Genomic DNA, 70,594 nt, shown 5'->3' on the forward strand with positions numbered 1-70,594 from the left:
TCTGCTCGTCGTCCCCTTATGCCATAGTTTGTACGTCTCAATTGTCAGTAGAAACCTCATTTGTTTAAGCAAGTCAGCCATATCAGCTATGTTTTTTAAATACAGTAAATTAGGCTTTTTTATTTCACCAATATTTAACCAGGTAAGCTAGTTGAGAACAAGTTCTCATTTGCAACTGCGACCTGGCCAAGATAAAGCAAAGTAGTGCAACACAAACAACATGTAACGCTCGTCTATTTCGTCCTCCTCATCGGACGAGGAGAGGCGAGAAGGATCGGACCAATATGCAGCGAGGTATGAAGACATAACGATTTATTTAAAGAAAAAACGAACACGAGGCACACTTGATAAATACAAAACAACAAAACGACGTTAACAGACCTGAACTTGAGAACATAAAACAATGAACGCACGAACAGGAAAGAACGAAATGAAACAGTACCGTGTGGTGCAACAAACACAGACACAGCAACAATCACCCACAAACAAACAGTGTGAACAGCCTACATAAATATGGTTCTCAATCAGAGGAAACGTAAAACACCTGCCCCTGATTGAGAACCATATCAGGCTAATTGGAAAGAACCCAACATAGAAACACATAACATAGAATGCCCACCCCAACTCACGCCCTGACCATACTAAACAAATACAAAAACAAGGGAAAACAGGTCAGGAACGTGACACAACAACACAGAGTTAAACATGGAATAAACAAGCGTACAGTCAATGACACAATAGAAAAGTTTATATACAGTGCGTGAAAATGTAGGGAGTTAAGGCAATAAACAGGCCATAGTGGCGAAATAATGATAATTTAGCAATTAAACACTGGAGTGATAGATGTGCAGAAGATGAATGTGCAAGTAGAGATACTGGGGTGCAAAGGAGCAAAAAATAAACAACAATATGGAATGAGGTAGTTGGGTGGGCTATGTTAATTTTATCTTTATTTAACTTGGCAAGTCAGTTAAGAACAAAATCTTATTTTCAATGACAGCCTTGGAACAGTGGGTTAAAACCTGTTGAGGACAGAGGGCGCTGTTTTCACTTTGGGGGAAAATCGTGCCCAATTTAAACGGCCTCGTACTCAATTCTTGCTCGTACAATATGCATATTATTATTACTATTGGATAGAAAACACTCTCTAGTTTCTAAAACCGTTTGAATTTTGTCTGTGGGTAAAACAGAACTCATTTGGCAGCACACTTTCTGACCAGGAAGTGGAAAGTCTGAATTCGATGCTCTGTTCAAGGACCTGCCTATAAATGGGCATGATACGTATGACTATACGTGCACGTCATACACCTTCCCCTAGATGTCAAGAGGAAGTGAGAGAAGAAATGAGTTGATTATCTTGGTCTGAGATGGAATGAATCCTCTTGGAATGACGTGTCCTCCATTTTCGGTTTTCTGGAAGGCGCGTGGAGGGACCTGTAATTGCCTTCTGAAAAGCTGTCGTTATAGGCGAATACTATCTCCGGCTTTGATTTTATTTGATACATGTCACAATATCATCGTAAAGTATGTTTTTTCAATATAGTTTTATTAGATTATTGAAATTTTTTCGGGACGTTAGGCGTGTTGCTTTGTCTGCATATGTTCAGGAAGGATAGCTTCGCGCCACTTGGCCAGTGTGCTTGCTAATTCAAGAGGGAAAAACGACGTTCTAATACCAAACAAAGACGGTTCTGGACAAAGGACCCCTTGTACAACATTCTGATGGAAGATCACCAAAAGTAGGACCCGTTTTGTGATGCTATTACATATATCTGTCGAACTGTGTACTAGTAGTTTTGCGCCCAGATTTTGGGCACTCTCTGGCTATAACGTAAGCTGGATGTCGTAATGAAGATATTTTTAGAATTCTAACACTGCGATTGCATTAAGAACTAATGAATCTATCGTTTCCTATACAACATGTATTTTTTTGTAATGTTTATGAATAGCTATTTGGTCAGAATAGGTGAGAGTCTAATAGAAATATCCGCACATTCTGCGAAAAAGATGCTACGTTAGCACATTGTATAACCACTGATTTCAGCTCTAAATATGCACATTTTCGAACAAAACATAAGTGTATGTATAACCTGATGTTATAGGACTGTCATCTGAGGAAGGTTTATGAAGGTTAGTGAAATTTAATATCTTTTGCTGGTTTATTCGCTAACGTGCCTATTGCTATCGCTAACGTGCCTTGATGAATGAATGCGGTAGTGTGGTAGGCTATTGTAGTAAGCTAATATAATGCTATATTGTGTTTTCGCTGTAAAACACTTAAAAAATCGGAAATATTGGCTGGATTCACAAGATGTTTGTCTTTAATTTGCTGTACACCATGTATTTTTCAGAAATGTTTTATGATGAGTATTTAGGTATTTCACGTTGGTCTCTATAATTACTCTGGCTGCTTCGGTGCTATTTTTGACGGTAGCTGTGATGGTAGCTGCAATGTAAAACTGATTTATACCTCAAATATGCACATTTTTCGAACAAAACATCGATTTATTGTGTAACATGTTATAGGACTGTCATCTGATGAAGTTGTTTCTAGGTTAGTTTGGTTGGATCTTGGTTAGTTATGTTGGTTTTGTGCATGCTACCTGTGCTGTGAAAAATGTCTGTCCTTTTTTGTATTTGGTGGTGAGCTAACATAAATATACGTGGTGTTTTCGCTGTAAAACATTTTAAAAATCGGACATGTTGGCTGGATTCACAAGATGTGTATCTTTCATTTGCTGTATTGGACTTGTTAATGTGTGAAAGTTAAATATTTCTAAAAAATATTTTTTGAATTTCGCGCTCTGGCTTTTCAGTGGAATGTGGGAGGAGTTCCGCTAGCGGAACGCTGGGGCTGTAAAGGTTAAATGCCTTGTTCAGGGGCAGAACGACAGATTTGTACTTTGTCAGCTCAGGGATTCAATCTTGCAACCTCTCAGTTACTAGTCTAGGGCTCTAACCACTAGGCTACCTGCCGCCCCAAAGATGCAATGATCGGTAACCTGCTCTGACAGCTGATGCTAAAAGTTAGTGAGGGAGATATAAGACTCCAGCTTCAGTGATTTTTGCAATTCGTTCCCGTCATTGGCAGCAGAGAACTGGAAGGAAAGGCGGCCAAATGAGGAGTTGGCTTTGGGGATGACCAGTGAAATATACCTGCTGGAGCGCATGCTATGGATGGGTGCTGCTATGGTGACCAGTGAGCTGAGATAAGGCGGGGCTTTACCTAGCAAAGACTTATAGATGACCTGGAACCAGTGGGTTTGGCGACGAATATGAAGCGAGGGCCAGCCAACGAGAGCATACAGGTCGCAGTGGTGGGTAGTATATGGGGCTTTGGTGACAAAACGGATCAGTACTGCCACATGCGATCGTGTTCCTTGCACTCAGCCCCTCCCAAGCTTCATTATGCACCCCTCATGTCCCTAGTATAGTAATGTTCAGAATGTTCAGAATCCAACAATATACACAGGAAACTGTTGAGTGTGAAAACCCAAACCATTGCAGAAATATTGCACAGAAGAAGTATTTTGTTGACACAGCTTCCAAAATGGAGTATTACGTCAAGCATTTCATTAACTGCAAAACCACTCATGTCATCTATAGATTGAAATGTCCACAGTGCAAGGTGTTCTACATTGGACGGACAAAGAGACGCCTTCAAGATCGCTTGGCGGAACACAAGTAGGCCATACGGGTAGGCAATGAAGACTACCCCATGGCAAGGCACTACAAGTCCTTACACCATGGCAACCCTGCCTCCCTACAAGCTATGGGTATTGATCATATTCCAGCCTCTATTAGAAAAGGGGACCGTCTTAAACAGTTAAACCAAAGGGAAAGTTTTTGGATTTACAAACTACAGGCCACTAAATACCCTGGTATAAATGAAGATATGGATTTCTCACCCTTCCTGTAGGGTTGTGATAGGTCCATTTGCTGTCATCTAGTGGACATTTTGCTCAATTGCCCTCAGCTATGTTTAGACTGTTGTTCATATTTGCTGTGTTCTAGTGTACCATGGAATATATTGCTTTCTTATTCTAGACACTTCTCCCAGTCATATTTATGATCACATAGCTACAGTATTTCACCTTTTAATGTGTATATTATTGCTTACTAAGTGTGTCCAATTTGGTAACCACTCCCTCTTCTAATTAGGGCTAATTGGAAAAGCCTTTCAAAAGAGGACATTGTATTCTCTTTTTTTGTACTCCCTGACGAAGGCCATGCAGCCGAAACGCGTCATTAAAAAAAAAAAAATGTTTCTATTGAACATGCCATACTAATAAAGACATTTTAATTAATTATATGAAGAGTGCCTTGGTCCTTCTTTCTTTTTGATGACCAATTTACCCCTTTTACCAAAGAGCACCTTCTATCTACCAAAATGTACTATAGTGTACCTTAGTAGCGCTTCCCTTCCTCCTCTTTCTACTGCTTAAACATCCTTATTTAACCTGTCTCCTCCCCTTCATCAACACTGATTGAAGTGGATTTAACAAGTGACATAAATAAGGGGTAGCTTTCAGCTGGATTAACCAGGTCAGTCTATGTCATGGAAACAGCAGGTATTCATAATGTTTTGTACACTCAGTGTATGTATCACTGGACAGTTTATTAAGTACACCACCTCCTGGGCTTTTCACGCATTACAGTGTCTAGGGTTTACCGAGAATGGTGCTACAAACAAACATCCAGTCAGCGACAGTCCTGTAAGCGAAAACAGCTCTTTGATGAGAGAGGTTGTAGGAGAATGGCAAGAATCGTGTAAGCTAACAGGTGGGCCACAAAAGGCACACAACAGCTCAGTACAACAGTGGTGTGCAGAACGGCATCTCGAAATTCACAGCTCATCGATCCTTGTCACAGATGGGCTATTACAGCAGACGACCACACCAGGTTCCACTCCTATCAGCTAAAAACAAGAAGAAACATATTTGGGATGAGATGGTATGGGCTGTTCGCAGCCTGAATGTACCGCCGTCCAAACTGCAGCAAATGCATGATGCATCGCATCAGGATGGACCAACAACCCTGTGGAATGTTTCCAACAACTTTTAGATTACCCTGAATAATTCAGGCTGTTCTGGAGGCAAAGGGAAGTCTGATCCGGTACTCGATGGGTGTACCTAATAAACTGTCCGGTGAGTGTATATACTGTATATACAGTCCAGTATATAATATTAAAATCCTTGATAAAGATGAACAAAAAAGACCATATAAAATAAATAATACAAATACTGAATTATATTGAATGCTCCAAAAAAAAAGGGGAAATTATCTTCTTTTGCTCAAAGACAGTACAGAAGAGTATTAGGGCCAAGTGAAGAAAAATAGACGGTGATGGGTGGTGGTATTTAGATTTTTTGGGCACGGATAGTACTTTTAAAACTTGAAATAATTATAGAATAAAGTAGACATTTCTAGAATAAAGTTGCAATATTTCGAGAATAAACTCTAAATGTAATTTTGAGAATAAAGCCAACTTTTTGAGAACAAAGTCATTGTTGTGACTTAAAGTATGGGATTTGGTCTCCCTGGCTCCATGTTGCTGTGCGCGCCACCATTGAAATGTAGCGCCTCCAAGTAAAATAAGTACTTTGCTTTATGTTTTTTGTGTGTTTTCTGTTAAATGTCTGCTCAGCCCACATGTTCACACGCTCTATATGTTTTGTACACTCAGTATACAGTTCATTTGGAAAGTATTCAAACCCTTTGAATTTTTCCACATTTTGTTACGTTACAGCCTTATTCTAAAATGGATTAAGTAAGATTTTTCCCTCATCAATCTACACACAATACCCCATTATGACAAAGTGAAAACTGATTTTTTTAAATGTTTGCACATTTACTCAAAATAAAAATTGCAAATATCTTATTTACATAAGTATTCAGACCGTTTGCTATGAGACTCGAAATTGAGCTCAGGTGCATCGTATTTTCATTTATCTGACTTTCATTTATCTGCAAGTCCAGCCCTTATATTTAGCCTCACAGTGTAGTATTTTACCAAAACAATTTGAAATAAACATTCATGAGATATATTGAGAAAAAAATTGGTCAGCAAAAGCAAAAACCTGATAAATATAAAGTACAGACATTTTTGGCTCAGTGGGAAATAAATATCTAACTAGTCAGTGACAACTGTGTGAAGTTTGGAGTTTGTGGCGGCAACCGTGAGCTTATTACAGTATTATAGAAACTATGGCCTTGGATTTCCTATGATCTTCCATGTAGAAGAACCCCTTACCTTCTAATGACTCTTTTGTATCTTGTGAGCGTCATAAAGGAAATCATAGCAGGTAACAGATGGCTTTTAATAGTTTGTAGCTCTAACCATTCGGACTCTACAGACGTTTTTGTAAAGAGACCCGGCCCCGGACCCCTTCGGGATGCGCCATTGTCTCACAAACACCGCTCTAGCTCAGCCCCCGTTAATCACACATATTATCTCATGAAATATTTTAGAAAAAGGCTCAGTGGCGTTATCCTTGCAAGGGTAGGATGATGGAGTACTGAAAACAGGGTTGCCAATAAATTTGACCCCTATCTTTTCAAGAATGTATGTATTTTTGTAATCTCTTCCTCTGAGCTATTGTATTATTATAAAATAATATAATTTCCCCCTTTGTTTTCATGCATTATAGCTCAGTATTATTTATTTTATAGTGTTTTTTACTCATCTTTATCAAGGGTGCCAATAATTATGGACGTGACTGTATATATTGCATAGACGTTGATGCGCTGATGAAAAATAAGTGAAAACTTTCCTCTATAAATATAGGGCGGCAAGCCAAGGAATTGCGGCAAGCTCACCTGACCGGAAACAGAGTCCAAAGAGACAGAGGGTGCCAAACAAAACTGAGACTGGGGCAACACAGGCCAGGAGAGTCCAACACGACACCACCTCCATTTCCGCCAGCTCTGCATCTGAAACACAAACCACACAGCGGTTACCACACACCAGCCCAGGGCTTGGGTTGCTGTGGGAGGAGAGCTGAGCAGAAACAGAAACCTCAAACAGAAATGATGCCTATGTATGTACACTGATAGTCAACCACTGGTAAACAGGAAAACAAACAAACCAACTCATCTGGTGAATAGAGAAAGCAGACTAGGCTTTGTCTGATATGTTATACACAAGGTCAATTCTATTTTTTGGGCCCTCCGTGTTGTCTCATTTGGCCTTTGTTTCCTCAAAATCTTTTTAACAGCATCGACTTTTTATTTTTGACCATATGGCCAATTCCAATTCTAAACTGGTAACCTGCACAGGGCCCTTTCAGTATCATGAATAACATCCCCAAAATGTTCCTGAAAAGTTATTGTAATATTGAATCACATATTCAGACATCTGAATATATACTGAACACAAATATAAATGCAACATGCAACAATTTAAAATATTTTACTGAGTTACAGTTCATGTAAGGAAATCAGTCAAATTAAATAAATTCATTAAGCCCTGATCTATGGATTTCACATGACTGGGCAGTGGAGCAGCCATGGATGGTCCTGGGAGGGCATAAGCCCACCCACTTGGGAGCAAGGCTTACCCACCGGGGAGCCAGAACCAGCCAATCGGAATTAGTTTTTCTCCACAAAAGGGCTTTATTACAGACAGAAATACTCCTCCGTTTCATCAGATGTCTTAAGGGCTGGTCTCAGACGATCCCGCAGATGAAGATGCCGGATGGGGAGGTCCTGGGCTGGCGTGGTTACGCATGGTCTGCGGTTGTGAGGCCAGTTGGACGAACTGCCAAATTCTCTAAAACGACATTGGAGGCGGTTTATGGTAGAGAAATTAACATAAAATTCTCTGGCAACAGCTCTGGTGGACATTCCTGAAGTCAGCATGGTAATTGCACGCTCTGTCAAAACTTGAGCCATCTGTTGCATTGTGTTATGTGACAAAACTGCACATTTTATAGTGGCCTTTTATTGTCCCCAGCACAAGGTACTTGATATGCTACACCTGTCAGGTGGATGGATTCTCTTGGTAAAGGGATGTAAACAAATTTCTGCACACAAATGGAGAGAAATAAGCTTTTTGTGTGTATGGAACATTTCTGGGATCTTTTATTTCAGCTCATGAAACATCTGACAACACTTTACATGTTGCGTTTATATTTTTGGTCATTATACAGTACATACATACCATTTTTATATATCTGAATACTCTGTGTACCCAGTGACCTGACCTCTGTCTGAATTTGTAACTCAAGCTTCTGAGACCCCACTATAAAGGTATCTATTGAGTACACTAGACAAGCTAGTGCATTTCTTCGACTGGGCCAAATACATATTTGACTATATAATGTCACGACCCCTCCTCTGCAGTGCAGGGGGCGGTTCCTTCTGCAGGCAGAGGAGGGTCGTTAGTGATTGGAGTCACCTGGGCTCAGGGTATTTAAACTGCTGCTTCACTAATTTCTCTCTCTCTCTCTCTGCTCCTCCAGGTATGATCCTGGTTTGTTTGTTCCTTTGTAGTTTTGCATAGTTCAGTCATATTCACACACACAGATTCACGCATCCATGCACTTTACATACACCTTACATTATGATACTTCCACACCTCATTCCTTTTTCTTTGTTTAAAGTTAATAGTTTTGTTTAGAATAAAGAACATTTTTAATTGGCCTATACCTGTTGTTTGTGTCCCCTCATTTTTGTCACAGGCTATGAGCCGGCTTGTGACAATAATGATGACCAACCACATACCTGCTAAAGTCAGACGGATGCCTTTTTCAAAGTCCATTGTCCATCATAGCGGCCAATACGGTAGTACAGTCTACTGGAAAGTGAAATAGTTGATTAAACCCATTGATTGATTAAACCCGTTGATTAAACTGCTATCTATCTAGTATCAGTACCTGTCTGTCTGTCTTTCTATCAATCAGTCACACCGTCAGTATCACCATCCAAGTTAAATCTACAGTAGCTTTAATTGGACTGATCACGTCAACATCATACTTTAAAAATCTTAGCTAGCAGTCATCATCATGAATCAAGTCGACAATCTACTGGCAAATCCTTTTCAATTCTTGTCATATGAAGAGAAATTATAGATAAAATGTATAGGTGCTTATTGGACATAAACATTATACAACAAGTTGGAAATCGCAAATTCAACAATGATTGGTTTAGAAGGAATCAGTGGCTAACTGCAAGCGTTGCAAAGCAATCACTAGCCTGCTGTTTGGTGGACTGGGTGTGTGGTCCAAGTCTGGGTGTAAGGGTCTCTTTTCCACGCTTAAAAGGATAGACATCCAACATTGGTCATGCTGTCAATCCAGCATGACTTCTGAGGCACTCAAAACAACTGGAAATCTCAGACTTCAGTGAGTTCAAGACAACTGGGAACTCAGAAAAAAGCGCAGTCTGAGTTGGAACGGTCATCCAACTCTGAATTTCAAGTCGTGAACTCTGGCCTCGTTCTAGAGCTCCGACCCTGAAGATCACTGATGTCATCATGACTCAACCTTGTTTTTTCTGAGTTCCCAGTTGTCTTGAAGGCACCATAAATCCAGAGAATGCCAGACTTGAAGTTTGATGACAAAATTTGCCCACGAAAGACCGTCACGCCAAGTGAGCACAGCACAAGGTGAGTCCAAAAATGTATTGTATGCTGCTGCATAAATTATTTAATGTGCCAGGGAGATATGTATACTGTAGCCAAGAAAGTAATACTAAGTGTATGTTGTGTAGTAAACTGTTAGTAGCCCATGTGCCTCACCCAAATAATTTGGTCCATTTTCCCCTCATAATTCAGCCTACTGTTCTGACTTGGTGGTGCAAATGTAGCCTATAGCCTGTTTTAGAGAAATGTAATCATCAAATATTGTAAGAGCTTTCATTGTCTGCTTATATGCCCCCTTTATTTATCCTACTGTTCTGATTCGGTGTACAGGGAGAATACTGTAAGAACGGCCCATGTTCTGAATTCTGCCGCTGTACATTTCAAAAGTGCTGAACAACTAGTTATTGTCACACCCTGATCTGTTCCACCTGTCTTTGTGCTTGTCTCCACCCCCCTCCAGGTGTCGCCCATTATCCCATTATACCTGTGTTCTCTGTTTGTCTGTTGCCAGTTCTTCTTGTTTCGTCAAGCCTACCAGCGCTTTTCCCGTACTCCTGTTTTCTCTCTAGTCCCTGTTTTCCCTGTTTTTACCATTCTTCCTACCGTGACCCTGAGCCTGGCTGTCGTTCTGTACCTTGTGATACTGCCCTGGATTACTGATCTCTGCCTTCCCTGACCCTGAGCCTGGCTGTCGTTCTGTACCTTTTAGACTGCCCTGGATTACTGACCTCTGCCTGTCCCTGACCCTGAGCCTGGCTGTCGTTCTGTACCTTGTGATACTGCCCTGGATTACTGATCTCTGCCTTCCCTGACCCTGAGCCTGCCTGGCGTTCTGTACCTTTCAGACTCTGCTCTGATTTACTGACCTCTGCCGGCCCTTGACCTGTCGTTTTGCCTGCCCCCTGTTTTTGTAATTAACGTTTGTTACTTCAAACTGTCTGCATCTGGGTCTTATCCTGAGGTCTGATAGGACGGACATAGTCAATTAAACTATCACGCTCATTAATGTCTTCATCGAAATTATGGATGTCCTCTTATCTGCTCGTCGTCCCCTAATGCCGTAGTTTGTACATCTCAATTGTCAGTAGAAACCACGTTTGTTTAAGCAAGTCAGCCATATCAGCTATGTTTTTTTAAATGCAGTAAATGAGGCTGAATAACTGTTTCGCTGCCAGACAAGGCTCCGCTGATAGCCAGGTGTAGAAGTGGTAAGGTGTTTGGACTTTTGGGACAGCTTAATGTAGGCCCTACATTGTGGGCACCGTTTGTCACCGTTATAGTGCAATTCATGTATTGTTTAGTGTTGTGTTGTGTAGTGGCTTTCACGGCATGCATCATTTTTATAATTTTTTTTGATTTGCCCCACCAAGATTGACATGCTAAAGTCGCCACTGCTTTGGCCTAAAAATGAACGGTCGTAAGGCATATGAACTAACAGGTTATAGAGCTAACAACGCAGTCATCACAACATGTAGGTTGCAATATCGCTTTTTTTCTGGTTTGGCTTCCCAAGTGATTTTACCCACTCACCACAACTGTCCTTGAAATAATTTAAATGAAATTGATGAATGACTTAACAAGTATCAAATCTAATTTTATTTGTCACATGCTTTGTTAGCAACAGGTGTAGACGAACAGTGAAATGCTTTCTTACGGGCCCTTCCCAGCAATGTAGAGAGAAAATAGAGAAATAATAGAAAAGTAATAACACGTAACAATAAGAGTTCTGGTGAAAATGTTAGTCTTTTGTGTTTCCTAATGATTCTCCTCACCTCCAGTGTAAAAGCTACAGGTACAGTGAACAATTTAAGTGCATTGAGTACTACACGCGCAGCCCTCAAACTTTGTTCCTATCCAAGACAAAATTAACAAAACGTAAGAACAGGAAGTAGTAATACTAGCTACTGGGAAAACCATAGTGTATCAGAATAATTATGAGCAATTTCTATTTAACTTGATTTAAGATGCTACTTCATGAAGACATATATGTGAACAATCATAGTTGCCTATAATCAGTGACCAAAATAACTATTTCTTCATTGTTTGGGGGAGATTCAATACATTTTGTCAAGACCTTGACAGTAACATTTTCCCAACATACACTGCTCAAAAAAATAAAGGGAACACTTAAACAACACAGTGTAACTCCAAGTCAATCACACTTCTGTGAAATCAAACTGTCCACTTAGGAAGCAACACTGATTGACAATAAATTTCACATGCTGTTGTGCAAATGGAATAGACAACAGGTGGAAATTATAGGCAATTAGCAAGACACCCCCAATAAAGGAGTGGTTCTGCAGTGGTTCTACAGACCACTTCTCAGTTCCTATGCTTCCTGGCTGATGTTTTGGTCACTTTTGAATGCTGGCGGTGCTGTCACTCTAGTGGTAGCATGAGACGGAGTCTACAACCCACACAAGTGGCTCAGGTAGTGCAGCTCATCCAGGATGGCACATCAATGCGAGCTGTGACAAGAAGGTTTGCTGTGTCTGTCAGCGTAGTGTCCAGAGCATGGAGGCGCTACCAGGAGACAGGCCAGTACATCAGGAGACGTGGAGGAGGCCGTAGGGAGGGCAACAACCCAGCAGCAGGACTGCTACCTCCGCCTTTGTGCAAGGAGGAGCAGGAGGAGCACTGCCAGAGCCCTGCAAAATGACCTCCAGCAGGCCACAAATGTGCATGTGTCTGCTCAAACGGTCAGAAACAGACTCCATGAGGGTGGTATGAGGGCCCGACGTCCACAGGTGGGGGTTGTGCTTACAGCCCAACACCGAGCAGGACGTTTGGCATTTGCCAGAGAACACCAAGATTGGCAAATTCGCCACTGGCGCCCTGTGCTCTTCACAGATGAAAGCAGGTTCACACTGAGCACATGTGACAGACGTGACAGAGTCTGGAGACGCCGTGGAGAACGTTCTGCTGCCTGCAACATCCTCCAGCATGACCGGTTTGGCGGTGGGTCAGTCATGGTGTGGGGTGGCATTTCTTTGGGGGGCCGCACAGCCCTCCATGTGCTCGCCAGAGGTAGCCTGACTGCCATTAGGTACCGAGATGAGATCCTCAGACCCCTTGTGAGACCATATGCTGGTGCGGTTGGCCCTGGGTTCCTCTTAATGCAAGACAATGCTAGACCTCATGTGGCTGGAGTGTGTCAGCAGTTCCTGCAAGAGGAAGGCATTGATGCTATGGACTGGCCCGCCCGTTCCCCAGACCTGAATCCAATTGAGCACATCTGGGACATCATGTCTCGCTCCATCCACCAATGCCACGTTGCACCACAGACTGTCCAGGAGTTGGCGGATGCTTTAGTCCAGGTCTGGGAGGAGATCCCTCAGGAGACCATCCGCCACCTCATCAGGAGCATGCCCAGGCGTTGTAGGGAGGTCATACAGGCACGTGGAGGCCACACACACTACTGAGCCTCATTTTGACTTGTTTTAAGGACATTACATCAAAGTTGGATCAGCCTGTAGTGTGGTTTTCCACTTTAATTTTGAGTGTGACTCCAAATCCAGACCTCCATGGGTTGATAAATTTGATTTCCATTGATAATTTTTGTGTGATTTTGTTGTCAGCACATTCAACTATGTAAAGAAAAAAGTATTTAATAAGAATATTTCATTCATTCAGATCTAGGATGTGTTATTTTAGTGTTCCCTTTATTTTTTTTAGCAGTGTATTATCACCCTATTACCTGTGTTTGTTTGAATGGTTTTGTGTCTTGGGAAAAACACACACCTCAGCTTCCTTGAAGCAGGCGAATTGTATTCCCACTCTAAGGATATACCATGTTCGCTTTAGATAAAGAGGAATAGTGGATCACACAGGAAGCAGGACCTAAATTGACTCAGGAAGATATGAGGGACACACAGCCTTGCATGCAGTTGTAGACAAAAATTGATATTCTCATACATACAGCCACTGTGGAAGCAGACTGCACTCTCAGGTGATGGCACAGGCTTATGACAAGACAGGCTCTCAGAAAAAAAACCTGATCCAACACATTACCCCACATTTTGATTCTGAATAAATTAGCTCTGACACAAATCAGACATGCTCAGAAGGGTTGACAAACTTGCCAAAACGATTTCTATATGTCCCACTATCAGTTAGTCCAGTTTATTCTAGTTAGACTAAACTCAATTCACGCCTGCTATGTCTGCCCTCAGTGAGAAGAGTCTCGGTAACTGAGGATCATCGTCTGTACCTGGCCTGCAGTGGCGCCGTTGACTTACAGTGGAGACACGAGGTCAACGGGATCATAGTCGTCAAACGAAGCCAGTCGGTTGCTTACCGGAACCACCAGAAATATGACCCCCAGCCTGATGACTCTCTGGTTATAGAAGAGCTGGAGCCCTCCGACTCTGGGGCCTACCACTGCAACGACCAGCTAGTGGCAGACGTGGAGGTACTGAGAGGTATGAGGACAGGAGGCTACAGTGTGTGAAATTAAACGCTTATCTGACCACCCCTCTAGAATAATGAATATGTTTTTAATAAATATATTGGTTGCCGTCCTTGATGATGAGAGCTGAAAATGGACCACTGACTGGACGATCAATAATGGTTGAACCAATTATCAATTTCAAGCAGAACAAGTGGACAACCACCAATGAAATTGCTCTGCCATTGGAGTGATGGAAGAATATAAGTAAACATTTTTAAGGAAATTAGCTGAAACATATTTTTTTGGTCTAATGAGCATATTCCTGTCATTGTCTGTAACATTTCTGCATCTTGTTACAATCATTTCATAAATGTCTTCCCACAGGCCAAAAATGTGCTGTTTCTGCTGGCAGAACCCTATTGCTGCCCTGTACTGTATCTAGAAAAGCCAAGAAGAGGTGGTTCTTCAAGAAAGATAATCATGCGAAACAGGAAAGGGGAGAGGGAGGACCCACTGAACAGGTTTTCATTTGATGAAGATGGAGCCATGCAGAACCTCAATCTGCAGCCAGGGGACTCTGGAGTGTACCTGTGTAATGGGGAAACGGCAGCTAAAGTAACAGTGTTGACATGTAGAGCTTTCCAAATAGCATTTTATCTATTTAATTGTCCGTGTTTTATTTTAACAGTGACATTTTCATTTAATTAAAAGATCAGGCTCAACAATCAACTTCATCACTTCCTAGGAAAATCAGTGAGAGAACGCATTGGGGGAACCACACTTTAGAGACCCCTCTAATCCCATTCCCCTGTCATTTAAAATGCCATGCTTATGCCTGACTTGATTATTTATTTATTTTTGCAATCCCAGATCACCTCAAAATCCAGAGTTTCACTGCTGTTATGAAAACAGGTAACACACAGCAACACTATGCAATTCTTATTACAAGTATGAAAGTAACACTGTGATTGTAAATTCCATGACCTATATTCTTCACCATATATTTTCAGATGTTGTTGGGAGAGATAAGGACCTACAAATGGTAGGTTGTCCACGGACATTCAGACACAAATTAGACTGAATGAAAATGATTTCAAATCTTTGTTGTTGCTCTCTGTGGTGAAACTAAAATGGCAGTGTGTGTTGGTCAAAATTGAGGATCTTGAAAAACAAGAACATGAGTGCCACCCAGCTTTATGGTTGCCATTAGCAACCCTCCATGCTGTGCTTACTACAGAGAGCATCAACTTTCGTCCTGCTATCTTTAATACAGGTGACATTTTCACGTGTTGAACTGTGCTTTTGTCTTTCAGTTGTGGTGATGATAGCTGTCGTTGGACTATGCTTCATGGTCCTTTTGGCTGGAATGATGGGCCTTTTTGCTGATAGACAGACTGAACAGGAAGAAAGAATTGCAGTACAGGTAAAAATGTCTAAAAACTATATTGTTACATTATATGCCTCTGATCTTGTTTGTACAAGCCTTTAGGTCCATATAACGCTATTACATTGGCCTATGTGGTCATGCAACAACCTTTTTACAAACATGTGATATGATCACCTTATTTCCTATAGTGACAGGACACAAGCAGGAAGGAGCTCCAGACGAGGTGCTTGTCAAATCTAGGTAAAGAACACTGTCTAATTGTTTGCTCCCAAAAAGTCCCAAAAGTAGGGTTTGTATGAAACGTGTGCGTTCTCCCAACAAGTATTGCTCTCATTGTAAACAAGTGATTGTTTCATATTTTGTCTTATAAGGTCTGAGATCACACAGGGTGATGGGGAAGAAGTGAGTACAAATGAATACATCTCACTGCTAACTGAAAGCATTGCTGAAATGAATGTCTGTGTCTCAGGGCCCTTCTCATGTGGAAGACAGTGAGGTTCAGTTTGCATCTCTGGGTCGGCAGAACTGGAGGGAAAGATCGAGGGTACAGGGAGACCAGCATCACGTCATCTACTCCGCTGTAGTCACTGCTAGACCAGCATTCCAGGGTTTGAAGAGAATAACACATTGATTTGACGGATTGACTCCTTAACAGACCGTTAGTCTTTTTTTTGTTTGTATTACAATACGACTACATTTTACAAAGGTTGATCTTTAATAATATAGTACATTTATTTGCGTCTTTCAAGATATTATTATTTTATCCAACTAATTCTATATCCTGTTGCCTTAAATGTTTTTATTGAGATTCTTTGGAGAACATTAACAATAATTATTACATTAGCCTTTTCATTATTTACAGAAACACACATACATGCACGAATCAAAATACAATCTTATTTCCATCAAGAATGGATATTCAAAGAACCATGTCAGAAGTACATGTGATGTATCATGTGCCTGTATGAACACATTGGGCCACTGTTGCATAGGTGACATCCCCCTCGGCCAATCCTGGCACTCCCTGAGCAGTGGGGCGGGCATTACCAATGTGCTTCAGACTGGCATAGTGCAGATCCACTTCCTATGAAAAACATATTTATCATGATTAGAGATGAAATATTAACATCATGCCATCCAAACCTGTCAGGTGTACATTTACAGTTAGATAAGGTTTAGTCCTAACTATTATGACTTCAATCATTTACAGAAGTACTTTTACCTTGAGACTTGATTTCCTGTTCACACAGGTGTTGCACAAACATTTTGATTTACCTGAAAGAGGGAACAATTTAGTTTTAAAGGGGCAATCTGCAGTTCAAACAATTACAAAAAGCTTCGCCCACCACTGCTTTGGTAAACAGCTGAGCAGTCGGTCTGGAGAGATGGAACCACTCTCAAATTCATAGACAGAACTACGAATGCAAGGACTGACCATCCATGAGATCAAATTATAGTTTTAATCATGTTTTGAGGATATACAGTGTTTGTTTACAATTACAGTGTTTACAAACATTGGAGTAAAACAATCTTATATTTGGGGTTTTGATGGGGTATGACAGTTGAACTAAGCTCATGAGGCATTTATAAGTGATATTCTTCAATAATCAATGGCTACATATTATTACTTTTGAAAGTAAAAAAATGTATGAATCAACTGCAGATTTGCAAAAGACTAACTTTGGTTTTGGAGTATAATGTCTCTTTAAGTAAACTTGTCAAACTTGAGATACGTTCAAAGTATTAACTGTTTGATTGTGTTTACATTTACCATTCAACCAAAGCAAGAATGGGGATTACCAAGATTTGTACATTATCTCTCTATGTTTACAATACACTATCTTACTTGCTTTTCTTGTCACTGCAGCAGAAAGTGAATGTAAAGTTAAAATGACACTCCACAGCACAGTCTATGTATAGAAAGTACAAGAGCAGACACCATTGTGCTTATCACACACGGGGAAGGATTTTTTCATTCAGATTTATGAGTTTTTCTGCCTTCTTGCTCTCACTATGCCAAACGTAAATCTCATCTTGGAGGCTCTGTCTACTGTCTCGGGTTGCAAGGTGGAATCAGCCACCACGGGAACACTTTCACTAACACCACGGGAACACTTTCACTAACACCACGGGAACACTTTCACTAACACCACGGGAACACTTTCACTAACACCACGGGAACACTTTCACTAACACCACGGACTTTGTCAATGTTGTCGCACTAAAGGAGTTCAACTCACAAGAGGGCCTTCCAGAGCTGGAATACCCAAGTTTGGGGACATTTTCTTTACCACGCGCCTTAGCTTTACCAGATGCTTTTCCATTCCACAAATCACTGTTTCTGTGAACGTGAATGAGTTCCTTGATTCTCGGTATGACTACGACTTTACAAATGTTAAGGATGGGGAAACAGTGTTTACTCAGGGGAAAGGAGCTGTACGTCAGACCCTGTGGCTGGAACCGCATTGCCCTGAAGGTTTTTAACAAATACAGGGATAGAGATGTATGGTTGGGGACCGGAGACGAGGACTGGCCAGTGTCCTTCTACAGACCTGCTATGGACGGATCCCAGGGCATCATCAGGAATGATGAGCTGGTGCTACTTTAGGAAGAGGAGTCTACTCAACACCGGACATTAACATAGCTGAGTAGTTCTCCCAGACATTCACGTCCAAAGTAGATAACAAAACCTACAAGGTGGTGCTACAGAATAGGATCAACCCCCAGAAAAGGAGAGAGAGTTACTGGCTGGTCTATGTGCCTGAGGAATCATCTCCGGTTCAAGAGAGAGCTATTGTGGAAAACTCCACCCACCCTTATGGTCTGCTGCTTAAGGAAGTGTTGTAATCCATTAAGACAATGTTTGAAAGATAAGTAAATAGGTTGATCAGAAAATGAGATGTATCATCAGATCAATACTGTACATTTCTATATCAACTAAGTAACCAGGTTTATTTATTGTAGTCATAGGATTAGCATAAGATTTCGTTTTTTTCCAGTGTAAATATAGCCTTTACCTGATAGGCTATTATTATTGATGTGTGTTCAAGGGTAATAAAATTACCTAAAAGAAGAGTGCATTTTTTATTTACATTATACTTTATTTCCAGTGACCCCACCTTATCTAACCACATTTTTTAAACCAGTTATTTTGGTAAAAGTGTGCTTTTTAAGTACATATAACTTCACAATTGAAAAGCTGTAGTCACAGCATCTATACAGCACCAATATTGGACAATGCTGCCTAGTGGTATTCTTGTGGTATACCTTTTCCATTTGTTGACTTATATGAACAATTAACCTCATGATAGTTTGTTAGTGTCTTTATCATTAATCTACACTGAACAAAAATATAAACGCAACAATATCAAAGTAGACCCCCACTAGCCACAATTGCCTTCACATAGAGTTGATCAGGCTATTAATTGTGGCCTTTCGAATGTTGTCCCACTCCTCTTAAATGGCTGGGCGAAGGTTGGAAATTGGCGGGTACTGGAACACACTGTCATACACACCGATCCAGAGCATCCCAAACAAGCTCAATGGGTGACAGGTCTGGTGAGTATGCATGTCATGGAAGAACTGGGACATTTTCAGCTTCCAGGAATTGTGTAGAGATCTTTGCGACATGGGGCCGTGCACTATCATGCTGAAACATGAGGTGATGGCAGCGGATGAATGGCATGACAATGGGCCTCAGGATCTCATCACGGCATCCCTGTGGATTCAAATTGCCATCGATAAAATGCAATTGTGTTCGTTGTCCGTAGCTTATGCCTGCCCAAACCGGGGTTCATCCTTGAAGATTAAACTTCTCCAGCGTGCTAGTGGACATCGAAGGTGAGCATATGCACACTGACGTTGGTTACCTGCAGTCAGGTCAAGACTCTGGTGAGCACGGAGATGAACTTCCCTGAGACGGTTTCTGACAGTTGTGCAGATATTCTTCAGTTGTGCAAACCACAGTTTCATCAGTTGTCCGGTGGCTGGTCTCAGACGCTCTCGCAGGTGAAGAAGCCGGATGTGGAGACACTGGTCTGGCGTAGTTACAAGTGATCTGAGGTTGTGAGGCCAGTTGGACATACTGCCACATTCTCTAAAACGTTGTTATAGGCAGCTTATGGTAGAGAAATTAACATTCAATTATCTGGCAAGAGCTCTGGTGGACATTCCTTCAGTCAGCATGCCAATTGCACGCTTCTTCAAAACTTGAGACATCTCTGGCATTGTGTTGTGTGACAAAACATGCTGTTTAATCAGCTCCTGGATATGCCACACCTGTCAGGTGGATGGATTATATTGGCGAAGGAGAAATGGTCACAAACAGGGATCTTAACAAATTTGTGCACAAAATTTGAGAGAAATAAGCATTTTGTGCACATGGAAAATTTCTGGGATCTTTTATTTCTTTTAGTTGTGTCAAAATGACTGGATGTCCTTTGAGAGGTGTCCAATGCTTGATACACACGGCAAACTCTTGAATGTGGAAAAACCCAGCGGCGTTGCAGTTCTTGACACAAACTGGTGTGCCTGGCACGTACTACCATACCACGTTCAAAGGCACTTAAATCGTTTTGTCATGCCCATTCACTCTCTGAATGACACATATACACAATTCATGTCTCAAGGCTTAGAAATCCTTACTTAACCTGTCTCCTCCCCTTCATCAGCACTGATTGAAGTGTATTTAACAAGTGACATCAATAAGGGATTGTTTTCATCTGGATTCACCTGATCAGTATGTCATGGAAAGAGCAGGTGTTCATAATGTTTTGTACACTTGTGTATATCCAGTCTATAATCACCGGACAGTTTATTAGGTACACCACCCATTCACGAGAATGGATTGCTCCTACAGACAGTGAGTCACATGGCCGTGGCTTGCTATATAAAGCAGGCATACAGGAATCGAGGCATTCAGTTACTGTTCATTTGAATGTTAGAATGGGCAAAACAAGTGACCTAAGCGACTTTGAGCGTGGTATGATTGTTGGTGCCAGGCACGACAGATCCAGTATCTTAGAAACGGCCGCCCTCCTGGGCTTTTCACGCATGACCGTGTCTAAGGTTAAATGAGAATGGTGCAAGAAACAAAAACATCCAGTCAGCGGCAGTCCTGTGGGCAAAAACAGCTCTTTGATGAGAGAGGTCGAAGGAGAATGGCAGACCCTAGACCCACTCCAGTTTGCATACCGCCCCATCAGATCCACAGATGACGCAATCTCAGTTGCACTCCACGCTGCCCTTTCCCACCTGGACAAAAGGAACACCTACTTGAGAATGCTGTTCATTGACTACAGCTCATCACTAAGCTAAGGACCCTGGGACTAAACACCTCCCTCTGCAACTGGATCCTGGACCTCTTGACGGGCTGACCCGAGAAATGTCAATTTAAAAAAATTGGTCAGCCAAAGCAAAAACCTGATAAAAAATATATTTATATAAATGCTGTAAGTACAGAAATGGTTTGCTCAGTGGTAAATAAATATCCAACTACTCAGTCAGAACTGTGTGAAGGTTGGGGTTTGTGACAGCACCTATGTGAGCTTATTACAGTATTATAGACACTATGGCCTTGTATTTCCTATGATCTTCCATCTAGAAGAAACCCTTACCTTCTAACGACTCTTGTGAAGCTTGTGAACGTCATAGAGCAAAACATAGCAGATATCAGAGAGCTTTTAATAGTTTCTAGCCCAAACCATTCTGACTATATAGACGTTTTTGTAAAAAGACCCGGCCCCGAACCCCTTCGGGATCCGCCATTGTCTCACAAACACCGATCTAGCTCAGCCCCCGTAAATCACACAGACTAATGGTTGGTACCAACGGATGCAAAAGAAATAGACTTATCCAATGGTATCCAGACCTCTCTAGTTCAGATGATGTTTTAAAGGGGTTATAAGTCCAAATGGCGCTGGCTTCGCGTTAGGTTAAGGTCAACGGCATCATAACCTTTACCAAGTACCAGGACATTTTAGCCAAAAACTTGGTTGCCTCTGCCAGGAGGCTGACACTTGGCTGCAAGTGGATCTTCCAGCAGGACAATAACCCCAAGCACACATCAAAATCCTCAAAGAAATGGTTAATTGACCACAAATCAACATTTTTCCATGGCCATCTCAGTCTCCGGACTTGAACCCCATTGAAAACCTGTGATTTTAATTGAAGAGGGCAGTCCATAAGCGCAGACGAAGGATATCAAGGATCTGGAAAGATTCTGTATGGAGGAATGGTCCAAGATTCCTCCCGATGTGTTCTCCAATCGGATAAATATTTTAGAAAAAGGCTCAGTGTCGTTATCCTCACAAGGGGAGGGTGATGGAGTACTGAAAACAGGGGTGCCAATCATTTTGACTACTGTCTTTTTAAGAATTTTGGTATTACTTGCTAAACAAAATCTCTTTCTCTAAAATAATATACAGTGGTAAGAAAAAGTATGTGAACCCTTAAAGCATAAATTGGTCATAAAATTTGATCTGATCTTCATCTAGGTCACAACAATAGACAAACACAGTCTGCTTAAACTAATAACACAAACAATTATACATTTTCATGTCTTTATTGAACACACCGTGTAAACATTCACAGTGCAGGGTGGGGAAAGTATTTGAACCCTTGGATTTAATAACTGGTTGACCCTCCTTTGGCAGCAATAACATATGCTTCTGTTTGATGCACTGATGAGAAATAAGTGAAAACTTTCCTCTATAAATATAGGGCGGCAAGCCAAGGAATTGCGGCAAGCTCACCTGACTGGAAACAGAGTCCAAAGAGACAGAGGGTGCCAAACAAAACTGAGACTGGGGCAACACAGGCCAGGAGAGTCCAACACGACACCAATTCCCTCTCTGCCACCTCTGCGTCTGGAACACAAACCACACAGCGGTTACCACACACCAGCCCAGGGCTTGGGTTGCTGTGGGAGGATAGCTGAGCAGAAACAGAAACCTCAAACAAATCAAATCAAAATCAAATCAAATTTTATTGGTCACATACACATGGTTAGCAGATGTTATTGCGAGTGTAGCGAAATGCTTATGCTTCTAGATCTGAAAGTGCAACAGTAATATCAACAATTCCACAACAAAACCCAATACACACAATCTAGTAAAGGAATGGGATAAGAATATATAAATATAAAAATATATGGATGAGCAGTGACAGAGCGGCTAAGATGCGATAGATAGTGTAGGATACAGTATACAGTATATACATGTGAGATGAGTAATGCGAGATATGTAAACATTCTTACAGAGGCGTTATTAAAGTGACTAGTGTTCCATTTATTAAAGTGGCCAATGATATCAAGTCTGTAAGTAGGCATCCTGACCTCGCCTTCTGGATAGAAGCGGGTTGAACAGGCAGTGGCTCGGGTGGTTATTGTCCTCGATGATCTTTTTTGCCTTCCTCTAACATCGGGTGTTGTAGGTGTCCTGGAGGGCAGGTAGTTTGCCCTGGTGATATGTTGTGCAGACCTCACCACCCTCTGGAGAGCCCTGTGGTTGTGGGTGGTGCAGTTGCCATACTAGGCGGTGATACAGCCCGACAGGATGCTCTCAATTGTGCACCTGTAAACGTTAGTGAGCGTTTTCGATGACAAGCCACATTTATTCAGCCTCCTGAGGTTGAAGAGGCGGTGTTGCGCCTTCTTCACCACACTGTCTGTGTGGGTGGACCATTTCAGTTTGTCGGTGATATGTACACCGAGGAACTTAAAACTTTCCACCTTCTCCACTGCCACTGTCGATGTGGATAGGGGGGTGCTCCCTTTGCTGTTTCCTGAAGTCCATGATCATCTCTTTTGTCTTTTTTTATTTTTTTTATTTAACCTTTATTTAACCAGGTAGGCAAATTGAGAACACGTTCTCATTTACAATTGCGACCTGGCCAAGATAAAGCAAAGCAGTTCGACACATACAACAACACATAGTTACACATGGAGTAAAACAAACATACAGTCAATAATACAGTGAAAAATAAGTCTATATACAATGTGAGCAAGTGAGGTGAGATAAGGGAGGTGAAGGCAAACAAAATATATATATAAATAAATAAAAATATAAAAAGGCCATGGTGGCGAAGTAAATACAATATAGCAAGTAAAAAAACAAATAAAAAAAACAACAATAATAAATAAAAAATAAAATAAAAAATAAAAAAACACTGGAATGGTTGGTTTGCAGTGGAAGAAAGTGTAAAGTAGAGATAGAAATAATGGGGTGCAAAGGAGCAAAATAAATAAATAAATACAGTAGGTAAAGAGGTAGTTGTTTGGGCTAAATTATAGATGGGCTATGTACAGGTGCAGTAATCTATGAGCTGCTCTGACAGCTGGTGCTTAAAGCTAGTGAGGGAGATAAGTGTTTCCAGTTTCAGAGATTTTTGTAGTTCGTTCCAGTCATTGGCAGCAGAGAACTGGAAGGAGAGGCGGCCAAAGGAAGAATTGGTTTTGGGGGTGACCAGAGAGATATACCTGCTGGAGCACGTGCTACAGGTAGGTGCTGCTATGGTGACCAGCAAGCTGAGATAAGGGGGGACTTTACCTAGCAGGGTCTTGTAGATGACCTGGAGCCAGTGGGTTTGGCGACGAGTATGAAGCGAGGGCCAGCCAACGAGAGTGTACAGGTCGCAGTGGTGGGTAGTATATGGGGCTTTGGTGACAAAACGGATGGCACTGTGATAGACTGCATCCAAATTATTGAGTAGGGTTTTGGAGGCTATTTTGTAAATGACATCACCGAAGTCGAGGATTGGTAGGATGGTCAGTTTTACAAGGGTATGTTTGGCAGCATGAGTGAAGGATGCTTTGTTGCGGAATAGGAAGCCAATTCTAGATTTAACTTTGGATTGGAGATGTTTGATGTGAGTCTGGAAGGAGAGTTTACAGTCTAACCAGACACCTAGGTATTTGTAGTTGTCCACATATTCTAAGTCAGAGCCGTCCAGAGTAGTGATGTTGGACAGGCGGGCAGGTGCAGGTGCAGGCAGCGATCGGTTGAAGAGCATGCATTTAGTTTTACTTGTATTTAAGAGCAATTGGAGGCCACGGAAGGAGAGTTGTATGGCATTGAAGCTCGCCTGGAGGGTTGTTAACACAGTGTCAAAAGAAGGGCCAGAAGTATACAGAATAGTGTCGTCTGCGTAGAGGTGGATCAGAGAATCACCAGCAGCAAGAGCGACATCATTGATGTATACAGAGAAGAGAGTCGGTCCAAGAATTGAACCCTGTGGCACCCCCATAGAGACTGCCAGAGGCCCGGACAACAGACCCTCCGATTTGACACACTGAACTCGATCAGAGAAGTAGTTGGTGAACCAGGCGAGGCAATCATTAGAGAAACCAAGGCTGTCGAGTCTGCCGATGAGGATGTGGTGATTGACAGAGTCAAAAGCCTTGGCCAGGTCAATGAATACGGCTGCACAGTATTGTTTCCTATCGATGGCGGTTAAGATATCGTTTATGACCTTGAGCGTGGCTGAGGTGCACCCATGACCAGCTCTGAAACCAGATTGCATAGCGGAGAAGGTATGGTGGGATTCGAAATGGTCGGTAATCTGTTTGTTGACTTGGCTTTCGAAGACCTTAGAAAGGCAGGGTAGGATAGATATAGGTCTGTAGCTGTTAGGGTCAAGAATGTCCCCCCCTTTGAAGAGGGGGATAACCGCAGCTGCTTTCCAATCTTTGGGAATCTCAGACGACACGAAAGAGAGGTTGAAAAGGCTAGTAATAGGGGTGGCAACAATTTCAGCAGATAGTTTTAGAAAGAAAGGGTCCAGATTATCTAGCCCGGCTGATTTGTAAGGGTCCAGATTTTGCAGCTCTTTCAGAACATCAGCTGACTGTATTTGGGAGAAAGAGAAATGGGGAAGGCTTGGGCGAGTAGCAGAGGGGAGGGCAGTGCTGTTGACCGGGGTAGGGGTAGCCAGGTGGAAAGCATGGCCAGCCGTAGAAAAATGCTTATTGAAATTCTCAATTATAGTGGATTTGTCGGTGGTGACAGTGTTTCCTATCTTCAGTGCAGTTGGAAGCTGGGAGGAGGTGTTCTTATTCTCCATGGACTTTACAGTGTCCCAGAACTTTTTTGAATTTGTGTTGCAGGAAGCAAATTTCTGCTTGAAAAAGCTAGCCTTGGCTTTTCTAACTGCCTGTGTATATTGGTTTCTAGCTTCCCTGAAAAGTTGCATATCACGGGGGCTGTTCGATGCTAATGCAGAACGCCATAGGATGTTTTTCTGTTGGTTAAGGGCAGTCAGGTCAGGAGAGAACCAAGGGCTATATCTGTTCCTGGTTCTAAATTTCTTGAATGGGGCATGCTTATTCAAGATGGTGAGGAAGGCATTTAAAAAAAATATCCAGGCATCCTCTACTGACGGGATGAGATCAATATCCTTCCAGGATACCTCGGCCAGGTCGATTAGAAAGGCCTGCTCGCTGAAGTGTTTCAGGGAGCGTTTGACAGTGATGAGTGGAGGTCGTTTGACCGCTGACCCATTACGGATGCAGGCAATGTCTTGCTGACATTGAGTGGGAGGTTATTTTCCTGACACCACATTCCGAGAGCCTTCCCCTCCTCCCTGTAGGCTGTCTCGCAGTTGTTGGTAATCAAGTCTACCACTGTTGTGTCGTCTGCAAACTTGATGATTGAGTTGGAGGCGTGCATGGCCACGCAGTCGTGGTTGAACAGGGAGTACAGGAGGGAGCTGAGAACGCACCCTTGTGGGGCCCTAGTGTTGAGGATCAGCGGAGTGGAGATGTTGTTTCCTACCTTCACCACCTGGGGGCGGCCCGTCAGGAAGTCCAGTACCCAGTTGCACAGGGCGGGGTCGAGACCCAGGGTCTCAAGCTTAATGATGAGTTTGGAGGGTACTATGGTGTTGAATGCTGAGCTGTAGTCAATGAACAGCATTCTTACATAGGTATTCCTCTTGTCCAGATGGGATAGGCCAGTGTGCAGTGTGATGGCGATTGCATCGTCTGTGGACCTATTGGGGCGGTAAGCAAATTGAAGTGGGTCTAGGGTGACAGGTAGGGTGGAGGTGATATGATCCTTGACTAGTCTCTCAAAGCACTTCATGATGACAAAAGTGAGTGCTACGGGGCAATAGTCATTTAGTTCAGTTACCTTTGCTTTCTTGGGAACAGGAACAATGGTGGCCATCTTGAAGCATGTGGGGACAGCAGACTGGGATAGGGATTGATTGAATATGTCCGTAAACACACCAGCTGGTCTGCGCATGCTCTGAGGCATTGCGAGGGTTAACACGTTTAAATGTTTTACTCACGTTGGCCACGGAGGAGAGCACACAGTCTTTGGTAGTGGGCCGCGTCAGTGGCACTGTATTGTCCTCAAAGTGGGCAAAGAAGGTGTTTAGTTTGTCTGGAAGCAGGATGTCAATGTCCGCGATGGGGCTGGTGTTCTGTTTGTAATCCATGATTGTCTGGAATTCTAGGTGGGGTGAACAAAAGGACTTGAGTTCCTGTATGTTGTTTAAGATTACACCACGAGTCGTTAATCATGAAACATACACCCCTGCCCTTCTTCTTACCGGAGAGATGTTTATTCCTGTCGGCGTGATGCACTGAAAATCCTGTTGGCTGTACCGACTCCGACAGCATATCCCAGCTAGCCATGTCTCTGTGAAAGCAACTCTTGCCCTGATTTCGTCGACTTTGTTAACTAGGGACTGGACATTAGCGAGTAATATACTCGGAAGCGGTGGGTGGTGTGCGCGCCTCCAAAGGCTCACTAGAAGACCGCTTCGGCTCCCTCTTCTCCGGCGACGTTGTTTTGGGTCGGCCTCTGGAATCAGTTCAAATGCCCTGGGAGGTGCAGACAAAGGATCTGCTTTGGAAAAGTTGTATTCCTGGTCGTAGTGCTGGTTGTGCTGGTAAGTTGACGTCTCTCTGATATCCAATAGTTCTTCCCGGCTGTATGTAATAACACTTAAGGTTTTCTGGGCTAACAATTTCTGGGGTAACGACCTCTTTAATTTTTACACATTTTGTTACGTTACAGCCTTATTCTAAAATTGATTGAATTGTTTTTCCCCCTGATCAATCTGACTTGCCTAGTTAAAAAAATGTTACTTTTTTGTTAGTACATCTACACACAATACCCCATAATGACAAAGCAATTTACATTTACAAATGTGTAAAGAATAAAAAACTGAAATATCACATTTACAGAAGTATTCAGACCTTTACTCAGTACTTTGTTTGAAGCACCTTTGGCAGTGATTACAGCCTTGAGTCTTCTTGAGTATGACGCTACAAGCTTGGCACACCTGTATTTGGGGAGTTTCTCCCATCATTTTCTGCAGATCCTCTCAAGCTCTGTCAGGTTGGATGGGGAGCGTCGCTGCACAGCTATTTTCAGGTCTCCCCAGAGATCAGGTTCAAGTCCAGGCTATGGCTGGGCCACTCAAGGACATTCAGAGACTTGTCACAAAGTCACTCCTGCATTGTCTTGGCTATGTGCTTCGGTTTGTTGTCCTGTTGGAAGGTGAGCCTTAGCCCCAGTCTGAGGTCCTGAGAGCTCTGGAGCAGGTTCTCATCAAGGATCTCTCTGTACTTTGCTCCGTTCATCTTTCCCTCGATCCTGACTAGTCTTCCAGTCCCTGCTGCTGAAAAACATCCCCACAGCATGATGCTGCCACCACCATGCTTTACCGTAGGGATGGTGCCAAGTTTCCTCCAGGCGTGATGCTTGGCATTCAGGCCAAAGAGTTCAATCTTGGTTTCATCAGACCAGAGAATCGTGTTTCTCATGGTCTGAGTCTTTAGGTGCCTTTTGGCAAACTCCAAGCGAGCTATCATGTGCCTTTTACTGAGGAGTGGCTTCCATCTGGCCACTCTACCATAAAGGCCTGATTGGTAGAGTGCTGCAGAGATGGTTGTCCTTCTGGAAGGTTCCCCCATCTCCACATAGGAACTCTGGAGCTCTGTCAGAGTGACCATCGGGTTCTTGGTCACCTCCCTGACCAAGGCCTTTCTCCCCCGATTGCTTAGATTGGCTGGGCAGTCGGCTCTAGGAAGAGTCTTGGTGGTTCCAAACTTCTTCCCTTTAAGAATGATGGAGGCCACTGTGTACTTGGGGACCTTCAATGCTGCAGAATTGTTTTGGTACCCTTCCCCAGATCTGTGCCTCGACAAAATCCTGTCTCAGAACTCTTTGGACAATTCGTTCGAACTCAGGGCTTGGTTTTTGCTCTGACATGCACTGTCAACTGTGTGACCTTATATAGACAGGTGTGTGCCTTTACAAATCATTTCCAATCAATTGAATTTACCACAGGTGGTTTTCGACTTGTCATTATGGGGTATTGTATGTAGCTTGATGAGGGAAAAATGTATTTAATCCATTTTAGAATAAGGCTGTAACGTAACAAAATGTGGAAAAAGTCAAGCGGTCTGAATACTTTCAGAATGCACTGTATGTTACCCACAAGGTCAACTGTCTTTTTTTGGTCCTCCGTGTGGTCTCATGTGGCACCTGTTTAACATCAAAGTATTTTTCTCTTGAAAAGCTTACATGGAACACTGGACAGCATCGACTTTTTATTTTTGACCATATGGCCAATTCTAATTCTATAATGGTCACCTGCACAGGGCACTTTCAGTATGATGAATAACATCCCAAACATTTTCCTGAAAAGTTATTGTAATATGGAATCACATATTCAGGTATCTGAATATATACTGAACACAAATATAAACGCAACATGCAACAATTTAAAGGATTTTACTGAGTTACAGTTCATATTAGGAAATCAGTAAATTAAATAAATGTATTAGGCCCTAATCTATGGATTTCACATGACTGTGCAGGGTCGCAACCACTTGGGAGGGCATAGGCCCAACCACTTTGGAGCCAGGCCTACCCACCGGGGAGCCAGACCTAGTCAATCAGAATTAGTTTTTCTCCACAAAACGGCTTTATTACAGACAGAAATACTCCTCCGTTTCATCAGCTGTTCGGGTGGCTGGTCTCAGACGATCCAGCAGGTGAAGAAGCCGGATGTGGAGGTCCTGGGCTGGCGTGGTTACACGTGGTCTGAGGTTGTGAGGTGACGTTGGAGGCAGCTTATGGTAGAAAAATTAACATTACATTCTCTGGCAACAGCTCTGGTGGACCTTCCTTCAGTCACCATGCCAATTTCACACTCCCTCAAAACTTGAGACATCCGTGGCATTGTGTTGTGTGGCAAAACTGCACATTTTAGAGTGGCCTTTTATTGTCCTCAGCACAAAGTGCACCTGTGTAATGATCATGATCTTTAATCAGCTTCTTGATATGCCACACCTGTCAGGTGGATGGATTGTCTTGCCAAAGGAGAAATGCTCACTAAGAGGGATGTAAACAAATTTCTGCACAAAATGGGAGAGAAATAAGCTTTTTGTGCGTATGGAAAATTTCTGGGATCTTTTATTTCAGCTCATGAAACCAACACTTTACATGTTGTGTTTATATTTGTGTTCAGTATATAGTACATACATACCATATTTATATATCTGAATACCCTATGCACCTGGTTACCTGACCTCTGTCTAAGTAACGCAAGGTTTTGAGACTTCATTATAAAGGTATCTATTCAGTACACTAAAGACAAGCTAATGCATTTCTTAGACTGGGCCAAATACATATTTGACTAATATAATGATGACCAACAACATACCTGCAAAAGTCAGACGGATGCCTTTTCCAAATCGCACTGTCCCATCGTAGCGACCAGCACAGTAGTACAATCCCAAATCTGCTTCTGTCACCACAATGATCTCCAAACTGTTGTTTTCCTTTGTGTCAAAGTGACCCGTGTATTCCTCATTAACTGCTGCAGTATTTAGAAAACGTGATAGCCTGGTAACAGTTATAAGGGTAACAAGTTCCTCTGAGAGCAGTTGGAACCAGATTATTTCTTTACTGTTTGTGAGGTTGCATGACAGGGAAGCATTTTGTCCAGCCTGAACAAAATGGACCACAGTTGATGCGGACAGAAAGTGTAGTCCAGAAACATCTAGAAAAGAACATTTAATAGTTTATTAAACCCATTTGCAAACTATCAGTGTCGGCTGGTGGGAGACTATAGGAGGACGTGCTCATTGTAATGGCTGGAATGGAGTAAATTAAATGGTATCAAACATATGGAAACCACATTGACACTGTTCTGTCAATTACATTCCAGCCATTACAATGAGCCCGTCCTCGTGTAGCCCCGTCCACTAGTGTCCTCTGCTATCTATCTATCTATCTATCTAGTATCACTACCTACATGTCTGTCTTTCTATCAATCAATCAGTCAGTCAGTCTCACCATCCATCAATATACTTACAAAAGAAAATGATCAGGTAGACACATTTCCCCATAATCGCACGATATTTCACCTGTGAAGATGACAGTCTATTCACCACTAGACAACCCTAATGAATGTACTAAAGAGAAAGCCTATGGTACAGTATATGGTAATGCATTGAATGGGAAATGCTTATGTACCCGAGAAAGACCACCACATTTGACATTGTTTGCGTCTGAGGCTGAGCTGCGGTTTTGGACAATGTAGCTTGCAAGGCTTAGGTTGTGTTTCCTGCGAAGTTCCCCATACTTAAAATGGAAATACTCTGTAATTAGTAAATACATTCTTTCCATAGGTTTCGTTTCTGGTAGCTCAGATGACGCGGCTGGGGCTTGCACTGCCTTGCTTGCTGCGGCTGCTCAGGCTCACAACTTGGAAGCTGAAGGAGTCAACCAACTAGCAGCCTGTTGCAATGAAAATGCATGGCATAAACCGAGACCGGTAAGAGACACATATGTATTTAATTTTAATTTGCATATTATTTAGCACATAATCGAAAGAATTCTTAGAGTGAAATAGAAAAAAATGCATTTGTATCTGCAGTCTGATTGATACTGTTTAACTGCTTCTTGACTGTTCTAATTCACTGAGCTGCGCTAGGCTATGTGCTCACATCGTGCAACTCATTTAAACGAGGAGATGTATGCATTTCTTGGTGGATGTCATCATGTGTGGACAAGTTTGTTTACTAGATGAGATGCATGGTTCCTTAGCACCGCAATATTCATCAAGTTTCGTTTTCAGAGCAGGGCTCACAGCCAGTCTCAATAGAGACTCAATTGAAACTATATCGTTCTATTTTAGAAACGCCTACAGGAGGCAAAACGAAACTGATTTCACATCAAGTGCCAAATATGCTAGTGAGGTTTAAACTTTACAAATATTTGAGATCATTTTGCAGTATATGAAAGTAAAACATATTTCGTTTTTTTCTAATTGTGGCTTTTGTTTTACAGTTTTTGCATAATGCTGTTATATAATAATATAACGATATAATGATATGGCTGTGCATCAAGGGGTGCATTTCGTCCCGAGTTATGCACGCATAAATGGAACATAATTCCCTTTTCATGCACTTTTCTCTCTATGCTATTCTGACCTTGAATTTAAGCATGAGAATAGCATGTTTTTCACCCCCCATTTCATAAATGAAGGTGTGGCAGAAGTGTCTACAGATATGCTGCTGACAGTGTTGGTCCCATGTTTCATGAGCTGAAATAAAAGATCCCAGAAATGTTTAATATGCACAAAAAAGCTTATTTCTCTCAAATGTTTGTTTACATCCCTGTTAGTGAGCGTTTCTCCTTTGCCAAGATAATCTATCCACCTGACAGGTGTGGCATATCAATAAGATGATTAAAGAGCGTGATCATTACACAATTGCGCCTTTTGCTGAGGACAATAAAAGACCGCAGTTTTGTCACGCAACACAATGCCACGGATGTCTCAAGTGTTTTGGGAGCGTGCAATGTCCACCAGAGCTGCTGCCTGAGAATTTAATTTTAATGTATCTACCAAAAACGTTGTTTTCGAGAATTTGGCAGTACGTCTAACCGACATCACAACCGCAGCCCAGGTGTATGGTGTGGGGCGAGCGGTTTTCTGATGTCAACATTGTGAACAGAGTGCCCCATGGTGGCGGTGGGGTTATGGTATGGGTAGAAATAAGCTAGGGACAGTGAACACAATTGCATGGTACTGGTACTGTATATATATCATGAAATCCCCTTATCCGTCTTTTTTTTTTTTTTTTTAGACATGTTATACATCTTCATTGTCTGTGGATTGTGGGCTGTGTTGGTGAGTATAAATTAACTCTATCCACAAGTTCTAATTGAGTACATAATAATAATAATAATAATAATAATAATAACATAACAAAAATGTATATGATTTTCTAGACATTTGTTCCATCTCTGTCCTACAGCCTCCTCCTTCCTGCCCTCTGGCCCTGTCTCCATCTCTTCCCCTGTTGGAAGCCAAGCCATCCTTCCTTGCAAATGGAAGTCCCAGCTAGACAACGTCCCAGTTTGCCACGTCCTATGGCAGACACCCGATGCGCCCGTGTTTGAGCAATACGGGGAGCAACAGTGGCAGGCCAGCGAGTTTGAGGGGCGGCTGGAGGTACCTGGGGAAAAGCTTTGGGAGGGCGACTGCTCTCTGATCTTGCGCGACGTGCAGTTTGGGGATGTGGGGCTTTACGAGAGCTTCATGGTGGTTGACAGGACAAGGAGGAAAAGGCGGGTGTTCATCCAGAGTGTCCAACTCTCAGTCTATGGTAAGGATAGATCTACAGGTCAGACCTGAGCTGAAATAGTTGTTTTATTTCGTTAGCCTCATCTCTCCTTATTGTCTCCAGACCATAAGTCCAAGCTGTCAATGGGCATGGGTGAAGACCTGGTCCTGAAGCTCCACACTCCACAGGCCATGAGAGTGGTCTTCCAAGGGAGGAACAGCACAGAGTGGAAGGTCCTGTGGATGAGGGGTGACGAGAAGGTCAACAGGGGTCGTCTTGAGGAGGCTGAAGGGGTGGTGATCCTCAGAGGGTTAAGGATGGACAACTCTGGGACTTATAAAGTGCTGGATTCCCATGGGCTTTCGGTGAGCACTGTGCAACTCACAGTGGAAGGTAATAAAATGGCCTCAAATACTAATGCGTAAACTTTGCTTATTTTTTTGTGATGTATCTGTAAACACATTCAACCGCTGCTAACATTTTACATTTTGTATCCCACAGAAGTTGCTAAAACTCAAAAGATTATCCACATCCAGGACAAACCTGTAGGTAAGAGACTGAAGTAAATTAAATAATTGAGATGACTTATTCAAGGCAAGTATACCAAGTTCATGACACTGTAGAAGACTGATGGACAATAATAGTACATTTTGAACAAGTTCTCTCTCTCTTCTCCGTCTCTCTAGGTAAATCGACTGTTTACAGGTCCTCCTCTCTGCTCATTGTTTTTGTCCTGCTGATCAGTCCTCTGATTCAACATCTCTAACAAGGTTTAAACCTTTTGGGCTAGTTTCCCAGAACCAAATAAACAAACCCCTATACTAAAAAGCACTTTCATCCATTGAAAGTGATTTTTGGTCTATAGGCATAGAGGGAAGACATACTGGGCCGATGGTTGTCTGAAAGCAGTATGTGGCCATTCTATCGCATGTGGTCACCTTGGTATGTTGTTAGGGACCACCTGATGTGTGGTTGTGTGTGGTGGTCTTCTTCCCCAATTCAACATGTAGAGTCTGCGACACCCTTGGGCCATGTAAGCCAATCAGAGTGGCGTAGTGCTTACCCCTCGCTAAGCAAAAGTTAAATATAACAAAGGCTAATAAAATGTTGGTTGTAGTCTGGGAAGTGGGCTCCAGTGCACCTTTTACCTCAAATAAAAGATGGTTCAGCCAGTTTCCTGAACGCAGTTTAATTATAGTCCTTGACTAAAAAGCATGCTCAACGGAGAATCTCTTTCGAAAGTGGTTGTTTGTCCAGGACTAGGTTTAATCTGGGTCCGTAAAACCGGCCAATTGTGTTCAGGGTGACGCCCCTTTTTTTTCTCTGCTACGGTCACATTGAGTTCTCACTGTATAGCCTACTATTGTATTCTACAGAGTTTGGGTCAATCCAATTCAGTAACAATTAAAAGTTGAAATGAACTCATTCTCTTTAAATCATCCTAAAACGTTGTTTATTCACTCCACATCATTAAAACTGGAATCCTTAGTTGCTAAATGAATGATATACCCATTAATTCTTGAAGAATACAACGTATATGTATATATCAGAACCCCAAATACATGCTTGTTTTACTCCAATGTTAGTAAAGAATGCAAATGTTAAACCTGTAATTTTGATATCATGGATGGTCAGTCCTTGGCACCATAGCTCTCTCTATGGATTTGAGTGGTTACATTTCTCCAGGTTCATCCCTTATCTTCTTACCAAAACACAGGCGGGTGGCTGCTTTGTTATTGTTTCATTTAAGGATTCTAGCTTTAATGGGTTTGATTTGTACAAATAACCTGAAAGCACCATGTTTAGTTTGGAAGTTCAGTGTTTGTAAATATTCTATGATAGTAATATATACTGAGCAAAAATATAAACGCAACATGCAACAATTTCAACGATTTTACTGAGTTACAGTTCATATAAGGAAATCAGTCTATTGAACTTAATTAGGCCCTAATCTAGGGATTTCACATGACTGGGCAAGGGCAATTTGTATGAGCATTATATACACAAAAAAGTATATCATACAATCAAATGAAAGTGTGAGTTGTTTTGGTGTTCAATTTAAAACAGCAATGTAATCTTAATTTATGTTAAATAAAGCATTGAAAATGACAGCCATGTGATGGTCCTTTACAGCCTTGCGAGTATATTACACTTAAATTAATACATTCCAATATGTTATCATCTACAGTTACAGTATACACATCAGAACACAACAGGGGCCCAGGAGATGCCAATCCCTCCCCTTTCCTGCTCCTCCCTCTCAAACTCATAATAAACTAGGGGTGCACAGCTCTGAGGGCCGCAGTGTTTGGTGGTTTTTGCCCTTGCCTTTTAACCAGCCTGGATTATACTTGGAAAACCAAGTGAGTTCACGCATAAACCAGTAATTGTTCAATTATGTGATAAGACGAAAGCCAAAACAAGCACAACTCGAGTCGTGCACCCCTGAATGGAATAGATCATCTACCCCGTTTCTTCTGACAGCCTTTGATTTCTATAATCTCTCCTGTCAATCCCCATAACCACTGAACCTTCCCTCATCCTATCTGTCTCTTTATCCCCTCCTGAAAAAACAAAGAACCCAGCACCCATGAAATAAAAGGTAGCACTTTTACACAACACCTTACCCATTGACATTCGTCAAATCATAAACGACAGGTTCCCACGCGCAATACAGTCTTTAAATCAGTGGAGTGATGTCACGAGCAAAGGGATATACTCTTTCACTTGTTTCCAATCAGGCCATGTCAGATTTTGAGCTCCTTCATTTAATCCATCACATCATTCCTAAGTCTACTCTTGGAGTGTCCAGTTAGAAGTTGGGCTTGTGTTTCTTGACTTCGACCATGAGGTGGTGCAGGTTGATGAGCTCAGAGCGCACGGCCAGGCTGCGAAAGGTGGGCTGGGACAGTACCTTGTGGAAGCCATGGTAGTACTGGATCAACTGAGTGAGCGCCCCCTGGAGGATAGGAGGACAGCAGTCAAAAGTTGAATAATAAGCTTTAAAAAAATAAAACAATAACAGCCCATGGCTCACGGTTGCCTAAATATTAAAAATGTTACATATCTGTCGATTTAAGGGACCCCTTTTGGCTCAAGAGCACCCCTAGGGGCAAACGTTCTGTATAGCCTTTAATTACATACAATTATATTACTGGTTTAGAACGTGTTTTCGGCCAGTGCATCCGTTAGAGCAAGCACAGAGGGCAGTACCTGAATGATGCCAGTGCCGTTCTTGAAGTTGGTGAAGGACCTCATGACGTCCTGACTCAGAGCCTCCACAGACTGTTTCCATGTGCTGGAGAAACCCCTGACCAGCTGGGTGATTCGGGCTAAGAGAAAAGAAAGAAGGAAAAAGGGGGGGAAGAAAAAAACAATATAAGTTTAGAGATGGGAGGCATGGGTGTGAAAAGGTGTGGGAGAAATGTAAGACAATTGTTATGGTGGAAAGTCAAACAACAAGCTGTGTCACAGGAGAGTAGAAACAAACGGTCCAAACAGTAGAGGTAAATAAACAATGAGTCAGGATAGGAAGGAAAAGTAGAAGAGAAGGTTACCGTGGAAATGGGCATATTCTTAGGTTTCATTTATTCGCACCAAATAAAAGAAGTGAAAGACAAAACCGTACAGATAAAAACTGGTAAAAAAGAGAGTGTGCAGATGAGGTTGGAAGTCCATAAGGGCTGATATGAAAACCACATCACAAATGTAAGTAAAAAAAAAAAAAAAAAAGTGTTCAATCACTTAAACAAAGCATATTAATTATAATTGTACATGATATACTCAGTATACAAAAACAATGTGTGTGTGTGTGTGTGTGTGTCCGTGCGCATGTGAGTGTGAGAGTTAGGCTACATAGAGGGGCTTATTGGGTAGTTTGGTTCATCAGGCGGACCCCCAGTCGTCACTTGAAGTTATTGAGGGATGATGATATTTTGGCAATGTGAAGATAAGAATTCCAGAGTATGGTACCTCTGTATCTGATAGAGAATTGACTATGGGGAGGGTGAAGGTTATCACAGTGTCTTGTGTTATATAGATGGATTTCAGAATTAACCTGGAAGAATCCATTGAAGGGTTTTGGTAAACTGTCTGGGAGGTATGAGTATTTGTAGACGAAAGTGCATAATTGTAAAGCCAGGTAATTAAAGGAGGTGGCTAGTCTTGAAGATGTAATTTGTGTAGGTAGGAGGCATGTACTGGCCCAGACAATATTACAGTAAATTAGATATTGGTACAGATTTCAGTACTTTGCTACAGACAAATTGAATATGATCTTTCCAGGATAACTTTTCATCAATTATAAATCGAAGGAATCTAGTGGATGTGACTTGTTCAATTTCATTCCCACCAATTGAGATTCTGGCTCTTATTTTACAATATGTCTTATTCTTACTAGTGAATACAATTAAGTAGGATTTTTAAAAAACATTTAAATATTGTTTATTTATCTGGAACCATTCAGAAAATGTGGCCATACCTGAGTTGGTCTCATTAATTAGTGAATCAAAATTATTGTGTGATAAAATCAAATTGGTATGATCAGCAAAGAGAAGGGGAAGTACCGTAGAAGACCCAGCAGTAAAGTCATTGATATAGATTAGGAATAACAAAGCTCCAATTATTGAACCCTGTGTCACACCACAGGATATCTTGGCCCTGGTAAATGCACAGGCATTTGCATAAACAAATGTATCTCTATCATAAACATAACCAATTATATGTACAGCTGAAGTCGGAAGTTTACATACACCTTAGTCAAATACATTTTAACTCAGTTTCTCAACTCCTGACATTTAATCCTAGTCAAAATTCTGTCTTAGGTCAGTTGGATCACCACTGTATTTTAAGAATGTGAAATGTCAGAATAATAGTAGAGAGTGATTTATTTCAGCTTTTATTTCTTTCATCACATTCCCAGTGGGTCAGAAGTTTACATACACTCAATTATTATTTGGTAGCATTGCCTTTAAATGGTTTAACTTGGGTCAAACCTTTCGGGTAGCCTTCCACAAGCTTCCCACAATAAGTTGGGTGAATTTTGGCCCATTCCTCCTGACAGAGCTGGTGTAACTGAGTCAGATTTGCAGGCCTCCTTTCTCACACACACCTTTCAGTTCTGCCCACACATTTTCTATAGGTTTGAGGTCAGGGCTTTGTGATGGCCACTCCAATACCTTGACTTTGTTGTCCTTAAGCCATTTTGCCACAACTTTGGAAGTATGCTTGGGGTCATTGTCCATTTGGAAGACCCATTTGCGACCAAGCTTTAACTTCCTGACTGATGTCTTGAGATGTTGCTTTAATATATCCACATAATTTTCCTTCCTCGTGATGCTTTCTATTTTGTGAAGTGCACCAGTGCCTCCTGCAGCAAAGTACCCCCACAACATGATGCTGTCACCCCCGTGCTTCACGGTTGGGATGGTGTTCTTCGGCTTGCAAGCGTCCCCCTTTTTCCTCCAAACATAACAATGGTCATTATGGCCAAACAGTTCTATTTTGTTTCATCAGACCAGAGGACATTTCTCCAAAAAGTGCAATCTTTGTCCCCACGTGCAGTTGCAAACCGTAGTCTGGTTTTTTATGGTGGTTTTGGAGCAGTGGCTTCTTCCTTGCTAAGACTTTGCCTTTCAGGTTATGTCGATATGGGATTCGTTTTACTGTGGATAGATACTTTTGTACCGGTTTCCTCCAGCATCTTCACAAGGTCCTTGGCTGTTGTTCTGGGATTGATTTACACTTCACGCACCAAAGTACGTTCATCTCTAGGAGACAGAACGCCTGCCTTTCCTGAGCGGTATGACGGCTGTGTTGTCCCATGGTGTTTATACTTGCGTACTATTGTTTGTACAGATGAACGTGGTACCTTCAGACGTTTGGAAATTGCTCCCAAGGATAAACCAGACTTGTGGAGGTCTACAATTTTTTTTCTGAGGTCTTGGCTGATTTCTTTTGATTTTCCCATGATGTCAAGCAAAGAGGCGCCGAGTATGAAGGTAGGCCTTGAAATACATCTACAGGTACACCTCCAATTGACTCAAATGATGTCAATAAGCCTATCAGAAGCTTCTAAAGCATGACATCATTTTCTGGAATTTGCCAAGCTGTTTAAAGGCACAGTCAACTTAGTGTATTTAAACTTCTGACCCACTGGAATTGTGATACAGTGAATTATAAATGAAATAATCTGTCTGTAAACAATTGTTGGAAAAATGACTTGTGTCATGCACATAGTAGATGTCTTAACTGACTTGCCAAAACTATAGTTTGTTAACAAGAAAATCGTGGAGTGGTTGAAAAACGAGTTTTAATGACTCCAAACTAAGTGTATGTAAACTTCCGACTTCAACTGTATAATCATGAAAACATTCGGCAAAGAATTCCATTATAAAAGGGTCTGCATCTTTTCTCTATACTCACCTTCGTCATTCTTTAGTCTATCCAGCTGCCCTTTCTCCGTCAGCGCCTCGCTCTCCTTCACAAATGCTATCATGCCACCAAAGGGAGAGGACAGAATCTCCTCAATAAACTCCTGATGAAAGGAGAAAGAAAGAGGGGAACATTTCATTGGAGTAAATACTTTGAGTAAACTGACTATCTGTGAATCTGCCACACATGACAAAACTCAATTTCCCAGAATCCCTGTGCAGGTTTACCTGATTCCTGGCCTGGAGGAGCTGTTGGAAGCCCTCAACCTCTTTACTGTCATCAGCTGCCCTCTCCTATGATATGGAGAGAAAGAGAGGAAAACAGCATGACATCTTTAAATTCTGTATATTCACAAGACACAGCCTAGCGTTTAAGAGCATTGGTCCAGTAACCCAAAGGTCGCTGGCTCGAATCCCAGAGCCGACGAGGTGAAATATCTACTGATGTGCCCTTGAGCAAGGCACCTAATTGCTCCTGTAAGTCACTCTGGATAAGAGAGTCTGCTAAATGACTAACATTTTAATGTAAATGACTGAATGAAGGAGTAATTTCAGGTGGGTAAATAAGTGAATCGTTCATGTTTATGGTTTTAAACTTGTGTTATTCTCACCATGAGTACACTGAGCATCATGTCATAGTTGTTGATGAGGAAGATGAGCTGGTCCCTGCGTGAAGGGAACTCTGCAGCCATCTTCAGGACAAAGTTCTCCACTTCAACCTGAAAATACCAGTGTTAGCTATATCAAATCACACAAAGCACTATATCAAATGTTTATGCTTATTGTAGGATCCCCACTATTTCTACGGTCTTACTGTTCTTATTATTGTTTAGTTGTGTACCTGCAGTTGGCCAAGGAGGGTGTGGGTTCGCTCGCTGGTGAATGTCTGGTTAATGCTGACTATGGCAGAAGAGAACTCTGCATATCTGCGTGTGATCTGAAACACAACTGGTGTCAACAACTGTCTGGTATTATTAGATAATGATACATAAAACATCTGTGTGTGTGTATTCATACATAGTGTGGTCTGGTGTCCAGCACGCCCAGTTTTTGAGGATCCGTGTTGCGAATGCTCTGAATGTTCATCTCCAGGATAAGCTCAAACCTGGGCCACAGCAGCTCCAGCACCGCATCCCAGTACCTGGCAACCCACGGAGAAACAGTCACATAAGCATCAAAGGTGGATTCTGAGTTAAGATGTGTTTTCATTGAACAAATCTGTATCAAATCCATGGAGTCGTTTAGCAGACGGCGTAAAGTAGTGAGTGCATACATTTTCATACATTTTTGTACAGGTCCCCCGTGGGAATTGAACCCACAACCCTGACATTGCAAGCGCCATGCTCTACCAACTGAGCCACTCAGGTCCATTTTCATGAAAAAAATTACATCAGCATGTCAGGCCCCAAACGTTACATTTTACAGTATGTACAGTAAAAAGACTACTGTATCATAAGTTAACAATTCGGACTTTCCCTTTACTTATAGCATATACACCCACCGGACAGTTTTTTTAGGTACACCCATCTAGTACCGGGTCGGACCCCCCTTTGCCTCCAGAACAGCTTAAATTCCTCGGGGGATGGATTCTACAAGGGACCTAACACATGTCAGGAAAAAAATCCCACACCAGTACACTACCGCCATCAGCCTGTACCAGGCAGGATGGGTCCATGGACTCATGCTGCTTATGCCAAATCCTGACTCTGCCATCAGCATGACGCAAAACGAACCGGGATTTGTCGGACCAGCTGATGTTTTTACACTCCTCAATCGTCCAGTGTTGGTGATCGCGTGCCCACTGGAGCCGCTGCTTCTCGTTTTTAGCTGATATGAGTGGAACCCAGTGTGGTCGTCTGCTGCAGTAGCCCATCTGTGACAAGGATCGAGTTGTGAGTTCTGGGATGCCGTTCTGCACACCACTGTGTTGCTGTACCGTTATTTGTCTGTTTGTGGCCTGTTAGCTTGCACGATTCTTGCCATTCCCTTTCGACCACTCTCGTCAACAAGCTGTTTTCGTCCACAGGACTGCCGCTGACTGGATGTTTTTTGTTTGTCGCACCATCTTCGGTAAACCCTAGACACTGTCATGAGTGAAAAGCCCAGGAGGGCAGCCGTTTCTGAGATACTGGATCCAGCGCGCTTGCCACCGACGATCATACCACGCTCAAAGTCGCTTAGGTCACTCGTTTTGCCCATTCTAATGTTCAATCAAACAGTAACTGAATGCCTGGATTCCTGTATGCCTGCTTTATATAGCAAGCCACGGCCATGTGGCTCACTGTCTTCAGGAGCGATCCATTTTCGTGAACGGGGTACCTAATAAACTGTCCGGTGAGTGTATAGCATACTGCAGGAAATAGGATAAGTCTATAGCATTATGCTCCAAGTTAAAAGTGTATGGCGTTTTTGCGCTGATGGAGTACTACTAACTTGTCCAGGGCTGGGATGGTCCTCTTGTTTGTGATGGCTCTGAAACGCAGGATGATGTGGATACACAGGAACACGGCGATGCTGTCGTAGCAGTCCGACACATAGGTGGACATGCTCTTCTGCAGGGGAAAGGAAAGAGGATGAGAGGGAAAGGTGGGTATAGGTACGTTAGAGAAAGAGTTAGTCGTATCATAAGAGACCATCATCATGATCATTTCACAAAAAGAAGCCCTGCACTGTTAAAAACGCTGTGTTATGCCTTCACGATTTCTTTTACAGCAATGCTTTGGTGAAAAGTCTTATCATACCAGGAACAAGCTGAGCGTCTTTCCCATGACGCTGTTGAAGAGGTCCAGCGCAGAATTTCCAGCCACCATGAAGAAGTCAGACAGGAAGAGGAACTCTCGACAGCCATTGTCCAAGAGGGCGTAGTGCTGACTGCGGAACAGCGTCTCATAGGGATACTGAGAGAGGACAAAGAAGGCTGGTTGGGTGACTTGATAATCTACATCAATGTTAACATTATAACTGGAGTCCACATTCTTTTCGGCGAAGCATTGCGTTTAACTGTCAATCTGTGGTCTGAGTTGTGCCGTTGTGCATTCCTTTAAGATGTGTGTGTGGTGACAAGAAGGTAGTGAGAGAAGCACAGGTGCGTTGGAGCAGTACAGCTTAACGATATCTAGATGTTTAGGGTTGGCGTTGTGTCTTCACCTCACAACCTTATACTCTATGCATGTTCAAATGATTTCAGAGTAGTGCTTAACATCTTATAATAAAAGGTAGGTTCATTTCATTCAAAATGTCTGTTACTCTCGAGCAGTAGTACATGGCATAGTTTGGACGGTCTGATTTGGGTTGTACAGCTCTGCCAGTGGTCTCACCCTGCAGTCCCCTCTCTGGGCAGTGTGGGGGATGAGGATGGGCCCCTCCAGCTCGGCAGGGCTCAGCACGGTCCCCCGCTGGCCCAGGGTGAAGATGGTGTTCCTGCTCTTCAGGGAGGGCTTGGAGAAGAAACCTTTCTTGGCCGTGTCTTCCACTCCCATCAAGTCATCTTTGTCTGCCACCTCTTCATACTGTCAACAGAGAAAGATGTTACGCGAACGGTATTAAATATTATCAGCTAATTTGACTGATATGATACTCGACACTGTTGAAAATGTACCATCAAACACAACATAGCCCTTGCTGTACATTATAGCAGCAAGCTGTTCCAGAACAATTCACAGTGACAACCTAAATGAAGGTACTGTATATTGAGCCTATAAACCAAGAGAAGGCATTTTAACTCCTTCACTCCCTTAGCACCTGTGCCATTCGCTCACCTGTACTTTGAGGAGCCTGCCGCTGTACGACTTGAAGTAACTGTAGTAGATCTTACTCATGGTGTCCACGTACTCATCCCTGATCTCCTTGGCCACTGTCCTTTCGTTTGCCAAGAGGAATTGATAAAAAAACCTAAAGTACGAAGAAACATTTAAGATTTTGGTAGATACATGATTGTGGTGGTACTTTTTAGTCTGTTTGAAGGTATCCAAACATGTGGAAGGTTTTGAAGCCTGTTATAAGCCTATATCATTACCTGTACTTGAGGAGGGTGTTCTGAGGGATTTGATAGTTGGTCATGGGCTTTCTGAAGGAATAAATCTTCTGCAGGATAAATTCTCGGATCTTTGTGACAGCCTGTGGAACAAAATAAAAGCCAGTTTTATACACAATATCTTTGCTCCGTTACCTTCCACACCATTATTCCTCGCTTATATCTCCTTCTCCTCTTCCCATCCCATTCTATTTCTCTCCCTCCCTGTATCTTCACCTTGATTTTGAGGCGGTCCACAATGTCCTGGATGTCAGAGCAGGCCAAAGTCTCCCTGAAGCTGAGCTCTTTGGCAAAGTTGATCTTGTTGTTGAGCTCATGGAGCTGCTCAAGGAACTCCTGCTCTGTCACCGGGCTCTCCAAGATTACCCTGCAGACCGAACAACATGTGGGGAACAGTTCTTAGAACACATGCTTACCCGTAGGAACACTTACAACATCATAGAGACCGTCAAGTACATTTCTCGTTGCAGACATCAATATGACATGTGCTCTCCCATTAAAACCATACAGGTACATGTATCGTTACAAATCTGTATAAAACACTAAAACACACACTCCCTTACTGGATCATAGCTCCGGGCACCACCAGCTCATCCACCAGTTGGCTGAGGTGGCTGCGTACGGCCTGCCTGTTCTTCAGCCGCATGTTCATGCTGACCGACTGCTGCTGCAGAGTCTGGATCTCACTGCTGATGGACGAGAGGTCACTCTGGAAGCCGCTCAGCATGCCCTCCATTCGCTGGAGAGAGAGAGGGGAAAGGTGGGGATAGAGAGAGAGAGAGGGAGGTAGAGAGAGAGCAAGAAAGAGGCGGGAGAAAATAGATTTGTCAATGGCTTCGTTACATATTTTTGCCAGGAAATTGCAAAAGCATTCTTTCAAACAACTGCACATGCAAAAATGTTGATCCGTTTAGAATGGACTTCTGAAGCCACTTGATACTTTTGATTGAGGAAATCATCCACTCACCTCTAGTATGGAGTCACAGGCTGTGATCTGGTTGTGCAGAGAGGCAATATTCTGGCTCTCCTTGATATCTGACACAAGCTTGGTCAAAGATTACATATCAGGGTGAACTACTGTATCTATCAGGAATTACCATAAATAAAGCACTAATTCTTTCACACAATCATTCAAGACATTAATGGATACAGTCTTTGATGGAGGCTTGTTCAATCCGTTGAAGTTCATCCTCCACTTGTTTAGAGTATTGCCGGAGGTCAACTCCCTGAAAGAAACAGAGATTCAGATGAAAGGAAACCATCCGTTGATGGAACGTAGCCTTATATACAATCTATAAAATGAAAACTAACCGAAAATAAAATTGAAACTGAAATGTGTTGATGTTTAGGGTCATGCATGGTGCAGCCGTGGTACCATGATCTTACCGTTTTCAGTGCCTCCTTCACCAAGTCATCTTCAAGATTTGCCTGTATGTGAACTGGGGGGGTGAAGTAAAGGAAAGTAGCTAATTTAATCTCCATAAAAGGTCTGTTCTTACATTTATCCAAGACACTGAACTAATTAGCTAAATTACTATTTGGCTATGAACAAATTTTACCAGATGATATGACCATTACTTAATTGAAAAGACAATAATTCTGAAGGACTTACTGTCCACCTCATCCAAGATGAACTCATCTGTGGTCAAGTCCAAGTCACCCAGGTTGAGAGGGGCCATGGCATCTGTGTCAGGCTTCATCTGTTAAAGAATGACAGTAAATTGACATGGCTTTGATGTACTTTGTAAAGGAAGATATAACAATTAATTTAGCTAGCTAGCTACTCCATTCATAAGAGTAAAGACTTCGCTAGCTACTTAAATAGGCCTTTTCAATTGCAGGTTTTAGACAGTTGCTTTATATTTTCCCACCTCTGAGGCCTAGCCCCTAAAAAGTCTAGGGCTCTGGTCTACTCTGACTTGGGGCCAATGGGGACTTCTGGGGTATGGGTCATCTTAGCAGATAACTTGCTAGCCCTGGTGCAGGAACGAAGCCCCGGACCATAGCTTTAAACATAATAGCAATACATCAGTGCCTGGTTAGCTAGCCTTGCATCTCTGAATGATGCAGTCGACGACGACAGCTAACACTACAGGTAATGTAAATCATCAGAAATGTAGCTGGTTATAGATAGATAACAGTAGCTTGGCTAACTAGACAGATCAGACGATGATCTAGTTCTCTAGCTACGTAAGTTATGCTGGTGTTGTCAATGTAATGAACACAGAGAGAAATAGACGTCGAACAGTCAAGTTAACATAAACATATATGGTATGCCAGGATCGTTAGATAACGTCACCTCATCTTGTAAATATGCCATGGAATTCGCCGTTGAGTTGACAGTTGTGTTTACATCGGACATAGCAGCAGTCACTGCTCTATCCGCCATAGCTTCCAAACCTAAAAAAAAACTACAAAGGTAGTGTGCTCTTCCCCAATGTCCCCGGGATACGTGAGGAAAAACAATAAATAAAGATCATTTTGAAATTAGTTGAAAATAAATGTATGTTGAATACAATTATTAGACAAATCTACACGATCTTAAAGGTGATGTATATTTGATTTATTGGTATATTTTTTTTAAATATATATTTTAAATATTGTATCTCTATCTTGCACTGACCCTACGCACACTCACTAGACCTCGAATACACACTCACTCACTCACACACACTTCATTGTCACTCCCACACAAATCCCTCACTCATTCAAACACTACATATTCACTCACACATATAACACACACACACATACCGACACAACACAAACAAACATACAGTGGTGGATAAAGTACCCAATTGTCATACTTGAGTAAAAGTAAAGATACCGTAATAGAAAATGACTCAAGGAAAAGTGAAAGTCAACCCAGTAAAATACCACTTGAGTAAAAGTCTAAAGGTATTTGGTTTCAAATATACTTAAGTATCAAAAGTAAAAGTATAAATCATTTCAAATTCCTTATATTAAGCAAACCAGACGGCACAATTTTCCTGTTTTTTAAATTTACGATAGCCAGGGGCACACTCCAACACCCAAGACATAATTTACAAAGCATTTGTGTTTAGTCTGTCCACCATATCAGAGGCAGTAGAGATGACCAGGGATGTTATATTGATAAGTGTGTGAATTTGACTATGTTCCTGTCTTGCTAAGCATCCAAAATGTAACTAGTACTTTTGGTGTCAGGGAAAATGTATGAAGTAAAAAAAATACATTTTTTTATTTAGGAATGTACTGAAGTAAAAGTAGTCAAAAATATAAATATTAAAGTACATATACCCCAAAAAAAGACTTAAGTATTTTTCCTCAAGTACTATAGACCACTGCAAACATACAAACACACACTTTTACACTTATCATTTGCTGCTGCTTTATTCTGTTCTTTATTTTTATTATTATCTATCTGGATGCCTAGACACTTTACCCTGCCTTCATGTACATAAGTATCGCGTACCTCTGCACATTGATCTGGTACTCCCTGTATATAGCTCCATTATTGTGTATTTTATTCCTCTTGAGTTAGTTACTATATATATATATATATATATATTATTTTTTTATATATATATATATTTTTTTTACAATGTATCGTTGGGAAAGGTTCGTAAGCAAGCATTTCACTGTAAAGTCTACACCAGTTGTATCCGGCGAATGTGATAAATATAATTTGATTTGTTCCCAGACGGACACGTTTTGCGGATGGAACCACTTCCTCTGTGAACTCTCGAAACGAACGCAAAAGCCCTCGCGAGAGCCTTGGAATTTCCTCTTTGAACGGAACCTGCTTCCAAGATGGTGAGTGCGAATTGGGCTACCAAATTATTCTAAATATCTGCGTTCATCGTCGCTTTTAGGGTCATTCTGTACATTGGACAACGATGGTAAGATTGTTAAGATTGTTTTTGAGAGCTTTTAGCCTGTATTTAATATTTTGAAGTGGCATATATTGATGCAAATGAACAGCTAACTGCCCATGCTAAATTGCCTATTCCGCGCTGACACTATGCTGCATGGAAGTACAGCTTTTGTCAATATAGGCTTTTGTTGTGGTCTTTTATTCTCAAAATAGATTGTAGTAACCCTCACTTTTACACACTAGTTTGTTTGTGTGGTTGATATTAGCCAATCAGTTTTCAGCCATCCTTGTCAACTAGTTTTGGTAATCTTATTGCTACTCAATATTGTCTGATTTGTTAAAGTTAGTAAGAACTTGTTTACGAGTTACAGTATCTAAAGTCAGTCCATGTCACTACGGTAGCCATGTGAAGGCTGTCATTTGAACTCAACATTTTTACACTACATGTTTGCTAGTTTATTCCAGGCTTTGGTTGTGGAAATACAAATTATTAACAAAGGACAATGTACCTAGCAAAGTGAATCTCTATTGACCGTGTTTGTTCTGTTATTTCTCTGCAGTCTCTGGTCATTCCTGAGAAGTTCCAGCACATTCTTCGTGTTCTCAACACGAACATTGATGGTAGGAGGAAGATTGCCTTCGCCATCACAGCAATCAAGGTAGACAAGTTCAGAATGTCTTTCTCAGAACCAGGTAGAGATGTCTGCACTGTTGGCTATTGTGGGAATGAACCGAAGTAATGTTTCATTTGTATTTCCTGCACAGGGTGTTGGCAGACGATATGCCCATGTTGTCCTGAGGAAGGCTGATATCGACCTCAGCAAGAGGGCTGGAGAACTGACCGATGATGAGGTGAGGAATGCATGGGGCTGTTGTGTACATACTGTTTCTCTAAACATGAAAGCTGTATGTATCGGAGGGGCTGAGGCTGGAATTCAAACACAACACTGTGCTGGTTGATTGAATCCCAGCCTTACACACTTTTCAAGGATTATCATGCATCACTAAGGTATTGTGATAGGCCCAGTCATCTGCAAACTCAGTCTGCATTGATGAGTTTCTTTTTCTACCTAGCATCTCACTAATGTTGATGTATACATGCATTTGTCCCCAGGTCGAGAGGGTAGTGACAATTATGCAGAATCCTCGCCAGTACAAAATCCCTGACTGGTTCCTCAACAGACAGAAGGATGTAAAGGATGGCAAGTACAGCCAGGTATGTGACTGCAGCAGACTTGCAATGTCTGGTGACTCATTTCCAAATTGGAACTAAACTATTTGAGTTGACGTCCCGTCAATGGTTTGTCAATACAAATTGAGTAATTTATTTCTGAAAGCTAAACGTACATTTGTCTCAGAGTCCAGTCTTACAATGGTCCTTGTTTGTGTGTTATAGGTCCTTGCTAACGGTCTGGACAACAAGCTGAGAGAGGATCTTGAGAGGCTGAAGAAGATCAGGGCTCACCGTGGTCTCAGGCATTTCTGGGGGTAAGCGCTGTTCTAACGTCCAACTATATGTTTATTTTATGGCCCTGGCTGTGAACCCACTCAGAAGGATTTGGGATATGCAAAAATAGGACAAAAAAGCGCCCACCAAATTATACATTTTTATGTTTCTTGGGTGTTTCTGTATTTAATGAAAGGGGGGAAATCCCGTTTTTCAGCTGAAGGGCTGGTTTCCCGGACAGACTACTTAGTTCCGGGTTGTTTAATAGAGCACAAAAAATGAAAACGGGTCAGCTCCCTATTTTTGGACAACTTCCTAACCTTTTGTGTTTGGTCTAAAAAGTGCTTTCACGACTCTTTCAATATGCTTGCAAGCCATGCCAGGAAGCTGGCCCTAAATGCTCTGTAAATTGTGTTTAGATTGATCTCTACTGCTGAGATGTTATATCAAGAAGGCATTATTAGCCAATTTATTTTGTAGATCGTTGCAGTAAAACTCAAAATGTTGCACAAGTTCCTTGAGTAAGTGCTTATTGTAGGCATACCAATGTTATGGTATAATGGTACGCACATTCGTCAACTTCTGCTGTCAACGTGTTCAAGTAATTGTCTGTTTGTCTTACAAACCTACTAAATCTCATTAGAGAAATCCCCAAGTTTACTTCCTGGATACATTTGTACTGACTGACTGTCCCTCTCTCTTTCAGTCTGCGTGTGCGTGGCCAGCACACTAAGACGACCGGTCGCCGTGGTCGCACCGTTGGCGTGTCCAAGAAGAAGTAAACTGTCTCCCTGCTCCCCATGTGTCAATAAATGCCACAGTTCACACATTTGGCTGTTTGCTCATCTCTTCATACTGAGTTGTTTTAGTGCGGTTGTGTAGTTGACTCAGAACAGAGCCTCGGTCAGTGGCAGTTTTGGCTTTCTTTGCTCCCATGTAGGTAGTTTGTCACTTCTGTAAGCAAAGGTGGGAATGTCATGAATGGAACTCATGTAATTTCTTATTCTACAATGTCACACAATGCTGTGCCCAAGTCTGAATCGATCCCCAATTAGAGGGGACTGAACACAGGCACTGTAAACGGACTTCAAGGCCAGGAATGGAAAAGGCGGTGTATACTCATTTATATGTGGTATACTTTTGAAAAGGTTGTAAAAGGGACCGGAGTGATGGTCTAAGTCCTAGGTTCAGTTGCAACCTAGTGAATGGAATGCTGTACTGTCCACCTTGGTGTTTTACATGGGTCATATTCTCATAACCAACCAAGTTTCATTTTGATGAATTATCACAATTTAGTAAAGATGAGGTCATTTTACTACACTAAATACAAATAAGTGCAACATTTCGTTTTCATGAGCTGAAATAAATGCACCTTGTATTTCTCTCAAATTTGTGGGGTGTATTTCTGTCTAAACCCTTGTGGGGAGAAAATTATACAGGTTGGCTGGGCCTGGCTGCCAAGTGGGTGGGCCTATGCCCACCCATGGCTGCACCCCTGCCCAGTCATGTGAAATCCATAGGGCCTAATGAATTTATTTCAATTAACTTATATGAACTAACTCTGAAATTGTTGCGTTTTATATTTTCGTTAAGTATTTATTTATTTAACCTTTATTTATCTAGGCAAGTCAGTTAAGAACAAATTCTTATTTTCAATGACGGTCTAGGAACAGTGGGTTAACTGCCTTGTTCAGGGGCAGAAGGACAGATTTTGTTATTTGTCAGCTCGGAGATTCGGTCTTGCAACCTTTCAGTTACTAGTCCAACGCTCTAACCACTAGGCTACGCTGCCGCCCCCAGTATGAATTTGCCTTCAGTGTATTCCGAGAGTATAGAGACCCCTTGACTTTTTCTGCATTTTGTTACATTACAGCCTTATACTGAAATGGATTAAATAGTTTCCCCCCCTATACACACAATACCCCATAATGCTTAAGCAAAAACAGGTTTGAGAATGCTCAAACATTGACTACAGCGCAGTGTTCAACACCATAGTGCCCACAAAGATCACTAAGCTAAGAACCCTGGGACTAAACACCTCCCTCTGCAACTGGACTCCTGGACAGGCAGCCCCCCCCCAGGTGGTAAGGGTAGGTATCAACGCATCCGTCACGCTGATCCTCAACACGGGGGCCCCTCGGATGTGTGCTCAGTCTCCTGTACTCCCTGTTCACTCATGATTGCATGGCCAGGCACAACTCCAACACCATTAAGTTTGCTGATGACAACAGTGGTAGGCCTGATCACTGACAACTAAGACAGCCTATAGGGAGGCCAGACTTGCCTGTGTGGTGCCAGTACAACAACCTCTCCCTCAATGTGATTAAAACAAAGATTGTGGACTACAGAAAAAGGAGGACCAAGCATGCACCCATTCTCATCGAGGGGGCTGTAGTGGAACAGGTTGAGAGCTTCAGGTTTCTTGGTGTCCACATCACAAACAAACTATCATGGTCCAAACACACCAAGACAGTCGTGAAGAGAGCACGACAAAGCCTATTTCCCCTCAGAAAACAAACGATTTGGCATGGATCCTCAAAAAGTTACACAGCTGCACAATCGAGAGCATCGTGACTGGTTGCATCACTGCCTGGTATGGCAACTGCTCGGCCTCCGACCGTAAGGCACTACAGAGGGTAGTGCGTATGGCCCAGTACATAACTGGGGCCAAGCTTGCCACCCAGGACCTCTATACCAGGTGGTGTCAGAGGAAGGCTCTAAAAATTGTCAAAGACTCCAGCCACCCTAGCCATAGACTGTTCTCTCTGCTACTGTATGGCAAGCGGTACCGGAGCGACAAGTCTAGGTCTAAAAGACATAACAGCTTCTACCCCCAAGCCATAAGACTCCTAAACATCTAATCAAATGGCTACCCAGACTATTTGCATTGCCCCCCTCCTTTTACACTGCTGCTACTCTGTTTATTATCAATGCATAGTCACTTTAACTCTACCTACATGTACATATTACCTCGACTAACCGGTACCGGTAACCCCTGTATATTGTCTCGCTATTGTTATTTTACTGCGGCACTTTCATTATTTGTTACTTATTTTATCTATTTTTTACTTAATTATTTTGTTGTATTCGGCGCATGTGACAAATATAATTTGATTTGAAATATCACATTTAGATAATTCTTCAGACCCTTTACTCAGTACTTTGTTGAAGCACCTTTGGCAGCGATAACAGCCTCAAGTCTTCTTGGGTATGACGCTACAAGCTTGGCACTTCTGTATTTGGGGAGTTTCTCCCATTCTTTTCTGCAGATCCTCTCAAGCTCTGTCAGGTTGGATGGGGAGCGTCGCTGCACAGCTATTTTCAGGTCTTCAGAGATGTTAGATCGGGTTCAAGTCCAGGTTCTGGCTGGGCCACTCAAGGACATTGAGACTTGTCCCGAAGCCACTCCTGCGTTGTCTTGGCTATGTGCTTAGTGTCATTATCCTGTTGGAAGGTGAACCGTCACCCCATTTTGAGGTTCTGAGTGCTCTGCAGCAGATTTTCAAGGATCTCGCTGTACTTTGCCCCGTTCATCTTTCCCCTCGATCCTGACTAGTCTTCCAGTCCCTGCCGCTGAAATACATCCTCACTGCATGATGCTGCCACCACGGTTCACCATAAGCATGGTGCCAGGTTTCCTCCAGACGTGACGCTTGGCATTCAGACCAGAGAATCTTGTTTCTCGTGGTCAGAGTCCTTTAGGTGCCTTTTGGCAAACTCCAAGCGGGCTGTCATGTGCCTTATACTGAGGAATTTCTTCCGTCTGGCCACTTTACCATAAAGTCCTGATTGGTGGAGTGCTGCAGAGATGGTTGTCCTTCTGGAAGGTTCTCCCATTTCCATAGGAAATCTGGAGCTCTGTCAGAGTGACCATGGGGTTCACCAAGGCCCTTCTACCCCGATTACTCAGTTTGGCCAGGTGGCCAGCTCCAGGAAGAGTCTTGGTGGTTCCACACTTCTTCAATTTAAGAATGATGGAGGCCACTGTGTTCTTGAGGAGAATCAATGCTGCAGACATTTTTTGGTACCCTTCCCCATATCTGTGCCTCGACACAATCCTGTCTCAGAGCTCTACGTACAATTCCTTTGACCTCATGGCTTGGTTTTTGCTGTCATGCACGGTCAACTGTAGGACCTTATATAGACAGGTGTGTGCCTTTCCAAATCATGTCCAATCAATTGAATTTACCAAGGATCAATGGACACAGGATGCACCTGAGCTCAATTGAGTTTCATAGCAAAGGTCTGAATACTTTTGTAAATAAGGTATGTTTTTATTTTGTAGAAACGAGCAAAAAAAACTTTTCACTTTGTCATTATGGGGTATTTTGTGTAAATTGATGAGGATAAGTTCTCTATCAATTTTTGAATAAGGCTGTAACAACAAAAATGTGGAAAAAGTCAAGTGGTCTAAATACTTTCCGAATGAGCTGTATGTAAAATGTGTCATAACACCACAGCACCAGTTTCATACCAACGCAATCCTTGCCTTTTTTTATTGTGCTGAATGGATCAAGAGGAATTGCAATACAAACAAGCTGAGTAACAGTTCAAAGTGGGATATATTGCCTTATTGTACAAAGATCATAGAAAAACTGAGGTAAGAAAACCCATTATATGCCAGCAGAACATACACTGAGTATACAAAACATGAACACCTCTCTCCATGACAGACTATCCAGGTGAAAGTTATGATCCCTTATTGATGTTACTTGTTAAATCCCCTTCAGTGTAGATGACAGGGAGGAGGTTAAAGAAGGATTTTTAAGCCTTGAGATGCGGATTGTTTGGGTAAGACAAAAGATTCAAGTACCTTTGAACGGGGTATGGTAGTAGGTGCCAGGCGCACCAGTTTGGGTCAAGAACTAACGCTCAACAGTTTCCCGTGTGTGTCAAGAATGGTCCACCACCCAAAGGACATCCAGCCAACTTGGCAACTGTCGGAAACATTGGGAGTCAACATGGGCCAGCATCCCTATGGGGGGTGTTCCTAATGTTTAGTATACTCGGTGTATAAAGTGCATCAGGTAAGACTTAATAAAGGAAGTGAAAGGTATGAAGCATTAGGAAAAAGCCCTGTGGGCCCTATGGGTCCAAGCTTAGGATAAATCACATTAACTAGCTCAATTCCACCAACCGTTGCTACTTGATATCCTCCATAAGCGGCATACTGCATCAGTGATGTCTTAAAGAAATTAAATATGACATAAATAGTTACAATCAACTAATTTCAAAGCAAGCTGAATTCAGTATAGAAAAGTCCCAATCTACTGCTATATAGCAGTATATTCTTGCATAATATTCAATTCAACCATCCTATATGACCTCTGGTCATCCCAAGTCTGTCTCAAAGGGAAAAGGGGGTTAATCTCTACAACATTTTCCAATGTACACTACCGGTCAAAAGTTTTAGAACACTTACTCATTCAAGGGTTTTTCTTTATTTTTACTATATTGTAGAATAATAGTGAAGACATCAAAACATGGAGGAAACAAAAAAGTGTTTAACAAATCAAAATATAGTTTGTATTTGAGATTCTTCAAACAACCACCGTTTGCTTTGATTACAGCTTTGCACACTCTTGGCCTTCTCTCAACCAGCTTCCTGAGGTAGTCACCTGGAATGCATTTCAATTAACAGGTGTACCTTCTTAAAAGTACATTTTCCTTCTTAATGCGTTTGACCCAATTAGTTGTGTTGTGTCAAGGTAAGGGTGGTATACAGAAGATAGCCCTATTTGGTAAAGTACCAATTCCATATTATGGCAAGAACAGCTCAAATAAGCAAAGAGAAATGACAGTCCATCATTACTTTAAGACATGAAGGTTTGTCAATACTGAAAATTTCAAGAACTTTAAAAGTTTCTTCAAGTGCAGTCGCAACAACCATCAAGCGCTATGATGAAACTGGCTCTCATGAGGACCGCCACAGGAAAGGAAGACCCAGAGTTACCTCTGCTGCAGAGGATACATTCATTAGAGTTACCAGCCTCAGAAATTGCAGCACAAATAAATGCTTCACAGAGTTCAAGTAACAGACCGATCTCAACATCAACTGTTCAGAGGAGACTGTGTGAATCAGGCCTTCATGGTCGATTTGCTGAAATAAACCACTATTAAAAGGCCACCAATAATAAGAGTCTTGCTTGGGCCAAGAAACATAAGCAATGGAATTTTGTCCTTTGGTCTGGAGTCTAAATTGGAGATTTTTGTTTCCAACCGCCGTGTCTGAGATGCAGAGTAGGTGAACGGATGATCTCCGCATGTGTGGTTCCCACCGTGAAGCATGGAGGAGGAGGTGTGATGTTGTGGGGGTGCTTTGCTGATGACACTGTCTGTGATTTATTTAGAATTCAAGGCATACTTAACCAGCATGGCTACCACAGCATTCTGCAGTGATACGCCATCCCATCTGGTTTGCGCTTACTGGGACTATCATTTGCTTTTCAACAGCACAATGACCCGACACACCTCCAGGCTGTGTAAGGGCTATTTTACCAAGAAGGAGAGTGATGGAGTGCTGCATCAGATGACCTGGCCTCCACAATCCCCTGACCTCAACCAAATTGAGATGTTTTGGGATGAGTCAGACCACAGAGTGAAGGAAAAGCAGCTAAGAAGTGCTCAGCATATGTTGGAAAAACATTCCAGGTGAAGCTGTTTGAGAGAATGCCACGAGTGCAAAACTGTAATCAAGGCAAAGGGTGGCTATTTGAAGAATCTCATATAAAATACTGTATTTTGATTTGTTTATCACTTTTGTGGTTACTACATGATTCCATATATGTCATTTCATAGTTTTGATGTCTTCACTTATTCTACAATGTAGAAAATAGTCAAAATAAAGAAAAACCCTTGAATGAGTAGGTAGTGTAAAATCCTCACGCTGATCTGAAATGATGTATCAACATAATCTGGCAGTCCTGATGCAATGTCAAGCAATACTTGGTGGTCTGAAGGAAGGCTGGACTACGTAGGTGTTGTCTGTCAGTGTGCGCACCGGTCCAGACAGCATTTTAAGTCAACCATTTGATTAAGGAAAAAAGGAATTAACAGATGTGATTTGTAGGAATTGCAAAAACTTCATACTCAGGTTTGATTTGAAGCTACTGAGGATAAAAACATTAAAACTTCAGATTCTGAGGACAAAGTTGAAGACCTTCAATCTATGGAATGTTCCCAATGACTACCTTAGAAGCAGCTACACACAACACACAGAAATCTGTCAGAGACAGCAAGTGATAACGGCTGAAGAGGCAGGGCTCCTGTCCTCCTCACCCTTCTTTGGGCTGTGGGGACTTCTGCTGCGGTGGCTGTGATGGTTGAAGCGGTTGGTCCTTGGTGGGGGCATAGTAAAGCTCCAGAGGCTTTCTGACCTTCCAGTACTTCTCATTCACCAGCTCTAAAGTCAGGGAGCCATTCAGAGTCTGAGAAAGAGGTACAGAGAAACGTGAGGGAGAACAAGTCAAAAGGAATAGTAGGAAGAAAAATAAAGCAATGTTGAATGGAGGGAGATTTTTTAAAAATTAGACGTGTGACAGAGGTATGAGAAAGGATAAGTCGCTGATAACAGCTCCCACCCTGAAAAAAAGAGAACGGATAAGCTTGTGTACTCACAGAGAACTGGCCCCCTGATGTGGTGATGTAGATGGTGTATTGCTTCTCACTGACGTTCTTCAGGCTGGCCCCTCCTCCTGCTGATTTCTCTCCTTTAGCCCCCGCCTCCACTCCCTCTTTCCCCTTCTCCATCGCTGCATCTGATTGGCTGTCTCTTTGCCTCTCCTCCAGAGCAATACGCAGAGCCAGGTACTTAGACAGGTGGTCCACCGTGGCATTGGCTGTGGTCTTCACATATCTGAGACAGGAATGAGGAGTGACAAAAACAAAACTATTAAAAAAGACCCTTCAGGAATACATTTTGAATTGAAATTACCATCATTTGAGAAGTCATAACAGACCACCTCACAGCTTCCCCCACACAGCCCTCACCTGGTCTGGCTGTAGTCCTGTGTGTTGACCAGCAGGGGGTGCGGGCGGAACACCAGCTCTATCTCTGAGCCAGGGCCCTCTTTGTGGTGCCGGAGCGGGGCCGTGGGGCTGCCCCCATCCACCTCCGGGCCTGACTCATCTGACACCCTGGGCCGCTTAGGGTTCCGGCTGGGCCCGGCCTCAGAGGGTGTGTGGCTCGGGGGGATTGGCGGGTGGGAGGGCGCAGAGTCGTGGGAGAGGTGTGACCGCGCATCCCCGTTGTCCTCGCCGCCGCTGAAGGTGGTGTTGTCGCTCTCCTGCGCCGGTTTGCGCACTCGCTGGGCTCTGGGGCGTCAAGGGTGAGCAGAGCGCGAGAGTCCATTTTAAACTTCCAATCCTCAATAAAGTAGGAACTTTCCCTGACTTGTGCAGTCAGTGTTGTTTGTTTGTCTACATACTAAGTCTGACAACTCTCTCCTAATTCAAAGAATCTTTCAACTGGGATTTCTGAGAAACCTATAAACCCTTCCCCCATCCTCCCTCATCTCCTACCTGTGCAGAGCCTGCATGCGCAGCCCCTCCTCAATGCTGGAGCTGAGGGCCTGCTTGTTGTGCAGCCGGTTGAGTCTCTCCAGCACCCGGTCCTGGTGGGCCTCGTACTCGTCACGGCTGGGGTAGATCTTGGAGATGAGGGCGTCAAAGTTGGAGTCGCGGCGGAGCGAGCGTCTAGACACAAGCTTCTTTCGGCACGTGGGGCATTCCTTGTTCCTGAGGAGGAGAGGACAGAGAGTGAGTTAAAGATAAGCTTTTACATAGTATCTTCACAGAAATGTAATAATCTTTAGTATGGAGGTTCTCTTCAGATTTATACGAGAGCACAGTCCGGAGTAGCGAGAATATAGTCATCCTCAAATAGTCACACAGCTGTGTGTGACCTCACCCTGATCGGAGTGCAGTGACAATGCAGTCAGAGCAGAAGCGGTGCAGGCACTCCTTGGTGGTCATTGTGTTCTTCAACATGTCCAGACAGATGGGGCACATCAGCTCACTGTGGAGGCTCCGGGGGGACACCGCTATCTCTGTGCCGTCCATGATCGCCTCCTACAGGCAGGGAGGAGAATGTGTCAGACAATACAGGCACAGACAAGTCTATGATGGCCCATCCATGTTCTTTGTGGATCAGCGTTAAACTGATTGACCATGGCCACAGTTCCTCACACAGATTTTTGTTATGAGAAATTATAAAAAGCACTTGTTTCTGGGAATACAATACAATTAAATCACTTCACCTGGATGCATTTGTAATTATTCCTATGTGGAACGTGATTGTCATTACCTGTGGGCTCCTGTGCAGTTCATACAAGCTCAGCTCCCACGTCTTACTGGGGTTTTGGATGTTGACTGGAGTCGCCATTTTGTGTTTTATAGACCCCTCCCTATGGAAACGCATTAAACATGTTTAAGATGAATGTTACACACATTATATTTCGTTTTAGGTAATTAGGCCTACAGTCTGATGAGAGATGTGCTGTGTAAAGGTTAGATTGCAGTTGATTGCATTACATCACTTTGACAGTTTGCAACTGAGCAACCCAGTTTGACAGCTGTCAAGACAAGTGATGAATGAGACTGAAGTCTTTGGGTACACAGGCTATCTGGTAATAATTATGCAGTAAAAAAACAAGGGATTTTTTTGTTGTTGGGAGAATTGGGTTTCGCTAGCTAACGTTTGTTGTTCTAAAAACAGTAAAATGTCCAAGGCAATGCAGTTAGCGAGCCTAGCTACATCTCATTGCACCCTCCTTCTTTGACATTTCATGCACATTGAGCGAGGTTGCATGCATTATGTCCTCCTTTGTTGTATCGTAGCTACTTTGGTAAATAACTTATTTTGTCACAATTACATACATCGAGCAAACTGTCAGACTTCGGTAGAATCGTAATGTCACACGATTATCATGCTATCTATCCATGTGTAGCTAGCTTGCTTTGGTAAAAACAAAAAAGTGACTTGCAGTCTAGCTAGTTATGGGATCTAGCTAGCATAGCTAGTGGCTACTTACCAAGGAATTTGACGGACAGCTGCCCGGTGACGCAAGCCCACGCAGCACAACTAGCTAGCTTGCTACGAACACCGGATTGTAACGAAATACTTTCAAGCTCGTGCCACTATGACCACCGTGTGACGGGATTCTTTTCCATCACGATGTATGTTGGTGAGGGGGTGATACTATCGCTATTTTTCATCCAGAAAGACAATAATTACTCAAAGACGACAGGTTTGGAAACCCTCTGTAGCCATCTTTCTCTTTTTTTCGCCGGATATGTGGAAGCAACTTGATTTCCCTTGCAAAATAGCTCAGTTTGTTAGCTACCCCTGGTGGTTATTTAGGGTATTGCACGCAACAAACTTTCCTAGGGAGCCTGTTCTCTTGAAAGGGGTAAATAGCGAATACCTTATCAGCACTATATTTCTAAGAAACATTTACACTTTTAAAGTGTGTCTGTCCAATGTCGATCAAGTGCACTTGGACATATTGAAACCCACAACGTTTGGGGGAGGAGAGAGAGAGAAATCATATGGGGGAAAGAGGAAGAGAGAAAGAAAGGAAGGGGAGATTGGAAAGCTTAAAACCCTAGGCCTATATGTATTGTCTATTTTTAGTTGAACTCTGGGTTGAATTGAAACAATAGCTGTTGATGACTTTGCAAATGCTATATAGGCCTAAATAGTATAGATGCTATATGACTTATAAAGTATGGTTACATTTTACCTACCCTTTGGAATTATTTCCATAGCAACAGTGAATATATTTAGTTATTAAGAGATCTCTCAATAATCATTCTCATGATAGCACATTTTTAGTCGTCGGTGACAAATATAAAATCTAAGCAGGACTTGGTTAAAACCCAGGATGGGAGACCAAATTAATAGCTGTAGATACTGTCGATCAACTCTCCAGTAAGCAGCCTGGTCTCAAAGACTAGACGTAACATAGTAAATGTATATACCCGAGATGCTCAAAATAGTATGATATGTTACGTTTGGTATAGTTACATACAGTTGAAGTCAGAAGTTTACATACACCTTAGCCAAATACATTTAAACTCAATTCCTGACATTTATTCCTAGATCACCACTTTATTTTAAGAGTGTGAAATGTCAGAATAATAGTAGAGAGAATTATATATTTCAGCTTTTATTTCTTTCATCACATTCCCAGTGGGTCAGAAGTTTACATGCACTCAATTAGTATTTGGTAGCATTGCCTTTAAATTGTTTAACTTGGGTCAAACGTTTTGGGTAGCCTTCCACAAGCTTCCCACAATAAGTTGGGTGCTTTTTGGGCCATTCCTCCTGACAGAGCTGGTGTAACCGAGTCAGGTTTGTAGGCCTCCTTGCCCGCACACGCTTTTTCAGTTCTGCCCACAAATTTTCTATAGGGTTGAGGTCAGGGCTTTGTGATGGCCACTCCAATACCTTGACTTTGTTGTCATTAAGCCATTTTGCCACAACTTTGGAAGTATGCTTGGGGTCATTGTCCATTTGGAAGACCCATTTGCGACCGAGCTTTAACTTCCTGACTGATGTTTTGAGATGTTGCTTTAATATATCCACATAATTTTCCTCCCTCATGATGCCATCTATTTTGTGAAGTGCACCAGTCCCTCCTGCAGCAAAGCACCCCCACAACATGATGCTGCCACCCCCGTGCTTCACGGTTGGGATGGTGTTCTTCAGCTTGCAAGCCTCCTTTTTCCTCCAAACATAACGATGGTCATCATGGCCAAACAGTTCTATTTTTGTTTCATCAGACCAGAGGACATTTCTCCAAAAAGTACGATCTTTGTCCCCATGTGCAGGTGCAAACCGTAGTCTGGCTTTTTTATGGTGGTTTTGGAGCAGTGGCTTCTTCCTTGCTGAGCGGCCTTTCAGATTATGACGATATAGGACTTGTTTTACTGTGGATATAGATACTTTTGTACCTGTTTCCTCCAGCATCTTCACAAGGTCCTTTGCTGTTGTTCTGGGATTGATTTGCACTTTTCACACCAAAGTACGTTCATCTCTAGGACACAGAACGCGTCTCCTTCCTGAGCGGTATGACGGCTGCGTGGTCCCAGGGTGTTTATACTTGCATACTATTGTTTGTACAGATGAACGTGGTACCTTCAGGTGTTTGGAAATTGCTCGCAAGGATGAACCAGACTTGTGGAGGTCCACAATTTTTTTTCTGAGGACTTGGCTATTTTCTTTTGATTTTTCTATGATGTCAAGCAAAGAGGCACTGAGCTTTAAGGTAGGCCTTGAAATACATCCACAGATACACCTCCAATTGACTCAAATGATGTCAATTAGTCTATCAGAAGTTTCTAAAGCCATGACATCATTTTCTGGAATTTTCTAAGCTGTTTATAGGCACAGTAAACTTAGTGTATGTAAACTTCTGACCCACTGGAATTGTGATACAGTGAATTATAAGTGAAATAATCTGTCTGTAAACAATTGTTGGAAAAATTACTTGTGTTATGCACAAAGTAGATGTCCTAACCGACTTGCCAAAACTATAGTTTTGTTATCAAGAAATTTGTGGAGTGTTTGAAAAACGAGTTAATGACTCCAGCCTAAGTGTATGTAAACGTCCGACTTCAACTGTAAGACAGATGGTTACTTAAGGCAAAAACGAAAGTAAGGTGGTTGGTCAGGGTGGATGGGTGGACATATAATGCGAACGAATAACAACCTAAAGGTTGCTAGTTCAAATTCCGTCATGGACAACTTAAGCATTTTAGCTAATTAGGAACTTTGCCCAAAAAACTATAGGCTACTACACAATTATTTAACATTACTGCATGTCAGCCGCATGAAACATTTTCGAATTAACATGGTGGTCTATGCTCCAAATTGCATTGTGGTTTGAGGAGAACACTTACATTTTGTCAAGGTGGAGATGAGAGGCCGAGACACTGGAGGTCAATTCGGAGTCTGAGGCCTGCGTGGACAACAGTGGATGCATCAATTCAGGCTACAAGTGTAGGCCTAATGACAATGGCAGAATGTCATGACAATACATGTAGGTGTTTTGTAATAGGTGTCTCTTTCCATTCATCAAATTGCGGCTGCACAGTGCATTGTCGGGGTTTGGTTGCTGAAATTATTTAGTGAGTGGACGAATGTGCACAGATAGCCTACAGGAGCGCCTTTGTTAAGCGATTGTTTGGCAATCAGATGAAAATATCATGACTTGTTTAGTTCATGCCACATTAAAAGGCATAGGCGGCATATCCATAAGTCTAGAGGAAGCTACGCTTTCCCTAAAGTAAATTGAATTGCTAAAATTATGTAGCTTATTTAGCTTACTCCTGTCTATACAGAAAAAAATAAACTCACTCAAAATAGGCTACTACGCCAGAAAGTATAATTTGACCATAGAGGATCTGTAACAATTCTCATGGGCTGAAGGAAGAGTGGACCAAGGTGCAGCATTTAAAGTGTTCATAATTTAATCCAAAAACAACAGGAGAACGAAAGCGAAACAGTTCTGTCTGGTGCAGACACAAAAACAGAAAACAACTACCCACAAAACACAGGAGGGAAAAGGATACCTAAGTATGGTTCTCAATCAGAGACAACGATAGACAGCTGCCTCTGATTGAGAACCACACCCTGCCAAACACATAGAAATAGACAACATAGAACAAAAACATAGAATGCCCATCCCAACTCACGCCCTGACCAACCAAAATAGAGACATAAAAAGGATCTCTAAGGTCAGGGCGTGACAGGATCATTAGCTTCTTTAAAAAAAGCTGTGGAATGTTTTAAATCACATAGCCTACAGTCGGAAGGGCCTGCAATTTGGGCAGCGTACGCTGCAAATATCAAATAGATGATTGTTGAGTTGCGAATGTCAGTGAAAAGCAGAAAGATTCAGAAAGGCATATCACAATATTTAAATATACAATCGCGGAAAAACTGTTTGGAAAGCAAATGGCTGTTGCTGTAAAGAGAGACAATGAAAAGACTCCATTCTGTCTTTTAGTCAGGCTATCAATATTTTCTACTTAAATGAGCCAACAGTAGACTACCATATTGGCACTAGCAGAGAACCTCGGCCATATCCCCGGTGAGTGTGCATATTCACTGTCTTTGTCATTGGGTCAGTGCCACATTTCTTCCTCCAGGTTAGTTAGATGTTATATTGTATTTGTGTCTCCCCTATTTGTAGGCCCATTAAATGGATCGGCCAACATTGTTTTTATTGGCCTGTTTGCCACTGTCAGCAAAGTAGGCTACCCTGTCATTTTTGTAGTATTAAAAAAAAGTGTGTGCGAACTTGGGTGTCCCGCACCGGTAAGAAATGTTATCTACTTTCACCCCTCCCCTAACCCCTAACCCTTAGCCTAGCTAATGTTAGCCATTTCATCCCTTTTGCAAATTCGAAACATATAATACAAATTGTAATTCGTAACAAATCATATGAAATGGGTGATGGACTTCCACAAATTAGTACATACCATAGGAAACGTAACATATCAAACTAAATGGAGTGTCATTTACAGTACATACAGAATAATAAAAAATGCTCTGAGACCAGGTTGCAGGAGGTGCAGCCCAGGCTATAGTTTTCTGATAGTGGATATCATTTTGTTTCAAAGGTAAAAATTCTACATATTTTATACAAGGTTTGTCTATGTTGAAAATTCATACAATGATGACATAATCCTGTGGTAGAATTTCCACAAGAATGTCACGTCACAATACGTTGACAAATTACATTGAAACAACGTTGATTCAACCAGTTTGTGCCCAGTGGGGAGACAGCCTCAGCAGAGGACACAGCGAACACACACATTGGGAAACTATAGGCTGAACCTGACTTACTTTGGCTGAGCTGTTTCCTGTGGTTTTCTTCAAACTGATCATAGATTAGCTGGAAGAGGTTTGACTAAGAAATAGATGCTAAAAGTCATATAACAACATGATGTACCAGTTTTTTCCACTCTTCAGTCCACTCTTCACACAGCAGGCTTACAGATCAGTGGAGCCCCATGTTGAAACAGACATGATACCTGCATTTTTACTGATGACCCTGTACTGGAGCACAGGTAGGATTCTATTAAACCTATATCCACCTGTGTTGGCAAATGTAGGACTGTGTTATCCTACCTCTGTAGTTCATGTATTTTCATTATCTTGTTCACTGAATGCCAATACTATCAAAGCACATAGACAAAATGTACTCATGATTCAATGGTTTTAAGCATAACATTTTTTACAGGATATTGATTGTGGGAAATGTGTCTAGATTAGTGGCATTAAAAAGCACACACACACACACAATTACTGACACTGCGCTCTTAGAAAAAAGGTCCAAAAGGATTATTCAGCTGTCCCAATCGGAGGTCCCTTTTTTGACTCCAGGTAAAACCCTTTTGGGTTCCATGTAGAACCCTCTGTGGAAAGGGTTCTACATAGAACCAAAAAAGGGTTCTACCTGGAAGCAAAAGGGTTCTACCTGGAAACTAAAACAGTTCTTCAAAGGGTTATCCTATGGGGACAGCAGAAGGACACTTTTAGGTTATAGATAGCACCTTTCTTTCTAAGCGTGTACTGCTGATAAAATAACTCTGGCACAAAATGTGTCCTCACCAACCATTGTATTTCCCTCCCTGGTGTTTACAGTTGAAGGTCAATTCAGAGTGGTGAATGGGACCAGCTCCTGTGCTGGAAGAGCAGAGGTGTTTTTATTTGGACACTGGAGGACTGTATGTGGCAATTATTGGGCCATGCAATATGCTAATATTGTGTGTAGAAAGATGGGCTGTGAGAATGTTGTAGCTGCACTTGGCATACCTCATTTTGGAGAGGGAATTGAAGGATACCAAATAGGATTTATTGCTTGCTCACCACTGGATTCTACTCTTGAGAAGTGTGACTTCACCTTTACTGCAGGTGATGGTTGTCGTAATTATGCTAATGTAATCTGTTCAGTTAAGATTGATAGGGATTGTGTCGAACATTGTATCGAACCATATTACAATCTTTTATCCAATACATAGCTGGTAGCATCAACAAAACCGATTGAACATTGAACCATCTTTTGTTCAGAGTCTGTGAGCTTTGTGGATGGAGCTGGTTTGTGCTCTGGGAGAGTGGAGGTGAAGTCCAATCAGTCCTGGGTCTCAATGTGTGAAGCTGACTTTGACTGGCAGGATGCAGAGGTAGTCTGTCTGGAGATTGGCTGTGAGGCTCCTTCAGATCTACAGGGGCGGGGGGGGGGGGGGGGGGCTCTATGGAGAAGCTAAGGGTCCAATCTGGCCTAAAGGATTCCTGTGTAAAGGCAATCAGTCTCTTCTTCTGGACTGTGACACCTCAGTGAGAAAAAGTAAAACCTGCTTACCTGGTAATGCTGTTGGACTCCACTGCTCAGGTAAGAATTTGTTTCAGTCAGTCAATCACTCACTCACTTTTTTTTTCTCTCACCTGGAGTGAATATGAGATATATTTTAAAGAGTCCAAAAGTATTTGAAGAGTTTATTTCTAAAATGCTATATCCACAACAACAAAAAGTATTAATAGATTTTAGGTCTGTATTAAAATGTAATTTTTTTGCAAAACGCTATATATCCATTGTTTGGCTGGAATGTAATGTTTTTATACTGTATATTTGACTGTGATATGTGGTTGTTTCACCTAGCTATCTTAAGATAAATGCACTAACTGTAAGTCGCTCTGGATAGGAACATCGGCTAAATGACTAAACTGTTCAATTTAAATGTCTTAAATACAGATCTCATATTACTGAATTTAATCATTTTTTAAGCCTAGCAGTACTACCTATTTCTCTGAGAGTGAGGCGGATATACTGTATAGCGTTTTGCAACAAAAAAAACAGGATTATTTGTCTCTCTGAAATGAAACCATTAAGTGATAGATTTAAAACAAATACATTTCAATTAGCAGATTTGGTTCCTTTGAAGTTGTGGGAACGTAGAGTTTTGGTTTCCCAACGAAACCATACGTTTCCTGACTGGTAAAACTGAACGTTTTGTAAACGTTCTGACCACAGAAGTAAAGAAAATTGCCTGTCATGGGAAAATAAAGTACCAGCCAAAAGGTTGGACACACCTACTCATTCAAGTGTTTTTCATAATTTTTTACAATTTTCTACATTGTAGAACAACTATTCCCAAACTGGGGTATGCGCAAAGCCGTGGGGTGTACCCCAAATAAAAATGTTAATCACATTTTCAAACAGTCCATTTAGATTTTCCAACGGGGCTATACATTTGGGTGATGTTTTTTTCTCGCCTGAGTAGCCTCGTTTCACTGTCAAAAATACAATTAAACCATCTAGTGTTCAGCTAAATTAAATTTCATGTGGCACTGACCCAATAATGATAAAGAGTGAATATGCGCACTCGCCTAGAATATGGCTGATGCTAGTGCCAATAAGGCTGTACTGTTCAATCAATTAAGTTGAGAATTTTGAAAACTATAAAAGACTGATTCGTTTTTTCATTGTCTTCACTTTATAGCCATAGCCATTTGTTTTCCAAATTATCAATTGTCAACAATCATCTATGTGGCAATTTGAGCTGGCGCCGGCTGACGTTTTACGGGCTCCTAACCAGTTGTGTTATTGTGTGTGTTTTTTATTTGTAACTTATTTTGTACATAATGTTTCTGCCACCGAAGCTTACGGACAATGTCAAATGTGATATAGCGAAGCACCTGAGTGAACTGGGTGCACAATTACGCAGGTACTTTACCGAAACGGACGACACAAACAACTGGATTCGTTATCTCTTTCATGCCCTGCCTCCATTCCACTTACCGATATCTGAACAAGAGAGCCTCATCGAAATTGCAACAAGCGGTTCTGTGAAAATGGAATTTAATCAGAAGCCACTGCCAGATTTCTGGATAGTGCTGCGCTCAGAATATCCTGTCTTTGCAAATCGCGCTGTTAAGACACTGATTCGCTTTGCAACCACATACCTATGTGAGAGTGGATTCTCGGCCCTCACTAGCATGAAAACTAAATACAGGCACAGACTGTGGGTGGAAAATGATTTAAATGACTGAGACTCTCTCCAATACAACCCAACATTGCAGAGTTATGTGCATCATTTCAAGCACACCTTTCTCATTATCCTGTGGTGAGTTATTCACAATGTTTGATGAATAAACAAGGTTTCACATGTAAGATGGCTAAATAAAGAGCAAAATTATTGATTATTATTTGTGCCCTGGTCCTATAAGAGCTCTTTGTCACTTCCCACGAGCCGGGTTGTGACAAAAACTTACACTCATCCTTATGTTTAATAAATGTATCGTATAGTGTGTGTGTGGCAGGCTTACAATGATGGCAAAAAACAACATTTGAGAGTGCTGACCCTGGTACGCAGCTGGAGGTTGAATGTTTGAAGGGGTACGTACGGGACTATAAAAAGTTTGGGAACCACTGTTGTAGAATAATAGTGAGACTGTATTTTAGATTCTTCAAAGTAGCCTTTGCCTTGATGACACCTTTGCACACTCTTGGAATTCTCTCAAACAGCTTTGCCTGGAATGCTTTTCCAACAGTCTTGAAGGAGTTCCCACATATGCTGAGCACTTGTTGGCTGCTTTTCCTTCACTCTGCGGTCCAACTCATCCCAAACCATCTCAATTGGTTTGAGGTCGGGTGATTGTGGAGGCCAGGTCATCTGATGCAGCACTCCATCACTCTCCTTCTTGGTAAAATAGCCCTTACACAGCCTGGAGGTGTGTTGGGTCATTGTCATGTTGAAAAACAAATGATAGTCCCACTAAGCGCAAACCAGATGGGATGGCGTATCACTGCAGAATGCTATGGTAGCCATGCTGGTTAAGTGTGCCTTGAATTCTAAGTAAATCACAGACAGTGTCACCAGCAAAGCACCCCCACACCATCACACCTCCTCCATGCTTCACGGTGGGAACCACACATGCGGAGATCATCGGTTCACCTACTCTGCGTCTCACAAAGAAATGGAGGTTGGAACTAAAAATCTCAAATTTGGACATCAGACAAAGGACAGATTTCCACTGGTCTAGTGTCCATTGCTCGTGTTTCTTGGCCCAAGCAAGTCTCTTTGTCTTAATGGTGTCCTTTAGTAGTGGTTTCTTTGCAGAACTTCAACCATGAAGGCCTGATTCACATAGTCTCCTCTGAACAGTTGATGTTGAGATGTGTCTGTTACTTGAACGCTGTAAAGCATTTATTTGGGCCGCAACTTCTGAGGATGGTAACTCTAATGAACTTATTCTCTGCAGCAGAGGTCACTCTGGGTCTTCCTTTCCTATGGCGGTCATAGCGCTTGATGGTTTTTGCGACTGCACTGGAAGAAACTTTCAAAGTTCTTGACATTTTGTAGATTGACTGACCTTCATGTCTTAAAGTAATGATGGACTGTCGTTTCTCTTTGCTTATTTGAGCTGCTCTTGCCATAATATGGACTTTGTCTTTTACCAAATTATGCTATCTTCTGTATCCAGCCCTACCTTGTCACAACACAACTGATTGGCTCAAATGCATCAAGAAGGAAAGAAATTCCACAAATTAACTTTTAACAAGGCACAGCTGTTAATTGAACTGCATTCCAGATGACTACCTCATGAAGCTGATTGAGAGAATGCCAAGAGTGTGCAAAGCTGTCATCAAGGCAAAGGGTGGCTGCTTTGAAGAATATATTTCATATTAATATATATTTTGATTGTTTAACACTTTTTTGGCTACTACATGATTCCATATGTGTTATTTCATAGTTTTGATGTCTTTACCATTCTTTTACAATGTATAAAATAGTAAAATTAAAGAAAAACCCTGGAATAAGTAGGTGTATCCTACTGGTACTGTACATTTTTAGGTTTCAGGGAGGTTCTGAGATCATTTTACTATGGTTTCCTGAAAGGTTTTATTAACATTCTAAGAATGGAAATTATAGGTTATTTTGAGGTTTTTGAATAACTTAAAACCTTTACTGAATGTTTAAATGAGACTTTTAATAACACTGCTAGCTCAGTTTGGGTTTACTGTTTTGAACTCCAAGCATAGATAGGAGACATGGAAATTAATTTGCTTAGGCATTAATAATGCAAACACATGTATTTTCTTTGTGTGGAATGGCGTTAGTGAGAAGCTGTTCATTTTATCCTATTTAAACAGACTCTATTTCAAGGAAACAAGCACTCATTAAGATCAGGTGTGGCCAATTAATTATTAACACAGAGAACAGAATGTATATGTCTTTAAATAACATTCTTACAACGTTCTTTGAACATTACTCATGTTTTCTTGTGGTTTATATGGAAAGATTTTATTAATGATCTCAGAACATAACTTTAAATAGAACCAAAACATTGTCCTGAATTACTGACATTCCCACAGAAGAACGTTGTTTCTTAACGTTCTCTAAACTGTTTGAGAACATACCCAGTGTCAAACTAGTTGGAGAACGTTCCTAGAACATTACCAAGATTGGAATGAAATGTAACCATGTTTTAACTTTTAGGAAACATTCTGTTTAAAGTAATGAAATGAAACGTTATTTTTGTCAAGTTCCTTAAATGTGCTGAGAATGTTCAAAAGGTAATCAACTATCCTGCACCATTCGCAGAAAGTTGTGGGAAGGTATAAGCATAGGACAACCACGCTATCACCAAGCTCTAAGAAACCTATGGTTCTCAGAACGTTATGCACTAGCTGGGATGACTGTCATTGAACCCCACATCATGATTAGATAATGAAAAACCCACCAATCTCTTTTCTAAGTTCTTTAAACAATAAAATCAAATTGACCAACATTCTGAAAATGTGTATATATAGCGCTTTGGAAAGAAAATCTTAATTTGGACAGTGACACATTTGTGGGTGTTTTAACTCCGTACTCCAGTACTTTGGATTTTAAATGATACAATGACTATGAGGTTAAATACAGAATGAATTGTGAATAATGATGAGTGAGAAAGTTACAGAGGCTCAAAGATCAGACCCCCAATACCCTCAAATTAAAGCTCAGTCTGCACTTTAACCTCATAGTCATTGTATTATTTCAGAAGTGCTGGAGTACAGAGCCTAAACAACAAAAAATGTGTCAATGTCCAAAAAACGTTTGGACTTCCCTGTCGGGGTGTTTTGTTGGTGAGAATATATGAATAAACAGTATGTACTTTTCTTTCCAGAACCTGCTGATGTGAGGCTAGTGGGAGGAGGCAGTCGCTGTGCTGGTAGAGTGGAGTGGGACCAACTGGGAGAGGGGAATATGTCGGCTGTGTATTTCTGGAAATTGAAGGGTGTCGCTGATGTAGTTTGTAGACAGCTGGGCTGTCGTTCCACTGTTTCAACACTGCTTAGATACCGCACTGGAGGGTTTGAAGTTTACTGTAATGGACTTGAACATGCACATCGGGAGCAAAGCCTCAAGGCCAACCTTGGTGACTCCATTAAAGGTGATCTGCTCAGGTAATACTAAAGTTGTTGTATACAGCTGATTTTTAATATGTTTACATACAACTTACTTTCCACCTCTCACGGTTGAACTTGTATGGCTGCTTTGCCGCTAATAATGATGAACTCGTAATAATTCAATAGCAATGCTACCTCAAGTATCACACAATGCTTTTGTATTTGAATGTAATTTCAGTCACTATAGGCCCATCACAGATTTTGCCCTGTAAGGGAGGCTGGCTAGCACGGTTACATGCTGATGTTATGGTTATATCTACAGTATATGATGAAACTAGTTAAAGCGACAATCAGCAGTTTAAACAATAACAAAGCTCCTCCCTCACTTGTTTCGATCAAAAACTGAGGGATGAGGTTTGGGGAAATGTAACCACTTTCAAATTCGTATACAGAGCTATGGATGCAAGGACTGA

At 42.0% G+C, this 70,594-nt stretch overlaps 5 protein-coding genes across 7 annotated transcripts; 2 read left to right on the forward strand and 3 right to left on the reverse strand.

The window, feature by feature from the left end:
- Nucleotides 1-16,006: 16,006 nt before the first annotated feature.
- LOC120022426 lies at nucleotides 16,007-30,995 on the reverse strand. Of its 2 annotated transcripts, XM_038966317.1 has the most exons (6): nucleotides 30,855-30,995; nucleotides 30,694-30,745; nucleotides 30,040-30,378; nucleotides 22,113-22,226; nucleotides 16,583-16,635; nucleotides 16,007-16,444 (listed from the first exon to the last, which is right to left on the reverse strand). In XM_038966317.1, exons 2-6 carry the CDS (start codon nucleotides 30,725-30,727, stop codon nucleotides 16,313-16,315), a joined length of 672 nt encoding a protein of 223 aa, XP_038822245.1. In that variant the 5' UTR covers nucleotides 30,728-30,745; nucleotides 30,855-30,995; the 3' UTR covers nucleotides 16,007-16,312. The 2 variants fall into 2 exon arrangements, with proteins under 2 accessions (XP_038822245.1, XP_038822246.1); XM_038966318.1 differs by lacking the exon at nucleotides 30,855-30,995 and having other exon boundaries at nucleotides 30,694-30,814.
- A 35-nt stretch (nucleotides 30,996-31,030) lies between these two features.
- Nucleotides 31,031-35,061, forward strand: LOC120022429. Its single transcript, XM_038966319.1, has 6 exons — nucleotides 31,031-31,155; nucleotides 32,471-32,514; nucleotides 32,642-32,992; nucleotides 33,074-33,343; nucleotides 33,452-33,499; nucleotides 33,637-35,061. Exons 1-6 carry the CDS (start codon nucleotides 31,127-31,129, stop codon nucleotides 33,714-33,716), a joined length of 822 nt encoding a protein of 273 aa, XP_038822247.1. The 5' UTR covers nucleotides 31,031-31,126; the 3' UTR covers nucleotides 33,717-35,061.
- On the reverse strand, nucleotides 34,381-45,807 carry vps52 (VPS52 subunit of GARP complex). The gene is made up of 19 exons (XM_038966310.1): nucleotides 45,714-45,807; nucleotides 45,027-45,114; nucleotides 44,801-44,853; nucleotides 44,565-44,640; nucleotides 44,382-44,449; nucleotides 43,978-44,153; nucleotides 43,631-43,781; nucleotides 43,397-43,497; nucleotides 43,140-43,272; nucleotides 42,699-42,890; nucleotides 42,123-42,278; nucleotides 41,815-41,933; nucleotides 40,399-40,522; nucleotides 40,223-40,318; nucleotides 39,993-40,100; nucleotides 39,610-39,675; nucleotides 39,374-39,485; nucleotides 36,164-36,282; nucleotides 34,381-35,909 (listed from the first exon to the last, which is right to left on the reverse strand). Exons 1-19 carry the CDS (start codon nucleotides 45,801-45,803, stop codon nucleotides 35,763-35,765), a joined length of 2,175 nt encoding a protein of 724 aa, XP_038822238.1. The 5' UTR covers nucleotides 45,804-45,807; the 3' UTR covers nucleotides 34,381-35,762.
- Nucleotides 45,808-47,096: 1,289 nt separating this feature from the next.
- LOC120022431 (40S ribosomal protein S18) lies at nucleotides 47,097-50,106 on the forward strand. Of its 2 annotated transcripts, none has more exons than XM_038966321.1 (6): nucleotides 47,097-47,209; nucleotides 47,831-47,929; nucleotides 48,036-48,122; nucleotides 48,385-48,486; nucleotides 48,667-48,758; nucleotides 49,424-50,106. In XM_038966321.1, the coding sequence occupies exons 1-6, from the start codon at nucleotides 47,207-47,209 to the stop codon at nucleotides 49,497-49,499; spliced, it is 459 nt and encodes a 152-aa protein (XP_038822249.1). In that variant the 5' UTR covers nucleotides 47,097-47,206; the 3' UTR covers nucleotides 49,500-50,106. The 2 variants fall into 2 exon arrangements, with proteins under 2 accessions (XP_038822249.1, XP_038822250.1); XM_038966322.1 differs by having other exon boundaries at nucleotides 47,170-47,295.
- Nucleotides 50,107-55,491: 5,385 nt separating this feature from the next.
- On the reverse strand, nucleotides 55,492-59,001 carry LOC120022272 (E3 ubiquitin-protein ligase RING2-A-like). Its single transcript, XM_038966174.1, has 7 exons — nucleotides 58,749-59,001; nucleotides 58,022-58,121; nucleotides 57,626-57,786; nucleotides 57,238-57,453; nucleotides 56,707-57,030; nucleotides 56,335-56,572; nucleotides 55,492-56,144 (listed from the first exon to the last, which is right to left on the reverse strand). Exons 2-7 carry the CDS (start codon nucleotides 58,097-58,099, stop codon nucleotides 55,992-55,994), a joined length of 1,170 nt encoding a protein of 389 aa, XP_038822102.1. The 5' UTR covers nucleotides 58,100-58,121; nucleotides 58,749-59,001; the 3' UTR covers nucleotides 55,492-55,991.
- Nucleotides 59,002-70,594: the final 11,593 nt, after the last annotated feature.

This window comes from Salvelinus namaycush, chromosome 27 (assembly GCF_016432855.1).
Source record: "Salvelinus namaycush isolate Seneca chromosome 27, SaNama_1.0, whole genome shotgun sequence".
Taxonomy (NCBI): Eukaryota; Metazoa; Chordata; class Actinopteri; order Salmoniformes; family Salmonidae; genus Salvelinus; species Salvelinus namaycush.

Excerpts from the sequence above, each read along its gene's own strand:
- LOC120022272 (XM_038966174.1), bottom strand. The coding sequence starts at position 58,099 with ATGGCGACTCCAGTCAACATCCAAAACCCCAGTAAGACGTGGGAGCTG. Across the intron at positions 57,787-58,021 it reads AACTGCACAGGAGCCCACAG|GAGGCGATCATGGACGGCAC; the intron begins GTAATGACAATC and ends CCCTGCCTGTAG. Across the intron at positions 57,454-57,625 it reads GTCACTGCACTCCGATCAGG|GAACAAGGAATGCCCCACGT; the intron begins GTGAGGTCACAC and ends TCTCCTCCTCAG.
- vps52 (XM_038966310.1), bottom strand. The coding sequence starts at position 45,803 with ATGGCGGATAGAGCAGTGACTGCTGCTATGTCCGATGTAAACACAACT. Across the intron at positions 43,273-43,396 it reads AACACCCTCCTCAAGTACAG|GTTTTTTTATCAATTCCTCT; the intron begins GTAATGATATAG and ends TTCGTACTTTAG. Across the intron at positions 42,891-43,139 it reads GCAGGCTCCTCAAAGTACAG|TATGAAGAGGTGGCAGACAA; the intron begins GTGAGCGAATGG and ends CTCTGTTGACAG.
- LOC120022431 (XM_038966321.1), top strand. Across the intron at positions 47,930-48,035 it reads TCGCCATCACAGCAATCAAG|GGTGTTGGCAGACGATATGC; the intron begins GTAGACAAGTTC and ends TTTCCTGCACAG. Across the intron at positions 48,123-48,384 it reads GAGAACTGACCGATGATGAG|GTCGAGAGGGTAGTGACAAT; the intron begins GTGAGGAATGCA and ends ATTTGTCCCCAG.
- LOC120022429 (XM_038966319.1), top strand. The coding sequence starts at position 31,127 with ATGAAAATGCATGGCATAAACCGAGACCG. Across the intron at positions 32,515-32,641 it reads GTGGATTGTGGGCTGTGTTG|CCTCCTCCTTCCTGCCCTCT; the intron begins GTGAGTATAAAT and ends TCTGTCCTACAG. Across the intron at positions 32,993-33,073 it reads TGTCCAACTCTCAGTCTATG|ACCATAAGTCCAAGCTGTCA; the intron begins GTAAGGATAGAT and ends TATTGTCTCCAG.
- LOC120022426 (XM_038966317.1), bottom strand. The coding sequence starts at position 30,727 with ATGGGGAAATGTGTCTACCTGATCATTTTCTTTT. Across the intron at positions 22,227-30,039 it reads CATCCGTCTGACTTTTGCAG|ACGCAGAGGTGGCAGAGAGG; the intron begins GTATGTTGTTGG and ends TTTGTGTTCCAG. Across the intron at positions 16,445-16,582 it reads ACAGGAAATCAAGTCTCAAG|GAAGTGGATCTGCACTATGC; the intron begins GTAAAAGTACTT and ends TGTTTTTCATAG.